The sequence below is a fragment of the Perca flavescens genome, unplaced genomic scaffold (assembly GCF_004354835.1).
Source record: "Perca flavescens isolate YP-PL-M2 unplaced genomic scaffold, PFLA_1.0 EPR50_1.1_unplaced_scaf_4, whole genome shotgun sequence".
Classification (NCBI taxonomy): Eukaryota; Metazoa; Chordata; class Actinopteri; order Perciformes; family Percidae; genus Perca; species Perca flavescens.
In genome coordinates this window covers 427,668-499,756 of record NW_021166691.1, presented here as the reverse complement: position 1 = coordinate 499,756, position 72,089 = coordinate 427,668, and the positions used below count along the sequence as shown (strand labels likewise).

The 72,089-nt window shown below is 41.5% G+C and overlaps 3 protein-coding genes and 1 pseudogene across 3 annotated transcripts in view; all 4 read right to left on the bottom strand.

Annotated features, from left to right (window-relative positions):
- The window catches only part of LOC114551732 (NLR family CARD domain-containing protein 3), a gene marked incomplete at its 3' end in the record, with an annotated part of 21,799 nt that extends 7,012 nt beyond the window's left edge, over nt 1-14,787 (bottom strand). The window contains exons 1-7 of the mRNA XM_028572695.1: nt 14,723-14,787; nt 10,475-10,673; nt 4,385-4,513; nt 2,123-2,227; nt 1,315-1,393; nt 953-1,160; nt 1-857 (exon numbers count right to left, since the gene is read on the bottom strand). The exon at nt 1-857 is cut by the window's left edge and continues 911 nt beyond it. Coding sequence (XP_028428496.1) covers nt 1-857; nt 953-1,160; nt 1,315-1,393; nt 2,123-2,227; nt 4,385-4,513; nt 10,475-10,551 — 1,455 coding nt within the window. The remainder of the gene's footprint in view (nt 858-952; nt 1,161-1,314; nt 1,394-2,122; nt 2,228-4,384; nt 4,514-10,474; nt 10,674-14,722) is intronic.
- Nucleotides 14,788-19,806: 5,019 nt separating this feature from the next.
- Nucleotides 19,807-27,780, bottom strand: LOC114551725 (protein NLRC3-like; annotated as a pseudogene).
- Nucleotides 27,781-30,191: 2,411 nt separating this feature from the next.
- Nucleotides 30,192-63,583, bottom strand: LOC114551724 (NACHT, LRR and PYD domains-containing protein 3-like). Its single transcript, XM_028572689.1, has 9 exons — nt 63,442-63,583; nt 61,667-61,798; nt 59,157-59,235; nt 58,359-58,638; nt 54,471-56,292; nt 54,215-54,388; nt 48,738-48,911; nt 37,205-37,251; nt 30,192-30,857 (listed from the first exon to the last, which is right to left on the bottom strand). Exons 1-9 carry the CDS (start codon nt 63,534-63,536, stop codon nt 30,328-30,330), a joined length of 3,333 nt encoding a protein of 1,110 aa, XP_028428490.1. The 5' UTR covers nt 63,537-63,583; the 3' UTR covers nt 30,192-30,327.
- Nucleotides 63,584-67,521: 3,938 nt separating this feature from the next.
- The window catches only part of LOC114551723 (NLR family CARD domain-containing protein 3-like), a 50,437-nt gene continuing 45,869 nt past the window's right edge, over nt 67,522-72,089 (bottom strand). Inside the window, exons 16-19 of the mRNA XM_028572688.1 lie at nt 70,784-70,957; nt 70,372-70,545; nt 68,273-68,294; nt 67,522-68,082 (exon numbers count right to left, since the gene is read on the bottom strand). Coding sequence (XP_028428489.1) covers nt 67,522-68,082; nt 68,273-68,294; nt 70,372-70,545; nt 70,784-70,957 — 931 coding nt within the window. The remainder of the gene's footprint in view (nt 68,083-68,272; nt 68,295-70,371; nt 70,546-70,783; nt 70,958-72,089) is intronic.

Genomic DNA, 72,089 nt, shown 5'->3' with positions numbered 1-72,089 from the left:
GCAGAAGATGGGAATGTGACACATGATGTGGAGACTTCGTGATGTCTTGATGTGGGAGATGATCCTGTCGGCCTGCTTCACATCTCTGAATCTCTTCCTGAAGTACTCCTCCTTCTGTGGGTCAGTGAACCCTCTGACCTCTGTCACCATGTCAACACACCCAGAAGGGATCTGATTGGCTGCTGCAGGTCGTGTGGTTATCCAGAGGCGAGCAGAGGGAAGCAGATTCCCCCTGATGAGGTTTGTCAGCAGCACATCCACTGAGGTGGACTCTGTAACATCAGTCAGGATCTCAGTGTTGAGGAAGTCCAGAGGAAGTCGACACTCATCCAGACCGTCAAAGATGAACACAACCGGGAACTCTTCAAACCTGCAGATTCCTGCTTCTTTGGTTTCACTAAAGAAGTAATGAACCAGCTCCACCAAGCTGTACTTTTTCTCTTTCAGTACATTCAGCTCTCTGAAGGTGAATGGAAATGTGAACTGGATGTCCTGGTTGGCTTTGTCTTCAGCCCAGTCCAGAGTGAACTTCTGTGTTAAGACTGTTTTCCCGATGCCAGCCACTCCTTTTGTCATCACTGTTCTGATTGGTTCATCTCTTCCAGGAGGGGTTTTAAAGATGTCTTCTCGTCTGATTGTTGTTTCTGGTCTGTCTGGTTTCCTGGATGCTGTTTCAATCTGTCTGACCTCATGTTCATCATTGTCCCCTGCAGTCCTTCCCTTTGTGATGTAGATCTCTGTGAACATCTGATTCAGAAGGGTTTGGTTTGCTGCTTTAGCAATCCCCTCAAACACACACTGGAACTTATCGTGTAGGTTAGATTTCAGTTTACGCTTACAAACTCCCGCTGGACTTCCTAAATGAATACATAACAAAAAAGCTCATTAAGTAATTTTGTAAAGAAAACAGAAACATACTTTGACCCTTATCTGGAGACATTAGTAAACTTACTGTTCTGCAGACGGTCAGCCAGCTCGTCCTGCTTCATTCTCCTCAGGAAGTGCACTGTGATCTTCAGAAATGCCTCTCTGCTCCTCCTCTGCTCTTCATCCTCATCCTCCCTCTGACTCTCTGAGCATTCTGGGTAATCTGGACTCAGAACCTTCTGGAAATTCTTCAGCTCGTATTTCACAAAAGTGATGATGTCCTTCTCCAGCAACTGGAACAGAAGATTATATGAATTACACAATCAAACTGAAATCATTAAAGCAAATATCAGATCCATGTTCGACAGCCCACTGGTCTGAAAAGTGCATCATGGAGATGATTGTGAACAGAATAGATGTAAAAGTAGTTGTTGTACATGTACAGACCATAAAGATGGAGTCCAGGGGTGTTTGATGCTGCTGGGCAGACTGACCACTGGGAACCTCTGAGCTTTCCTGGTCCACTCTGTGGAGGAATCAGGAAGAATTAGCTCTCATCATGTCTGTCCACACAGAGACAAACACAAGGTAAAGGTGACTTAAAGTGTTGATTACAACATTGAATCAGATGGTTTCCCCTGACATTAAAGTGTTGGTGGTACTGCTGATACCACTGCTAATCAACAGAAAGAACTAAGAAGTAAACAAGAGCTACAACATGGTTGGCCTAAAGGACTCCTGAAGCAGCAGACTGGTATCATGATGCTAGGAGGTCTGCAGCTTCTGTGGTCAAGGAAGAAAACATTTGTAGGCAGGAGGAGTTACAGGAGTCTTGTAGAACAGCTTGTAGAGAATTCTGGTCATTAACCCACTCACTGAAACTTGGCCTTAAGTGTCCAGACCCAAATGGCAGAAGTCTTCTCATGGCAAATAGTGTCCTGACCCAGGTGACACAAACACTTACCGAGGGTTGCTGGATCTCCAGGTGGGATGTGCAGATGAAGTTACCCAGGAAGGGGCACTCTGAGGCGCACACATCCCAACTATCCCCCTGGTATTCAAAGTTGGATAAGAATTTTGCCATTCATGATTTTTAGCCTACCGTATGGCTATGGGAGATTTAAAATGCTTTTTAATGAGGCTAAAACACCAGATAATATTGGACCAAATCAGGTCCAATAAATTTCAAAACTTCTCTGGATACATACAAGTTGAAACAAGAATCACCAATATTATAATATTATTAACAGCTTACCTTTTTTCAGCAGAGGGTTGCTCTCCTTTAAAGTCAATGAGGCGATATTTTGACGAGTCACTCTTAAAGGACACACAGCTTGGTTCAGGTTCAGCAGAGTCTGGTCTTTGATGGATCGAGTTACACAGAGAGTAAGACCAACAGGGATGGTATTTCACTTTTTAGTATTCAGACACAAAAACTGCTGGAGATACAGGCAGCAACTAAAACAAGATTCAGTAGCGTTTTTTGGCACTGGTGAAGCGGGCAGCCACCCGTGGCGGCTTTTTTTCATGACATGTGGGGGGCGGCACAGGCACTTAAAAAAAAAATCCTCTGCGCCGTGAAGCGGTTTTTCCATTATCTATTATTTCATTGTGTGGGGAACTGGCAAATTGGTGCCCCCTGTAGCTGTAGGCACCCATGCTTGCTGAGAAGGTGCTGTGCACAGAAGCGGTGTCAGAAGGAGAAAGGGGAGAGGGGTGCGGGGGACAGTTCACCTCCGGGTCTCCAAAATGGAAAGGTCCGGACAAAGAGGGGAACAGGGGGATCCACTGTATAGACTAGAGCAATACTCTAATTGAATTAATGGGCTAAAGTCAGTCACACCTCGACTTTCCAAATAACGCACATTTCATTCATAATGTTATAAACTGGCCTATAGTTAATGCATATTTTTGTTTTTCTGAATTTTGTGAAATGGCTAATAAAAATAGGTAATACAAAACGATTATGTGATCACCAAGGTGAATTCGTTTATTCTTGACTTTTGGTCGTGAGTGACAGTGTTGGGGGGATGGGAAATCTGTTGATTGTCGAGAACACAGAGATGGACAGGAAAAGGTCAAAGCCATCAGGTGCCCAATTTAGAAAAAAAAGAAAAGAAGAAGAGGAGAAATGTGCAAAAGATAAAGGTATGCAACTATGTTCTCTCTGTATGATTACGGTATCCATGTCATAAATGAAGGACTCATGTTAATTGGTGAGTATAACTCTTACGTTTGTTAGCCTTTTTGCTATGACGCTTGCTATGTTTATACAACAATAATTTGGTTTTAACTAAAACATCAATGTCCTCAGCTACACAGATGTCTCCACAAATATCTGATATTGAGGATGAAGACCTCTTTGGGTCAGTAAAACGCTTATCAGTTAAATTTTCTAAGCACAAACAGACATTTGGAAAACCAGAAAAATGGGTTCAAATATCCAATTTTTCATTTTTTTCCACTTTGACAAATTAAAAAATTTGATCTTTAACCTGTCTTTCCAATTTTCTTTGTAGGCTATAACTTGTATCAGAGCGGGCCTCGAAACACTACCGGCCCACCGGGAAAAGTCCCGACTCTCCCGATTGCCATTCCTCCTCCGAGTGGAGGATGACACTTTAAATATAGACACTAGGCGATCTTGATTCAAGTCTGTGCTGGATATTGACAAGCGTATCACCTTTCGGTAAACGCTGAATGTTTTTGTATATTCGACTTCCAACACGTCATCCATTCTCATTCTGTCTTTAGGTCTGGCTGCTGTGCTCGAGTGGGGGGCGGAGCTAGGCAGAAAGGGAGAGAATATCATTGCAGTATTGATTAATGTAATGTAATTTTCGAAATTTCTGATCCTCTGAATAAAAACAGAAAATTGGAAAGACAGGTTAAAGATCCAATTTTTTAATTTGTCAAGGCGGAAAAAAATGAAAAATTAGATATTTGAACCCATTTTTCTGTTTTTCCAAATGTCCGTTTGTGCTTAGAAAATTGAACTGATAAACGTTACATGGACCTCTTTGCCTTTACTTCTCCCCAGCATGAGCCTTCAGGTGGGTTTTTGCATGTCTGTGTGTGTGTGTGTGTGTTTGTGGGAGGAATGAGGGGTAAACACTTGCCACTCTGCCCTGTCTTCACACACATGCGAACGCTCTTGGAGGGGGTATGCCTAGGTTACAAGACAACTGGACAACTGTAATTTAATGTAATCGAAGGGTGTCTCGCCCAGGGTGTAATTCAAAGTAGAACCGCCACTGACAAGATTAACACAAAGAAGTTCAATAAACTATACAAAAAACTGGGGTAAAAAGTTAAAACACCAGAGACTTTATTGGACCAAACCAGAGCCAATATTTACCTAAAGTCAAGAGTTGAGACTGGATTAACTGGTCAACTTTCAGATATGAGAATATAAAGGGATGTGAAGAAGAAAGATGCTGAAAATAAACTACAAAACTTCTCTGGATACATAAATGTTAAAACATGAATCAGTAATATTATATTATTAACAGCTTACCTCTTTTTAATAGAGGGTTGCTCTCCTTTAAAGTCAATGAGGCGATATTTTGACGAGTCACTCTTGAAGGACAAACAGCTGGGTTCAGGATCAGGTTCAGGTTCAGGAGACTCTGGTTTCTGCTGGGTCCTGACAGAAAATCACATTTATTTAGGGTCACATGTTCAGGTAAAGTCTCCCTGCATAAAATATAATATTAATATGAATATGTATGTAGGCCTAAATATCTTTTGAAATCTGGATTTAAATAAATATACAGTAATATTTCAAAATGTTGTCTAAACAGAAAGATATTTTGAGTAAAAAATATTCTCATTTCAGTCATCAATTACAATAATTCCTTTCCACAAAAAACACTTTATTTGAAGGAGTGTGCATGAGACGTTTTCCCCTGACATTAAAGTGTTGATTACGACTTGTGAATGAGTGAATGAGATTGCCACCATTAATAAAATATTTACAGAATTTTAAGCTGAACTGTATACCTCTGACTGCCCTCCCATTGCAGACAGAACGCTTAATGATATAACTTTCCCCCAAACAGACGTTGACTCCGCAAAGGACTTGGGCGGCTTTATAACCCACTGCTGAGGTTCAGGGTGCCATTTCCTCCCTACAGAGCAGTAAATCCCCGGGGCAGGATGGCTACACTGTAGAGTATTCTGTAGCATTCTCCTCACGCCAGTTCTAAGAGATATGTACGAGGCTTTTTGTCTGTGCAGACTTCCGGAGACCCTGTCGAAGGCCACTATCTCCCTAATCCTTAAGAAGGGGAAGGATCCCCTGCTTTGCGGCAGCAATAGACCAATCTCACTCCTCAATGTGGGCCTCAAAATTCTCGCAAAGGTTCTAGCACTCCGTCTTCAACGGGTGATCCCCGCAATTATCTCACTAGATCAGACAGGGTTCATGCCTGCCCGACAGTCTTCCCAAAACACTAGATGCCTACTTAACATCATTCACTAATCAAGTAACGACACCCCGGAAATGGGTGATTGACGCCGAAAAGGCCTTCAACAGGGTCAAGTGGGGGTAACTATACGAGGCAATGGACAGGTTTGGCCTGGGTGTTAATTTTATCCTCTGGGTCAAATTGCTATATTAATTCCAAATGGCCTCAGTTCAAACTAACGACACGTTATCAACCCTTTTCTCACTCCGGATAGGCACCAGACAGGGCTGCCCTCTTTCCCTGCTCCTGTTCGCCATTGCGATCGAACCTCTGTTTTGCTTCGCTCAGAGGAAGGTTTCGAAGGTATCACACGATCTGGCACAACTCACAAAGTCTCACTTAATGCAGACGCCCTGCTCCTGTACATCTCTATCCCTGCCGTCTCACTTCCTGTGATTTTAAACATTCTGGAAAGGTTCAGTGCGTACTCCGGCTACAAGCTCAGCTACCAGAAAAGCGAGCTCCTAGCGATAAACTCTTTGGCTAGACAGCTCCCACGCTCGTTATCGTCATTTAAGTGGGCTGAGGCAATATTACAGTCCCCTAAGACTTGCTGTTTTTGGACACCTTTCTTTTTTTGGATTTTTGTTTAGTAAATATTCAAGTTCATCACATCGCCTGCCATCTCTTGGGTCTAACATTCTCTACTGGTATGACAACAGCATAATCAAAGGAATTCAGGTAGATACTGTACAACACAAAATGAGTTTATATGCAGATAATCTTTTACTTTAATTACAGAACCCACAGGTATCACTTAAAGAAACTTTCAATATCATCAACAGATTCTCCCATGTCTCGCATTACACTATCAACTAGAATAAATAAATTTAACTACCCCTCTCAGATGACGCATGGGATTTTAGAGCTCAGGAAAACGACCCAAATCAGAAAATCATCACTAGAATTAAACAAGTTCACCCCACTCTGGCACAATCCAGTGTTCATGTTACAGAACAAACCTTTTTACTTCTCCACATTGGCACAAAAAGGAATCACACACCTTCACCACCTATTTGAGAACAACCATTTCATGTCATTTAACACACTCAGAGAAATATGGGGTTGGGAGAGAACAATTCCTTCAATATCAACAACTTAGGCTTAAAATTAAAGGGGTGATAGAATGATCATATAGGGTATTTCACACTGTTCCTTATGGTCTCCTAATGGGGTATGTAACACTGGTTGGGCTGAAAATGGCCTGGTTGATATTTTATTGGCCCTTATGCATCCCTGTGTTTTGGCCCTATTTTTAACAAGAGCTTTTCTTCCAAATATGGTATGCTCATGAATATTTAGATGAGCTGCGTGCTGATTGGTTGAGCAAATCCCCATACACACACATTAGAGTCGCGTGCTGATTACCACATCGTCATCTACTCTCTTCTTCCATCTTTTCCTCACTCGCTCCCATGGCCCTGTCATGGTCACTCACCACCTCCTCGGCTTCTTCCCTGTCATGATTCTGTTTCTGCTTCTCTGTATAGCCAACCACCTCTCCTCCCTCCTCGGCTTCAGGTAATGCTGATGTTGAAGCAGCTACTACAGCCCCAAACATATCAGAAATGTTGGAACATTTTGAGGAATCCGCCTGTAGATTCTTAATCTTTTTCTCCCGTAATTTCTCTGCACCTCCCTTGTACTTTGGTAGTCGTTTGTCCATTTTAACGTGGATGCTAAAACTTCCAACATAACTATTACAGCTCGTGTCTCAGGGCCGGGAGGCATGGCCATAGTGGGATTCGTAAATTTGCGGCCCGAAATGCGGAAGCCTATGCCCAGGAACCTGTTCAACCCAGAGGTGAACTGTTCCCCACTCCCCCCTCCCCTTTCCCCTTCTCACACAGCTTATGTGCACGGTACCTTCTCAGCAAGCAGGGGCTTTTTTAAAGTGCTCGTGCCGCCCCCCATGTGTCATGAAAAAGTGCCGCCTTGTGCAGCTGCCCGCTTGGCCCATGCCAAAAAAACGCTACTGGGGAACAAAGAGCTGGGGTGGTCTGAGAGCTCACTCGGATCAGATTTTAATAACAGGTGAAAACAGGGCCATAGATATCCCAGAGTTCACCTGGACGACAGGCTACAGTGGGCTGGAAACACAGAGACCCACACTTTCCACTTCCGGGGGCGCAGCGCTGCAGCGACCTGGGCTCGTGCTACTGTTGCTTTTGTTTGTTTTCTGTAAAGTGTTTTTTGTTCTACTAAGTGTTTATTTATCTCTCACAAATGCGCTTTGTTTGTTTGTTAGCAATACAGACGTGTGCTTGTGACGGCATTGCAAACTGAGATAACTCATCTGCCAGCTATTGCGGGCAAACAATAGCCTCGAACAATGGCATCAAGCCTACATCTAGCTGGTCTGCTGCTGGCTCTGATGATCATTAGTGATCTTTTATTTCCATGCCTCGCAACACAGTGGGAATATGGACTACGACGTATATACTCCAGAGACACATTGTTGTCTCTCCAATCATTCAAGTCTACACCCCCGGATTATCTACTGGCTGTCATGCGAGCCACACGGCCGCGGCGAAAGCGAGGAAGGCGGGGAGGCGCCAGAGAGCATCTCCGCCGGCGAGCAAGTAAACCACCACTACCATCAATAATCCTGAGCAACGTGCGGTCTTTGATGCCCAAGATGGATGAACTCCGACTCAACCACAGAAACTGTTTTGAATTCCGGCAATCAAACCTTCTTGTGTTTACTGAGACCTGGCTCCACCAACGAGTCCCTGATACTCTGCTCAATCTGGACGGTTGCTCACTTGTGCGAGCTGACCGCTCCTCAGAAACGTCCGACAAGAGGAGCGGAGGTGGCTTGTGCATCTACGTGAGTGACAAATGGTGCAAACAGTATACAGTCAGAGACACCACATGCAGTCCGGATATAGAACTGCTCTGTCTATCCCTGAGACCACACTACTTCCCAAGGGAGTTTGGCAGTGTTATTATAGTTGCTGTTTATGTCCCCCCCAGCGCCAATGCAAGTAAAGCTGCTACATGTATAGCAGAGTGCGCACCTGAACAGCTGCAGCGCACACCCTCTTTCTAATTCAGATCAAAATACAATACACCTAATCCACTCTTACAAATCTGTTTTTAAGTCAAATAAACCAGAACGTAAGACTGTTAATGTGTGGACAGACGATGCCGTTGAGACTTTAAAGGGGTGTTTTATGTGCACAGACTGGTCTATATTTCATGCACTAGAGCTTGATGATGCTACTGAAACAATAACTGATTATATAAAATTTTGCTCTGACAATGTGGTAGATAAGAAAAATGTTATTGTTTACCACAACAACAAAACTTACATTACAAAAGAGATTAAAAACTGTATAAATCGGAAAAAGCAAGCCTTTAGAAACAAAGATAAAGCAGCGTTGTTAGTTGTTCAAAAAGAGCTCAAACAGCTTCTCAGAAATACAAAAGAACAACATAGACAAACCATGGAACAACGTATACAAACATCAAATACTAAAAAACTGTGGGCTACTATGAAATCAGTCACTAACATGAACCCGCCAAAAAAAAAAAATTATCGCAGTGGATGAATTACAAAGGGCAAATGAGCTGAATGACTTTTTTCTGAGGTTTGAGTCAGAAAATTTCTCCCAGGAGCTGGACAGTCTGTGGCAATCTATGCCCTAACGATCACACCCGCTGGCTGGAAGTGGATCCACCCAGCGTTCAGCGCCTCTTTAAAAAGGCGTGCACCAACAAGTCAACCGGACCAGATGGACTACCAGCTTTTCTGCTCAAAAACTGTGCAGAGGAACTAACATCAGCATGGTGTCCCATATTCCAACGGTCTCTGGACACGCAGCTGTTCCAGCTTCATGGAAGAAATCCATTGTAACACCAGTCCCTAAAAAGCCCTCCGCCTCAGTGAATGATGACTTCCGTCCCATAGCTTTGACCCCTATCTTAATGAAATGCCTTGAAAAAATTGTAGTGTCCCAGCTTAAGGCAGAGGTTGAGCCAGTGTTGGACATGTGGCAATTTGCCTATAAACATGAACGCAGTACTGAAGATGCCTCCCTCTGCATTTCACATCTTATTTCTAAACACCTTGAGGATACAAAAGCCTATTCTAGAATATTATTTGTTGATTTTAGTTCAGCATTTAATACTGTGCAACCTTATCTGCTTTTAAAGAAATTGAATAATATGCATGTTATACCAATGACTGCAGGACAGTACACCCAAATAATTATATTGTACAATTTGCAGATGATACAGCAATCATGAGCCTTCTTCAGAAGGAGACAAATCCGTCTGTGTACCATGATGAGATAGACACATTTATTAAGTGGTGTGACACCAACCATATGGTCGTCATAAAAAATCTGAAAATCATCCAAGTCGTGTCTTACAAATACTTAGGTGTCCACATAGACAATCTTCTCTGCTGGAAAACACACATTGACCATCTGTGTAATAGACTGCCTTATTTTTTAAGGCGACTGAGACTGTATGGAGTAAGCAGCCAGATCATGCTCATGTTTTACCGGGCGATTCTGGAGAGCATTATTAGATATGGAATCACAGCATTGTTTGGCAACTTAACAGTGCAGCTAAAAAGCAGGCTGGCTAGCACCCATAAGGCAGCTCTGAGGATAATAGGGAGGAAAGAATATAAGCCCATACAGAGCCTGTATGATCAAGCAGTCAGAAAACAAGCCGAAAGAATCCCTGCAGACTCTCTACACCGTCTCTTCCCTGAATATGAACGTGTGCCAAGATGTAAAACAAACAGACTAAAGTTATCATTTATTCCAACTTCCGTTAAGCTGCTGAACTCCAGTAGTAAATCTTAGTAGTAAATATACCAGCCATATTTGCACTTTGCACTTTAATTATTAGCCTACCGTTAATTCTCAGGATGTTGTGCTGTCATGTGTGTCCTTCTTTTGTGTCCTTGTGTCTTAGGACGCTCTGCTGATCTCACTTTATGTTGATTTTATCCTACTGTATTGTATTTTTATTTATTTTTTTATTTGAGAATGTTTTTATGTTACATATTGTTTGTGTTGTGAAGCAACGGATGTGGCACTGTGTCCAAGACAAATTTCCCCTCGGGGACAATAAAGTGTATTCTATTCTATTCTATTCTTGTTGGAGGATTCACAACTCACCTCAGTCTTTGGCTCTTCATTTCAATATGTTCCTCCCCTTCCTTCTGTCTTCGCCTCTTCCTTCTCCTCTCCTCCATTTTAATTGGCCTGTCCCTTACAGGTCGCCTTCTTTTTTAAAGAAGTGGTGTCTCCATGGACCGGTGACTCTTCATAGACACAGCTGGGTTCAGGTTCAGCAGGGTCTGGTCTCTGATGGGTCCTGGTAGAAAGAGAGGAAGACCACTTTTTAATCTCCAGAAACAGAAGCTGCTGGAGAAACTAGAAGCTATCAAGCAGAAAATAAAGTCTGAAGCTCTTCACTGAATGATTTCTGCTCTCTGCTCATCCTGCTCTGTCATTCATTCTCTTTCTGGGAGAACAGGGACACTGGAAAGACTCCAGGACTAATGTCATCTTTCTGTCCTCTAATGGAGACAAGACTCCAGGACTAATGTCATCTTTCTGTCCTCTAATGGAGACAAGACTCTAGGACTAATGTCATCTTTCTGTCCTCTAATGGAGACAAGACTCCAGTACTAATGTCATCTTTCTGTCCTCTAATGGAGACAAGACTCCAGGACTAATGTCATCTTTCTGTCCTCTAATGGAGACAAGACTCCAGGACTAATGTCATCTTTCTGTCCTCTAATGGAGACCAGACTCCAGGACTAATGTCATCTTTCTGTCCTCTAATGGAAACAAGACTCCAGGACTAATGTCATCTTTCTGTCCTCTAATGGAGACAAGACTCCAGGACTAATGTCATCTTTCTGTCCTCTAATGGAGACCAGACTCCAGGACTAATGTCATCTTTCTGTCCTCTAATGGAGACCAGACTCCAGGACTAATGTCATCTTTCTGTCCTCTAATGGAGACCAGACTCCAGGACTAATGTCATCTTTGCACAGAACATTCCTGTCCTGTTAAATAATGGACATGGAGACACTTTTCCATCTTCTCCATATATCACTACAACAGTACCAGAGGCATTTAGGTCACTACATTTTATTCTGAAAGGTTCCAGAGGAAACAGTAGAGTCCTGTTGTCTGACTTTAGTCTGGTGGAGACGACAGTTAGTTTTCTGACAGCAGGAGAAAGGAAATAACTAGAGGCCATCTTATGATGCATCACACCGACCAAATCAAGCCAGGGGCTTAAAGTTGGCCCTTCCTTACTTCCTACCCCCTTGCTCGGGGCCCCACTCATCTTCAAACTCAGCCTTCATATAGATCTACACAGCTGTAAAGTTTTCTGACTGCAGCCTCACGGTTGGGACAGACAGAAACATCTAAAACCTCCTCTGTAGTAGTTCATGTTACAACATGGAGATTTATCTTCAACACAAGAGTTCTTAACACTTTCTCAGGAAATAAGAAGTGAAGTAGAAACATTATATTTAACATTACAGAGCCAGAAACTAACCCTGAAGAGACCAAAGACTAACGTGGTGTTAAAGTACCAAACAGCAACTTACAGTTTCTTCAAACAGTCCAAAGAGTTGATGAAAAAGAGTTGAAATGAAGGATATATATAAGACAGAAATAAAGGATCTATATAAGACAGAAATAAAGGATCTATATAAGACAGAAATGAAGGATATATATAAGACAGAAATAAAGGATCTATATAAGACAGAAATAAAGGATCTATAAGACAGAAATAAAGGATCTAAATAAGACAGAAATGAAGGATCTATATAAGACAGAAATAAAGGATCTATATAAGACAGAAATGAAGGATCTATATAAGACAGAAATAAAGGATCTATATAAGATAGAAATAAAGGATCTATATAAGACAGAAATAAAGGATCTATATAAGACAGAAATAAAGGATCTATATAAGACAGAAATAAAGGATCTATATAAGACAGAAATAAAGGATCTACAAAACAGTATCACTTCCAGATACCCACACCATATGGCGGTGGATCTTTGTTTGAATTAACCACAAGTCCAGTTGAGTTGGTTTTTCTGCAACTTTCTGCTCTAAAACTAAACTAACCACAGCTGGAGTTCACCAGTCTAACGTTACAGACATTATATTATATATATATATATATATATATATATATATATATATATATATATATATATATACATACAGTATATTAAAACGTTACAGACATTATATTATATATATAAATACAGTATATTAAAACGTTACAGACATTAGAGTTAAATTACCTTCAGGTGGATCTTCACACGGAGAGAAAAAACTGCGTCACAAACTCTGGAAAGTGAAAGTAAACTTTAAACAGGAAATAGGAGGAACTACCAGAGAGGCTCAGCATTACCAAATATAGTAATACACAGACTGACTGTTAACATGTAATAGAGTCGTTTTTAAATCTTGAGTATGTTTTGATTATAATAGAGGATAGCTTGTTGAGAGTACACACAGAGAGGAGCAAGTAGTAAATAATTAAGTCATTCACCAGCACAGAGATGCTGTTTCAGAATGTAGTTCAGTGGTTACCTGGCGCCCTCTAGTGACATCAGCAGGAACTACAAGCAGAGCGCCACCAAATATATTCACACATTAAAACATGTTTACAACTTTTATTGGTTTAATTTCTATGTTTTTATCTTAAACATTCACCACACTTTTTAAATTACATTTTAAATGTATTTATTTCGGTAATACTATATCCCTTTATTTTAATCATTTTTATTATATATACATATATTCTTTTAATTCATTATTTTAAAACGTAATCCTTTTATTTTATTGTTTTCGTATAAAGACAGTAAATCTGAAAGATATATTTTGTGAAGGATTATTTTCTGGCCTTTGAGGTGATGTATTGCTCCTCTAATGGATCCATGTGAAGAATGGTGATGTAATGGAGGTGTGAGAGTGTCATGGTGATGTAATGGAGGTGTGAGAGTATCATGGTGATGTAATGGAGGTGTGAGAGTGTCATGGTGATGTAATGGAGGTGTGAGAGTGTCATGGTGATGTAATGGAGGTGTGAGAGTGTAATGGTGATGTAATGGAGGTGTGAGAGTGTAATGGTGATGTAATGGAGGTGTGAGAGTGTCATGGTGACGTAATGGAGGTGTGAGAGTGTCATGTGTTCCTCTGAGATGAAGTGAAGGACTAAATGGTTGAATCCAAGCTGCAGCAGTGCTGCTGTGTGCTGTCATGGTGTCTGATCAACAGAGAGAGCAGACAGACTCCAGGAGGACACATTTAAAAGATGCTTCTCCTGAAAGAAGAACTAAAGAACCAGCAGTCAGCTGGCTGCTTGTTCTGGAACATTCTCTCAGACACACGTTGGACCAGCTGACCTCCATCTTCTCTAAATTATCTCTAAATAACACCAAGGATTCACTCTCATCCAGCACATATTAACTCACTATTTCTTCTATCATATATTATATATGTTCACACATCAGGATCCCAATAACTATGTAAACATAAGCAGGATTTATGGGGGGCATTTTACAAGTTTTTGTTCCTTTTTTAAGGTTTTTGTCACGTTTTCAGACCTTATTGCTGCTTTTTTCTATGTTTTTGTTGATTTTTTCAGAGTTTTAGTTGCCTTTTTGGAATGTCTTTGGACAATTTTTGACGTTTGTGCTGATTTTTTATGTTTTTGAGTATACGTGCAGGTAAGTGTCCCAATTTCCCTGTAACGTAACCCTGTTTGTACAGGTCCCCTGACCAATCAGATATCCTGATCTTAACCACTAAAGGTCAAATGCTAACCCCAACCAATCGAGTTGCTTCGTAGGGCGGGTCTTGGCGTGACCATAGTGGAATTTGGGACACTAAACTTCAAGCAAACCATGTTTTTGTTGCTTTTTTCAGAGTTTTAGTTGCCTTCATGGAATATACTTTGTGACCATTTTTTCCGATATTTTATCCCAAAGTCCACAGAGGCAGCCCGGTTGGTAACTTAACTTCATCAGAGCCAGCTATAGATGACGATTGCATTTCATTGGACAATTCTGTTGTATAATGACAATACAAACTTAACCTGGAACCTTTTAGCAGAACCATGAGAGTTGTGTTGTGTCCCACTTTACTCTGATGGAGACGACCATTTATTTTCTGACAGCTGGAGAAAGGAAATAAAGATCAGCTGTTTGATTCCACTAAATCACCAACATGGAGATTTATCTTCAACACAAGAGTCGTCCACACTTCCTCAGGAAATAAGAAGTGAAGTAGAAACATTATATTTAACATTACAGAGCCAGAAACTAACCCTGAAGAGACCAAAGACTAACGTGTTGTTAAAGTACCAAACAGCAACTTACAGTTTCTTCAAACAGTCCAAAGAGTTGATGAAGAAGAGATGATGAAGAAGAGGGTCACTCTCCACCTGGAGAGAAATGACACAGGTGAGCTGTTCCCTGGAATGTGTCCCAGCTCCACCTGTCAGGAAGCAGACAGGAAGTGATGCAACAGGAGCAGATTTTCACAATAAAATGACATTTGGACTGCTGTTGATGCTCCATTACTGACTGAAAGATTTAATGACTGTAGACACTAACACACAAGCTGAACATGTTTCCTAAAATATGAAATCCATCCCCCCCCCTCTGTCTTCTTTCCTCACTGATACCAACAGTGAAGTCTTCAACACAAACATATTAATGTGGGAGTGAATCAGACCTCCAACAGACCCAATCAAACAGCTTTTCTGTCCCATTGATGACATGTTACTGCAGTAAAAGTACTAATAGCACATTGATGACATGTTACTGCAGTAAAAGTACTAATAGCACATTGATGACATGTTACTGCAGTAAAAGTACTAATAGCACAGTGTGAAGTTCAGTGTGAAAAAAGTGAAAGACTTTAGTACTTGACTGCTCTGATTGGAGTTTTTTTCAAGATGCAGCTCGACCTGGAAGACCTCTGCGACACCGAGACATCTTATCATGTGCAAATGTTAAAAAAGAAAGACCACAAAAACACTGATAATAATGTTATGCTTTTATTGTGAAAAAAACATGACAAGTCAACGGCATTTCTACAATTTGATGATCACAGCTTCCATCTTTGAAGGACTGGAAGTGGAAGAAGTTGACAATGTTCATAAGGAATCTGTTTATCATGAATGTGCCGCAGTCATTTAAGGTAACGTCACTAATTGAACAAAGCACAACAGTAGATTAAACAACAGACAGACTACATTACTAATAGACATATTTTTCTTAATAATCCAACTTCTCTGATCTTAAACAATGAATAGAAATGTAATATATTAATTAATATTCCTAATTTGACATATTTAATACATAAGAAGTTATTGATTTCTTTTAATTATTCCAGATATTCAAGTTTCAGCAAACTACATTTCCCATGGTGCAACTGCACCCTCCCTGTAGTTGTGCTGATCAACCTTTAAACCTTTAAACATATGCAGCATCTCATTACGAAAGTGTCATTTTATTACCATTATATTCATATATACAGTCTATGGTTTGGATGTTATTAAACGTAACACTAACGTAATTAGATAAAGATCCTGAACACCAAACAAGTAGAGAAGTACTCCGTGAATCCCCCCCATCCTGGAGTTCACTGGCTTTAAAAGTTAAACAGAAAGACCACAAACACATCACAGTAACTTGATGCTTTTATTGTGAAAAGAAACATAAGTCAAAACTAAACATGACACAAGTCAACGGCATTTCTACAATTTGATGATCACAGCTTCCATCTTTAGAGGACTGGAAGTGGAAGAAGTTTACAATGTTCACCAGGAATCTGTTCAATCATTCTGGATTATTTTATACAAAGTTCATTCATTAGTTCATAACAATAACCTGAAATTTTTCTTTAAGTGTGATCCTGTACAGACTCAAGTGATCAGCAGTGAGAAACAGGAGGAGACTCTCCGTCCTACAGAGGACACAGAGACACTGAGGAATCAGAACTGAACCTGAACCCAGACCGAGGAGACCAGAACCCAAACCCAGGATAGAGAGTCTGAGTGAATGTGGTGTTGAAGGTGTTGAAGGTGTAGAGGTGGATCAGTGAGTCAGAGGAGACTGTGTAGAAGGACAGAGAGCCAGCAGGACAGTCCACATACACTGCTACTCTATCAGAGACAGAGGGGGGGGGGATGGATGTTCTGATGTTATTGTGACAGACAGAGTAACGACCATCAGAGCAGGTCAGACTCCAGGACTGATCATTATGTCCAAATTCACAGTCATCTCTGTCTCCTCTCCTCCTGATTTCTCTGTAACTCACTGATATATAAACATCTCCTCTCCTCTCAACCTCCCAGTAACAGCGACCAGTCAGACCATCTCTACACAGCAGCTGATGATAGTAGTCAAACCTCTCTGGATGATCAGGATATGGCTGATCCTCCTCCACTAATGTCACCTTCTTGTTGTTGTCAGACAGTTTGAGTTTTCTGTTCACTGTGTTTGTGTCCAGTGTGAGTTCACAGGAATCTGACGGAGAGAAGGAGACACAACACAGCTGCAGTTATTAACCAATCAGCACTCTGATGATGACATCAGAGGGTTGGATGAGTGATGTCACAGTTTGATGAATGAAATTAAAAACAGACTTACACTTCCTCAGACCTGGTGTCAACCATCTGACTCCAGCAGGCTCCACCCTGAAAGGAGGAAGGGGGGGGGCATTACATCACTCACACACACAGCTTCGTTCTGATCAAATGTAGGGTTGGAATTTACTCATTTTATATTCATATTTGGGCTGTCATTAAATTTAAATATTTAATTCAGTTTAATTTCCTTTAAAGTGTCCAATCATGAGAGAAGATATCTCAGGAACCTTTCCAGATAGGTGGTCTATGTCAGGATTTTATCTTTTAGTACGCACAACAATCATCCTCCTCTAAAACTGTTTACTGCTCCAGAAATCAGCTGTTCTTGTAATAGGCTATTTGATGTGTATGAGAGTGTGTTCCTAGCATACTTTACCATATCATAATGAGCAGGTCATGAGAATATTAGAGACTGAAACTAAAGGTTGTTGTATTATAGGATGGAGATGTTTGTCTCTAGTTCCTGATAAACTGATCTATAGGCTATAACACTTAACACTGAGTTATTCAACCAAAGCTGTATGAAAATAAAAGCCCTACAGAGGGTCAAAACAATGGATATTCTAATAAATATAGGATGGCTTGTGGGTGAAATAACGTATAAATAATGAGGAAAATATAACTGAAACATAGAGAGCAGAACAGACTATGGGCACATTTACACATTGTTATCATTAAATGAGTGTCTCATAGAAAAGAATATATGCACAGTGCGTACAGAATTACGGCTGCCGGCGCCACTGCCAATGCCACACTATCATTTACAGAGACCCAACAATCCCCCAAGAGCGAGCATTTGGTGCAACAGAGGGAGTTTTTGAACTTAGAGTCTGTACTCTCCCAGCACAAGAGGAACTTGGTACAATAATTGGTCCTGACGTCAGTGTACGTCTCTGATTGATCACATGAGCCATGCAGCAATGGCAACTGACATTTTAAACTTCTAGCTAACTAGTCTGCCAAAATAGTAGATAAATGCTTCATCCACACACTCTTCTGACAGCGTAGAAAGCACATTACTTTGTGCTAAGCTAGGCTGAACCTTTCTCTGTTGAGTTGATTACTGATTTGATCGGAGGGAAAAAGGATGTTTCTTATAACCATTGAGAGTTTCTTTAAACATACAGAGATGTGTCCAAACTACATAAATTATTAACAAAAGGGAGATATATTTTTAGTTCCTGAAGATGTCCTCCTTTAAAACTTCCTACACAAATATCTCCTTTTTGTTCCTCAGTGTTTGTACCTGAGAGTGTCCAGTCTCCAGAGAGGATTCTCCAGTCCTGCTGACAGTAGCTTCACTCCTGAGTCTCCTGGGTGATTGTAGCTCAGGTCCAGCTCTCTCAGATGGGAGGGGTTGGAGCTCAGAGCTGAGACCAAAGAAGAACAGCCTTCCTCTGAGATCAGACAGCCTGACAGACTGCAAACACACAGAACAACAACCAGGTACTCTCTTTAAACATGTGGAGCCATGTGTTTGTTTTGTTTGTTTGATTTCCCGGTACATTTTGGTCCAGATTTATAATAAATCTTTAAAATCATTTGTGGAATTTAATTATTCAACAACAAAAGTAAATGATTAAAAACCCTCATGGAAAGTAATTCTGAGTCTAATAACTACTGCCTAAGTTTATCATATCAGCAGACACAAAGCTACATGTTAGCTGTTTTATCAACTAAAGTTAATTAGAGTTTAAATGGTCATCAGTTGAATGGGGTAATGAATTCTGACCTAAGCGTAAACATTCACATTTTTTGAGTTTCCAAAGTATTTTTCATGTGTTTTCAAACATTACTGTTCTTGATCTGACCTGAGAGTCTCCAGTGTGCAGTGTGGACATCTCAGTCCAACAGAGATCAGCTTCCCTCCTGAATCGTGTAGGTCATTGTTACTCAGGTCCAGCTCTCTCAGACTAGAGGACTGGGAGCTGAGAACTAAGGACAGAGCTTCACAGCTTCTCTCTGACAGATTACACCCACTCAGTCTGGAGAGACAACAGGAAGGAAACAAGTTATTTGAACTCCTGTTGAAAGATATCAAAGTAATAATTTATGGATTGATGGGCAGTTTAAAATTAAAAAGGTCTAAAGTTTAGAGAAATATCATATTTGAGAAATAACATTTGGGTTTAAATGTTAAGTCTGGACTTTTGGTGATAGAGTATACGAAAACCCTTCTCAGCATGTTTAAATATCTGCTGCTCTACTCTAAGCAAATTGGAAACAAAGGAATAAACAGACGTCAAGAAATCAAAATTAAATGAAATAAATGATTTCTGGATCTCAGCCACAGTTCATATTTCATTATTTATGAAGTGATTCAAAATCAGAATAAATTACTTTGGAAACATTCACATTTTTATATCCAAAGTATTTTTCAATACTGCATTTTCAAAGACTATTGTTCTTGACCTGACCTGAGAGTCTCCAGTGTGCAGTGTGGACTCTTTAGTCCATCAGAGATCAGCTTTCCTCCTGAATCTTTCAGGTTGTTACTCAGGTCCACCTCTCTCAGACTAGAGGACTGGGAGCTGAGAACTGAGGACAGAGCTTCATAGCTTCTCCCTGACAGATTACAGCCACTAAGTCTGGAGAGACAATCCGGAAGGAAACAAGTCATTTATTTTTCTCTCCTGTTGAAAGATATCAGAGTATTTATTGACAAATATATCCCAATTCTACAATTGTATTTTAGGAAGCCTATTGTCAGCTGGCCGGGGACTACAGCTGGAAATTAGCCGTTGAGGATAAAGCTGCTCCTTTTACTGTACAGTTAATTAAGGGGGACTGTGAACTAAACTAAACTTACAGTGCTTTGTTGGAGGCTTTGACCACTGGCAGCAGCCTCAGAAGTGCCTTCTCTGAAGCAGAGTATTTTTTCAGGTCAAACACGTCCAGATCATTCTATGATGACAGTAAAATGAAGACCAGAGCTGACCACTGAGCAGGAGACAGTTTATCTGTGGAGAGACGTCCTGATCTCAGGGACTGTTGGATCTGCTCCACTAGAGAACGATCATTAAGTTCATTCAGACAGTGGAACAGATTGATGCTTCTCTCTGCAGACTGATTCTTACTGATCTTCTTCTTGATGTACTTGACTGTTTTCTTATTGGTCTCGGAGACACTTTCTGTCAGTGTCATCAGACCTCGTAGGAGATTCTGATTGGTCTGCAGTGAAAGACCCAGGAGGAAGCGGAGGAACAAGTCCAGGTGTCCATTTGGACTCTGTAAGGCCTTGTCCACAGCACTCTGGTAGAAACGTGTTGATGTTGCTTGTTCTCCTGACAACAGGTTGACTCCAGAGTTGGTGAATGTCAGATGGACATGAAGAGCAGCCAGAAACTCCTGAACACTCCGATGGATGAAGCTGAACACCTTGTCCTGGTTCAGTCCTCTCTCCTCTTTAAAGATCTGTGTGAACACTCCTGAGTACACTGAGGCTGCTGTGATATCGATGCCACACTCTCTCAGGTCTGATTCATAGAAGATCAGGTTGCCTTTCTGCAGCTGCTCAAAAGCCAGTTTTCCCAGAGACTCCAACATCTTCCTGCTCGCTGGACTCCAGGGTGGATCCGTCTCAGCTCCTCCATCATACTTGATGTTCTTCACTTTGGACTGAACCACCAGGAAGTGGATGTACATCTCAGTCAGGGTCTTGGGCAGCTCTCCTTCATCTCTGGTATTCAACACTTCCTCCAGAACTGTAGCAGTGATCCAGCAGAAGACTGGGATGTGGCACATGATGTGGAGGCTTCGGGATGTCTTGATGTGGGAGATGATTCTGCTGGCCTGATCCTCATCTCTAAATCTCTTCCTGAAGTACTCCTCCTTCTGTGGGTCAGTGAACCCTCTGATCTCTGTCACCATGTCAACACACCCAGGAGGGATCTGATTGGCTGCTGCAGGTCGTGTGGTTATCCAGAGGCGAGCAGAAGGAAGCAGATTCCCCCTGATGAGGTTTGTCAGCAGCACACCCACTGAGGTGGACTTTGTAACATCAGTCAGGATTTTAGTGTTGAGGAAGTCCAGAGGAAGTCGACACTCATCCAGACCGTCAAAGATGAACACAACCGGGAACTCTTCAAACCTGCAGATTCCTGCTTCTTTGGTTTCACTAAAGAAGTAATGAACAAGTTCCACCAAGCTGAACTTTGTCTCTTTCAGCACATTCAGCTCTCTGAAGGTGAATGGAAATGTGAACTGGATGTCCTGGTTGGCTTTGTCTTCAGCCCAGTCCAGAGTGAACTTCTGTGTTAAGACCGTTTTCCCGATGCCAGCCACTCCCGTTGTCATCACTGTTCTGATTGGTTCCTCTCTTCCAGGTGGGGTTTTAAAGAGGTCGTCTTGTCTGATTGTTGGTTCTGGTCTGTCTGGTTTCCTAGAAACTGTTTCAATCTGTCTAACCTCATGTTCATCATTGACTTCTGCAGTCCCTCCCTTTGTGATGTAGATCTCTGTGAACATCTGATTCAGAAGGGTTTGGTTTCCTGCTTTAGCAATCCCCTCAAACACACACTGGAACTTCTTGTTTAACTTAGATTTGAGTTTATGTTTACAAAATCCTGCTGGACTTCCTGAATGAATACAGAAAAAAGAAGCTCATTTAGTAATTTTGCAAAGAAAACAGGAACATATTTTGGTCCATCTCTGGAGACATTAGTAGACGTCCAATTAGTCCAGCCAGTAATGGAGTACTCAAGTCCTGGAGTCGGACTTGAGTCTGACTCGAGTCTCTATTCTCTGGACTCGAGTCCGACTTGAGAATCTATTCTCTGGACTCGTGACTTGACTTGGACTCGCGGACTGAGGACTCGACATCTGACGATATACTGAGCATTTGGACATTGAACTTTTTTTTATATAAAATGTTACACGTTTCCTGTTTCGGGCTCCAAGACTGGCCGGGAAGTAGCTGGGGAGACGTTCTATCCAGTGCTGATGTTCTTTTGGGGTTAACACCCTTTACTTCACCAACAGTGTTAACAAAAGATGAAGCCAACATGTTTTGAGTAGCTTTTTGGTTCATTTTTAACCATTACTCACTTTACATCATCTTTGGGATGTCTTTTTTCTCTCGCTTTTTCCTCAAAGCCACACATGGATTTCTCAGTCGGACACCGCTACTGCTTGCTCTCCTTCCTTGACAACAAACGACGTAACTCACTTAATGCTGCATTCTCGCTTTTACTTTCACTACTCTTGTAACAAAGGAATTGATATTGGTATATGCAGCTGTAGTGCATGATTCACTGGCTCCCTACTACATGTTCACGTTTGGAAAATGCAGGGAGATGCGACCCGGATCGTGATTTGCAATCGTGACAGTGGTGTCGTTTTTGTTTAGTGTAGACCCTCTTTAATTAGTATATCAGCTCTTTAAAAGTGCCAGAGTGGAGAAATGAAGGCAGACTCGGAATTCAACACAGACTCAACCTTGATGACTCGACTTGGACTCAGGACTCAACTTGGACTCAAACTCAGGTAATGGTGACTCGACTCTGACTCTTCTTTGGTGACTCGGACTCAAACACTGGGGACTCGAGACTCGACGGTTGGTGTTTTGACTACAACACTGAGTTCAGCAAGTTAAATCTTTAGAGAAATCCTCTTACTGCTCTGCAGACGGTCAGCCAGCTCGTCCTGCTTCATTCTCCTCAGGAAGTGCAGTGTGATCTTCAGAAATGCCTCTCTGCTCCTCCTCAGCTCTTCACCCTCCCTCTGACTCTCTGAGAATTCTGGGTAATCTGGACTCAGAACCTTCTGGATCTTCTTCAGCTCATTCTTCACAAAAGTGACGATGTTCTCCTCCAGCAGCTGGAACAGAAGATTATATGAATGACAAAATCAAACTGAAATGATGGAAGCAAACATCAGATCCATGTTGGACAATCCACTGGTCTGAAACGTACAGCATGGAGATCTTTGTGAACAGAATAGATGAAAAGTAGTTGTTGTACATGTACAGACCATAAATATGGAGTCGAGGTGTGTTTGATGCTGCTGGGCAGACTGACCACTGGGAACCTCTGAGCTCTCAGGAATCAGGAAGAATTAGCTCACATCATGTCTGTCCACACCAGAGTCTGCGCCAGAGCAGATCTGCTGGAGGGGCATTGGGTCATCGGCGGAGGGACACTGCCGTTTTGAGAAATATTTTAACGCAGTGGCAACATAGTCCAACACAGCAGAAATGTTTTTCGTTTTTCGTTGTTGTTGCTGTTCATTTCCATATCATGCCACCACAGAGCAGATCTAACTTCACTTACTCCACTTAATTGGGAACACACCACGCGCAGGAGAGAGATAAAGAAAGTGGCAGATTCCAGCTGGCTTGTCATCTCCTTTTTAATATAAGAAACTTTTAAAATTAAATCCAGCAGTGCTATTTGCGCTTTTACTGAGTGATAATTTTTCCATAAACAACTTGCCAAATCCAACTCAAATCTTTAATAAAAATTTGTTATTAATGTTTAATTGGCGCTGTCTCCCCGTCACATTATCCGCTACGGAGCGCAGGAGGAAGAGATGGCGCGACTGCATGGAATACAGGATAGCATCAAATACCCTACCATTAGATAATGGCAGAACACAGTGTAAATAACTAAATATCTGTCTTTAATACTGTGCATCATGTGCATATCATCTAATGTCAAAGTCTGGAAATACAGCCATTAAGGTCTTGCACGATCGTTACTCTTAATGTCCTCCTTATCTGTCCAAACTTTAATTCTTGTTCGTGACACATTCTGCATGAAGAAAACTGTTTTTGCCTATTAGACGTTTGTCTTAAGATTGTATCTTGGGGTGGAGGATACCACTAGTTGATGCTGTGATTTTGGCAAGGTGTTAACAATCACAATATGTTGTAAACATATACTGCGGTGACCCCCTTGCGTAATGCACTGCAGTAGGACTGGAATGGAAGAATCAGGAGAAAAAGAGTCTTCAGGGACCATGACGATGACTGGTTAATATACCAATTTAAATTCCCTAAATCTGTGCTCTTGGATCTATGTACTGAATTGGGTCCAGTAGAGAGGGCAACGCACCGGAACCGTGCCATCCCGTTCCAAATACAGGACCTCGCCACTCTGGGAGCAACTAGCTGTTTCCAGAGGGGATTGGCAGACAGCTAAGTGTTTTATATAAATATTATATATAATCTTCAACTTTATCACTAAGGCTTGTTTGGATAGCTTATAATATATAGTTCTGTTAAATTTTATCATATATGTCTTGTATATCGAAGCTGTCCCTGAGTGCCGTAATGCAGTATTACTAATATACTGTAGGAAGTCTATAGCAGGTTTCCCTACACTGTTCAAGAACAGGCCAAATTTATAATTCAATTTGCAGTAATTCACCAGCGTCTGAGAAGTTTTTTCTTTTCCCCTCCAATCATCATGAGGATATTTTTTTGGCATGGCAAGTGGTAGGAGGGGAATCAATGACCGCTAGGGGGGCACGGCCGTCGTATGCATCACCATAACGACAACACTGGTCAACACAGAGACAAACGCAAAGTAAAGGTCCTTTGACTTAATGTGCGGATTACACATAGAATCAGACATTTTCCCCTGACATTAAAGTGTTGGTGGTACTGCTGATCCCAATGTGAATCAACAGAAAGAACTAAGAAGTAAACAAAGGCTACAACATGGTTGGCCTAAAGGACTCCTGAACCATTTCGGGAGTCAACGGTGTAAAACCTTCTGTTGGCCTAAAAACAATGTTTGGCAAACCATCAGCCGACTCAGGAGGGGGAAGCAGAGTTTAGATGGCCTGTTTGTAGTCGGGGAGAACTGCTGACCTGGACTGAGGATACTGTTGGATGGTGGTTCCTTTTTTTCCAGACTCAAATTGCAGAAGTCTTCTCATGGCAAATAGTGTCCTGACCAAGGGTCGCTGGTTCTCGAGGGGGGATGTGCAGATAAAGTTACCCTGGAAGGGGCACTCTGAACCATCCTCCTGGTATTCCCAGTTGGAGAAGAACATTTGGGAAGAATTTTGCCATTCATGATTTTTAGCCTACTGGGAGATTTAAAAAGTGTTTCAATGGGGCTAAAACACCAGATAATATTGGACCAAACCAGGTCTAATATTAAATTAAGATCTACAGTTGAAGACTGGTCTTACTGGACAGCTTTCAGATGTGAGAATATAAATATATGTGAAGAAGAAAGATGCTGAAAATAAATTTAAAAACTTCTCTGGATACATAAAAGTTGACACATGAATCAGCAATATTATAATATTATTAACAGCTTACCTCTTTTCAGCAGAGGGTTGTTGACCTTTAAAGTCAATAATGCGACCAAGTGACTGCACGCTCTTAAAGGACACACAGCTGGGTTCAGGTTTAGGTTCAGTAGACTCTGGTCTCTGCTGGATACTGCTACACAGAGAGTAAGACCAACAGGGATGGAAAATTACTTTTTAGTATTCAGACAATATACAAGCAGCAACTAAAACAAGATTAACACAAAAGAAGTTCAATAAACTACACAAATAACTGGGTTAAAAAGCTAAAACACCAGAAAATATATATTGGACCAAACCAGATCCAATATTTACCTAAAGTCAAGAGTTGAAGACTGGTTTAACTGGACAACTTTCAGATGTGAGAATATAAATGGATGTGAGGAAGAAAGATGCTGAAAGTAAACTCCAAAAACTTCTCTGGATACATAAAAGTTAAAACATGAATCAGTAATATTATAATAACAGCTTACCTCTTTTCAGCAGAGGGTTTCTCTCCTTTAAAGTCAATGAGGTGACCAAGTGACTGGTCGCTCTTAAAGGACACACAGCTGGGTTCAGGTTCTGGTTCTGGTTCAGGATCAGGATCAGGTTCATGTTCAGCTTCAGGAGATTCTGGTCTCTGATTGGTCCTGATAGAAAAACACATTTATTAAGGGTCACATGTTCAGGTGAAGTCTCCCTGCATAAAATATAATATTAATATGAATGTCTGTATGCCTAATTATTAACAATTAAATGCTAATAATGCTTTACTTTCTGTCCAAATCTCTATTCCAAATATCTTTTGAAATCAGCCTAAAAACATTTAAAAAAATGTTGACGAAACAGAAAGTTATCTTGAGTGAGACAGTAAATTATTTTGCACAAATATTTTCATTTCAGTTATCAACTACAATAAATCCTTTCCACAAAAACACTTTATTTGAAGGAGTTTGCATGAGACTAACATGACACAAAACAATCCAGACGGGACGTAGTTCCATCCAATGAGACTCGTTTTAGTTTGCTGGATGTTCATAACTCACCTCAATCTTCTTCTTAACATTTCTATTTCTCTTTCCATCGCTATTCTCTCCTTCTGCCATTCAAGTCTCTCCATCAATCGTCTGTCCTCAATTTCAAGTGGCCTCTCCTTCTATTCACAGGTATTTTTTTTAAAGTAGCAGTGGCTCCATGGATCAGTAACTCTTAATGGACACACAGATGGGTTCAGGTTCAGCAGGGTCTGGTCTCTGATAGGTCATGTTAGAAGGAGAGGAAGACCACCAGAAAGGGAAATCAATTTTTAATCAGCAGAAACAGAATAACATGAAGAAACTACTCCTCCTCCTCCACACATCACTAAAACAGTAAGAGAGGCATTTAGGTCACTACATTTTATTCTGAAAAGGTTCCAGAGGAAACAGTAAAGTCCTGTTGTGTCCGACTTTACTCTGTTGGAGACGAAGGTGTGTTTTCTGACAGCAGGAGAAAGGCTCGGACCACACCCATCTTCAAACTCAGCCTTCATTTAGATCTCAACTACACAGCTGTAAAGTTTTCTGACTGCAGCCTCACGGTTGGGACAGACAGACGTAGAAAAACCTGGCTAAGTATTTAAAACCTCCTCTGTAGTAGTTCATGTTACAACATGGAGATTTATCTTCAACACAAGAGTTCTTAACACTTTCTCAGGAAATAAGAAGTGAAGTAGAAACATTATATTTAACACAACAGAGCCAGAAAGAAACCCTGAAGAGACCAAAGACTAACGTGTTGTTAAAGTATCAAACAGCAACTTACAGTTTCTTTAAACAGTCCAAAGAGTTGATGAAGAAGAACTCGGGTGAGTTGTTTCCTGATGAGTCACAGCTCCACCTGTCGGGAAGCAGATTTTCACAATAAGAGCATTGTTTCATGTCTCTGTGTAACTGTGGTTGTTGTGGTCAGTGTGTGTTTGTTCTTCCTTTGTCCCGTGAATGCCACACGAGGAACTTCCCACACGTCGAGTTCCAACATGTTTAAAATGTGATGAACAAACTTTATCGTTAAACAGATTCAGTGAAGCAGTGGAGGAAGTACTCCAAACTATTAATACTACACAGTGAAAATACTGTGTCCAAAGTCCTGCTCTGTTACTAAATGTACTTGATGTAGAAGTAGCAGTGAGAGAGCTGATTCTATGGAACATTACATCATGTTTTACTGCTGAGTCATACTTTGTGTGTAAACTGTGAATGTGCAGAGTAACATGCTGTCAGATAAATGGAGGACAATACCAAGTACAAGCTTTCCTTCTGAGATTAAAGCAAGTATTCAGACATGTTACTGCAGTAAAAGTACTAATAGCACAGTGTGAAGTTCCAGCAGCTGGCTGAGCAGATAACTAACGTGGAGAGAAGACAGACTCTCTGCTCCCTGAACTCAACACAATATGAAAATGAAAAAGTGAAAGACTTACGTACTGGACTGCTCTGATTGGAGGGTTTCTCACGCTGCAGCTGGACCTGGAAGACCTCTGGGACACAGAGACATCTTATCGTGTGTGTGGACTGAAACCTTTGTCTCTGACAGCAACACAACCAACCTGTTTCAGCTTCATCAGGAGGAAGAGGAGGAGGAGACAGAAAGAATCCTGTAGAACCAGAAACACTGTGACAACAGAGATCAGAGGAGCAGTAACTCTTTATAACAACCAGCAGTGATGAACTGGAAATTAAACATCACTTAAAAGTTATTTTAGCTTATTTTAACAACATGATGATTTATAATGTTACTGATTCTTGGTAATCTTGGCATTTGTTATTTTAGAGAGAAACACCAAAATAAAAAACAATCCAACTAACCCAAAGTCCCCAGTTTGTCCTCATCTCTGAGCTGGTGGTGATGTCATGGAGCCCTCTGGTGACATCATCAGGAACTACAAGCAGAGCTCCACCAAACATATTCACACATTAAAACATGTTTACAGATTTTATTAGTTTCATTTCTATGTTTTTATCTTACACACTCACCCCACATATTAAATTATTTATTAATTATTAATATAACATTTTATTAAAATTCATGTATTATTTGGTAATACTATAATACTATATCCTGTATAATACTGTAATACTATATCCCTTTTTAGTCGTTTTTATTATATATACATATATTATTTTACATAATTATTTAAAAAATGTAAGCCTTTTATTTATTTATTTTTGGCATAATGTTGGAGCCATAATAAGTATATTGGTATTTATTCATTTCATTGTAGAAACAAACAAGATGATTTGTATTATTTTTCTATTTCATTTCTAAATTGTTAAATTTAAATCTTGGACTTCCTATCTGGAGAAATAACTTTAAATAATGACTAGACTACGGCTAGTAGTACTAATCAGGTCACCTTCACAGGTATAATGAGCAGCTGGGTCACAGCTTGGCAAGTTCTTTTGTTTGAGTAAGAGAGGTGGACAGAGAAAGAGTTTAGTGACCGTAGTATGTGTCATCATTCATTTTAGTAAAAGTTTAAGTTTCTGTTGAAAGTCAACCACGGAGAAATTATTTTCTGACGTAATAAAGCTTGCATTATTTGAACGAAACGTAAGGATCTCTGCGAGTGCTAATTTCCCCTACGAGTCACAATCCACCTCAAAAAGGCGACTAAGGATATAAGAAGTGAAGCTGTCGCCACAACACATAAAGACAGTACATCTGAAAGATATGAAATGTTTTTATGAATGATTTTCTGTCCTTTGATGTGATGTGTTGCTCCTCTAATGGATCCATGTGAAGAATGTAGATATAATGGAGGTGTGAGAGTGTAATGTAAATCACCAACATGGAGATTTATCTTCAACACAAGAGTCCTCCACACTTCCTCAGGAAATAAGAAGTGAAGTAGAAACATTATATTTAACATTACAGAGCCAGAAACTAACCCTGAAGAGACCAAAGACTAACGTGGTGTTAAAGTATCAAACAGCTACTTACAGTTTCTTCAAACAGTCCAAAGAGTTGATGAGAAGAGTTGATGAAGAAGAGGGTCACTCTCCACCTGGAGAGAAATGTCTGACACAGGTGAGCTGTTCCCTGGAATGAGTCCCAGCTCCACCTGTCAGGAAGCAGACAGGAAGTAATGCAACAGGAGCACATTTTCACAATAAAATGACATTTGGACTGCTGTTGATGCTCCGTTACTGACTGAAAGATTTAATGACTGTAGACACTGACTACTCATTACACAAGCTGAATATGTTTCCTAAAATATGAAATCCACCCCCCCTCTGTCTTCTTTCCTCACTGATACCAACAGTGAAGTCTTCAACACAAACATATTAATGTTATTAATGTGGGAGTGAATCAAACCTCCAACAGACCCAATCAAACAGCTTTTCTGTCCCATTGATGACATGTTACTGCAGTAAAAGTACTAATAGCACATTGATGACATGTTACTGCAGTAAAAGTACTAATAGCACATGGATGACATGTTACTGCAGTAAAAGTACTAACAGAACATTGATGACATGTTACTGCAGTAAAAGTACTAATAGCACATTGATGACATGTTACTGCAGTAAAAGTACTAATAGCACATTGATGACATGTTACTGCAGTAAAAGTACTAATAGCACATTGATGACATGTGGCTGAGCAGATAACTAACGTGGAGAGAAAACAGACAGACTCTCTGGTCCCTGAACTCAACACAATATGAAAATGAAAAAGTGAAAGACTTACGTACTGACTGCTCTGATTGGAGGGTTTCTCACGCTGCAGCTGGACCTGGAAGACCTCTGGGACACCGAGACATCTTATCATGTGTAAAAGTTAAAAAGAAAGACCACAAACACTTTTACAGTATCTTTATGCTTTTATTGTGAAAAGAGACCAAATTCAAAACAAAACATGACAAGTCAAGGGCAAGTGGAAGTTGAAGAAGGGTTCACCAGGAATCTGTTCAATCATTCTGAAATATTTCATACAAAGTTCATTTATTAGTTCGTAACAATAAGCTGAAATATTTCTGTAAGTGTGATCATGTACAGACTCAACTGATCAGCAGTGAGAAACAGGAGGAGACTCTCTGTCCTACAGAGGACACAGAGACACTGAGGAACCACGAGACCTGAACAAGAACCCAAACCCAGGATAAAGAGGCTGAGTGAATGTGGTGTTGAAGGTGTGGAGGTGGATCAGTGAGTCAGAGGAGACTGAGTAGAAGGACAGAGAGCCAGCAGGACAGTCCACATACACTGCTACTCTACCGGAGACAGAGGAGGAGGAGATGGATGTTCTTCTGTTATTGTGCCAGACAGAGTAACCATTATCATAGCAGGTCAGACTCCAGGACTGATCATTATATCCAAACCAACAGTCACTGTATCCTCTCCTGCTGAGTTCTTTGTAACTCACTGATATAACAACCCATCCTCTCCTCTCAACCTCCCAGTAACAGCGACCAGTCAGACCATCTCTACACAGCAGCTGATAGCAGTGAAACCTCTCTGGATGATCAGGATATGACTGATCCTCCTCCACACATGTCACCTTCCTGTTATTGTCAGACAGTTTGAGGTTTCTGTTCACTGTGTTTGTGTCCAGTGTGAGTTCACAGGAATCTGACGGAGAGAAGGAGACACAACACAGCTGCAGTTATTAACCAATCAGCACTCTGACGATGACATCAGAGGGTTGAATGAGTGATGTCACAGTTTGATGAATGAAATTAAAAACACACTTACACCTCCATGGACCTGGTCTCAAACATCGGACTCCAGCAGGCTCCACCCTGAATGGAGGAGAGGGGTGGGGGGTATTACATCACTCTCACACACACCGCTTCGTTCTGATCAAATGTAGGGTTGGAATTTACTCAATTTATATTCATATTTGGGCTGTCCATCAATTAACATATTTAATTCAGTTTAACAGACAGTATGACACTAATTTGTGCTTGCAATATAAAAACTAGGGCGTTGCGATTAAGAGCCGAGCATAATCCGTACTTTTTTTTAATCACATTAATCGCATGCAGCCATTTATTAATTTATTTTCACTTTATTCTGCTTCATGTCGCGCCGAACAGGCTACTATTTTGACTCTTTGCCAAGCTTTACTTATCATCAAGCTGTCATACTTCCTCCTTACACATCCTCCTGCTGCAGGTTGCAGGCATGATGGAGAAATGCAGCAGCAACACAATTCTGAATGGAGCTTTTTATTTTCCAAAACTCCCGGACGGAGAGGGAGGGGAAGAGGGAGGGAGAGAGGGAGAGTGAGAGAGAGGGGGAGAAAGGGAGGAAGAGGGACAGAGAGAGGGGAGAGGGAGGTAGAGAGGGAGAAAGAGGGGGAGAAAGGGAAGAAGAGGGACAGAGAGAGGGGGAGGGGAGTGGGGGAGATGAAGGGAGAGGGAGTGAGAAAGTGGGAGAGGGAGAGAGAGAGTGAGAGAGGGGAGAGGGAGAGAGAGAGGGGAGAGGGAGAGAGTGAGAGAGGGTCAGAAAGGTAGGGAGATGGACAGAAAGGGAAAGGGAGAGAGAGACAGGGATAAAGAGGGAGGGAGGGAGAGAAAGGGAAAGGGAAAGGGGGGAGAGAGAGGGAGAGATATTTATTTTCCATCCATCCATCTTCGTCCGCTTATCCGGTGTCGGGTCGCGGGGGGAGCAGCTCCAGCAGGGGACCCCAAACTTCCCTTTCCCGAGCAACATTAACCAGCTCCGACTGGGGGATCCCGAGGCGTTCCCAGGCCAGGTTGGAGATATAATCCCTCCACCTTGTCCTGGGTCTTCCCCGAGGCCTCCTCCCAGCTGGACGTGCCTGGAACACCTCCCTAGGGAGGCGCCCAGGGGGCATCCTTACCAGATGCCCGAACCACCTCAACTGGCTCCTTTCGACGCAAAGGAGCAGCGGCTCTACTCCGAGCTCCTCACAGATGACTGAGCTTCTCACCCTATCTCTAAGGGAGATGCCAGCCACCCTCCTGAGGAAACCCATTTCGGCCGCTTGTACCCTGGATCTCGTTCTTTCGGTCATGACCCAGCCTTCATGACCATAGGTGAGGGTAGGAACGAAAACTGACCGGTAGATCGAGAGCTTTGCCTTCTGGCTCAGCTCTCTTTTCGTCACAACGGTGCGATAGATTGAATGCAATACCGCACCCGCTGCGCCGATTCTCCGACCAATCTCCCGCTCCATTGTCCCCTCACTCATGAACAAAACCCCAAGGTACTTGAACTCCTTCACTTGGGGTAAGGACTCATTCCCTACCTGGAGAAGGCATTCCATCGGTTTCCTGCTGAGAACCATGGCCTCCGATTTAGAGGTGCTGATCCTCATCCCAACCGCTTCACACTCGGTTGCGAACCGATCCAGTGAGTGCTGAAGGTCGCAGGCCGATGATGCCATCAGGACCACATCATCTGCAAAGAGCAGCGATGAGATCCCCAGCCCACCAAACTGCAACCCCCCCCACCCCGACTACGCCTCGATATCCTGTCCATAAATATTACAAACAGGATTGGTGACAAAGCGCAGCCCTGGCGGAGGCCAACCCTCACCTGAAATGAGTCCGACTTACTATCGAGAACCCGGACACAGCTCTCACTTTGGTCATACAGAGATTGGATGGCCCTGAGTAGAGACCCCCTCACCCCATACTCCCGCAGCACCTCCCACAGTATCTCCCGGGGACCCGGTCATACGCCTTCTCCAAATCCACAAAACACATGTAGACCGGGTTGGGCATACTCCCAGGCTCCCTCCAGGATCCTTACGAGTGAAGAGCTGGTCCGTTGTTCCACGACCAGGACGGAATCCGCATTGTTCCTCCTCAACCCGAGGTTCGACTATCGGCCGAACCCTCCTTTCCAGCACCTTGGAGTAGACTTTACCAGGGAGGCTGAGAAGTGTGATACCCCTATAATTGGCACACACCCTCTGGTCCCCCTTTTTTAAAAAGGGGAACCACCACCCCAGTCTGCCACTCCTTTGGCACCGTCCCAGACTTCCACGCAATGTTGAAGAGGCGTGTCAACCAGGACAGCCCCTCCACACCCAGAGCCTTGAGCATTTCTGGACGGATCTCATCAATCCCGGGGCTTTGCCACTGTGGAGTTGTTTGACTACATCAGTGACTTCCGCCTGGGAAATCGACGACAATCCCCCGTTATCCTCCAGCTCTGCCTCTAACATAGAGGGCGTATTAGTCGGATTCAGGAGTTCCTCAAAGTGCTCCTTCCACCGCCCTATTACCTCCTCAGTTGAGGTCAACAGTGTCCCATCCTTACTGTACACAGCTTGGATGGTTCCCCGCTTCCCCCTCCTGAGGTGGCGAACAGTTTTCCAGAAGCATTTTGGTGCCAACCGAAAGTCCTTCTCCATGTCTTCTCCAAACTTCTCCCACACCCGCTGCTTTGCCTCTTTCACGGCAGAGGCTGCAGCCCTTCGGGCCCTTCGGTACCCTGCAACTGCCTCCAGAGTCCTCCGGGCTAACATATCCCGGAAAGACTCCTTCTTCAGTCGGACGGCTTCCCTGACCACCGGTGTCCACCACGGTGTTCGTGGGTTACCGCCCCTTGAGGCACCTAAAAGATATTTCTTTTGATATTTTAAAAATCTTTACTTTCAAATAAAACACACATTTCCTATTTCGTTTTTCTGCTATTATATATATCGAAATTTTGGCCTGACCAACAATAAAATTCAACAATTGCCACTTCTTTACATTTTGTTTTCTGTAGCCAGCACCAAAAATAAAAGCAGTCTCTCTAAAAACCTCCCCACAGTCTAAAAACACAATTTCTAAAATATTAAAAATAGGTTTCAGTCTGTGACAGTCCAGGTAGAAGTAAATAATGGTTTCAGTGTATGGACAGAACGGACATGTGGAGGACATGGTGGAGGGAGAGGAAAAGAGAGAGTGGGAGAGGGAGAGAGAAAGAACGAGAGAGGGACAGAGAGACAGAGACAGAGACTTAGAGAGAGAGAGAGAAAGAGAGACAGAGAGGGGGGGGAATCCTGGAGATAATTTCAATACCATTTAATACCATTTTGAATACCATGTCAATATTTTTTAAAACCGACAACACCATTGAGTTACAGGTTTATATGGCAACACGTTTCTAACCATTAAACAGAGTTTGAGATTTATAAAAAACACCCTCTAGGCCTATAGAACAATGCAGATAGGGAAAGTCAACAGAATAGATTAGAATCACTAACTTTGGATACATCTTGCAACCCTAACCCATCTTGCATTTATTACACCTTTAGAATAAAATTAATAGATGAAATAAAATGATAAATTAAAGCAGTTCAAAGAAACAAGCATTCACTGATGCCATTATAACCACTTAAAACTAAGTGAACCTTCTTCTGTATGTACAGACAGCCAAATAAGTACACATAGAATTCCATGAGGCAAGTGAAATTGAACTTGTGATACTGTTCTAACCATTTCACAAGTTATCAGATAAGCCCGTTGACAGCAACGTTATTGTTCATATTTTGGCACAATCAATGTTTCTGACCATAGTAATAGTAGTGTTCAAAGTGACTGAAAGTGTGATGTGAGATGCTAAAAAGAATCTACGTACGCTGTTTTAAGGTAACGTTACTTTTCGACGTTCAACACCCCCACCCCCGCTACTGAAAACTAGTCTAGAGGAAACACTGTCAACCATCACAGCATCTACATCGAGAGCTAGCAGTACATGGTAGATTATTTCAGAACTTGTTCAAATAAATTATTTCAGTAAAAGCAATGACACCATACTGTTCAGATAATGCACAAAACCACCTTGCACACTGAGACTGCTAACACATGTTCTTAATCAATCGGAATAACCTATCCACTTCTACTGTCCCTATACAATATTTTCTTACCAGCTGAGATGCCACCTGCCAACTGCTTGCCCTGGAGGAACGTTTGCACTATACTCTTCAACTGTGTGATGCACCACTCAGGATCTCTGTTCATCTTTGTGGGATACAAACAAAACAAACAAAGAAAACAAAGAAGAGCTGCTGTTGGCTAACAGCGGGTTTTAGAATCGGCTTTGGCCGCGACTCTGGAAGACTTGGAGTTCAGCTTTTCGTTGAGAAAAGAACAAAGAACGGCACTGAAGTCATTCTTATAAAAGGAAGATGTGTTGGGAGTTTTGCTGACCGGATACGGCAAAAGTTTAATCTATTAACTAGCTCCGCTATCTTCTTCGTTGCTCTGCTTTGTTGTAGCGTGCAGAGGGAATTTGAAAGACAACCATTTATCCCGGCCCTCGGATTGAGCCCTGCCAATGGGGTGTTCCCAGACCCCACATCACCCGATGCGGGATAGGATATAATATCACACAAACTTTACAAGATCAACTTAAATAGACATAATAAAACAAATGGACAACTCATTGTTTGAAAAAATAAAATCATTCAAAAAAAGGATTCCTTATAAAATGGCGATTAATACCTTTTAACCTGCGACCACTGTCGGGCTCCTCAGACAATCAGCGCTGCAGACCCGCCGTTGTCCGTCAGGATTGGATTGGTAAACGCTAGATCGCTAGCAAATAAAACTTTTATCATTAAGGATTTCTTCACGTCCCGGGATTGGACTTTCTCTGTGTGACTGAGACATGGCTGAGTGTTGGTGAGTCCAGTGCCTTTTCTGAACTCTTACCGCAGGACTGTTGCTGTTTGAACTCCCCGCGAACGTCGGGTAGAGGAGGAGGAATAGCTACTGTTTATAAAAATGTCCATAAATGTAAGCACTTGTTGCCATCATCAAACTTCACCAGCTTTGAATTGAGTTTATTTGAGCTGGGTCGCTCTCACACAGTGTTGTGTGCAGTAGTCTACCGGCCTCCTAAATACAATAAGGACTTTGTAAACGATTTTTCTGCTTTTCTGGCTGAAATTATGCCTAAATATGATCGTGTCCTTATTATGGGGGATTTTAATGTTCATGTCTGTTGTCCAGAAAACCCGTTGGCAAAAGACTTTTTACACCTCATTGACTCTTTTAATCTTGTGCAGTCTGTGTCTGGCCCCACGCATGAACGCGGACACACACTGGATATTGTCCTATCTTATGGGTTGCCGATCCATAATTTAGAGATATGTGATGCTGTGTTTTCTGACCACATGCCAGTATTATTTGAGATTGTGCTTGCCTGTAATACAGCTAAACCGTGCGCACCTGCACGGCGCTGCCGTATTATTAACCCTTCCACTGCTGCTCAGTTCTCCTCTATTTTCAGTCAACTCTGTGACATACCAAATTCTATATGTAATGATGCAGAGGACCTTAGTTTATGGTTCCACTCCACGTGCCAAACTGCTATAGACTCTGTGGCTCCATTGAAAACTAGGAAATCTAAAACTAAAGTTGAACCCTGGCGAAATGATTCTAGGGTTGTCAGACGTGAGTGCCGCAGGGCTGAGCGCAAATGGAAAAAGGATCATCTACATGTATCTTTGCAAATGTTAGGGGATTGCTGGCGGCATTACCAGACAAGTTTGAAAGAAGCTAAAAGGAAATATTTCGCTGAACTTATTCTGTCAAATTGTAATAATCCTCGTGTTTTATTTAAGACCATTGACTCGGTTCTCAATGTGCCGCAAACTGTCTCTTTTAATGCCTCCTATGGTGTATGTGAAAAATTTCTTCACTTTTTCATTGATAAGGTCACTACCATTAGGGCGCAAATCTCACTTTTGGCTTATGAACCCTCAATCTCTGGCCTCTGCCCTGTTGTTTTTGAAAAGCTTGAACCTGTGACTTTGTCTGTTTTACAGAAGATTGTTGGGCATTTGAAGCCCTCAGGTTCTCCAAATGATTATATCTCTCCTCGACTTTTTAAGGAGGTTGTTCCTACTATAGGGCCATCTATTCTTGCAGTTTTAAATAGTAGCCTTTCCTCAGGGGCGGTCCCTAAACTTTGGAAACATACAGTAGTGAAACCTTTAATTAAAAAACACGGGCTGGATCCTGCTGATGTGGGAAATTTTAGACCTATATCTAAACTATCCTTTATGGCAAAAATCCTTGAAAAGATAGTTTGTAGTCAATTAATGGCCTTCTTAGATGAGCACAATATTCTCGAAGTTTTCCAATCTGGTTTTAAAACCCTACATAGCACAGAATCAGCTCTTCTAAAAGTTTTTAATGATATTTTTTTAGCTACTGACTCTGGGAATTGTGTTATTCTGGTGCTTCTTGATCTGACTGCCGCTTTTGACACAGTGGACCATGAAATCCTCATCTCTCGTTTAGAGCAGTGGGTGGGCATTAGGGGCATTGCACTGAAATGGTTCAGATCCTATTTGGAAGGTAGAACTTTCTGTGTCAGCTGTGGAGATTTTGTGTCCTCCTCTGCTCCTCTGTCTTGTGGGGTCCCACAGGGCTCAATTTTAGGCCCTTTTCTCTCTATATCTACTTCCACTTGGGTCTATACTTAGGAAGCATGGTATGTCATTTCACTGTTATGCAGATGATAGTCAGATCTATGTCCCTCTAAAAAAGAATAAAACTGTTGGTCCTTTACTTAAGTGTCTTGATGGCATAAAGGCCTGGATGGCTTTTAACTTTTTAAGTTTTAATGAAAGTAAGACAGAAGTGATGTTTTTTGCAGGCGCTGCTGGGGCACCTGGTGCTCATTTGGGTTCCTTGAGTCAATATATTAAGCCGACTGTCACTAATCTAGGGGTTAAAATTGACCCCGATCTCAAGCTTGACAGACAGATTAGGTCAGTAGTTAAAACAAGTTTTTTTCATTTGAGGCAATTGGCCAAAATAAAGTCATTCCGTTCTAAGCAGCATTTTGAGACAGTAATCCACGCCTTTGTCACCACTCGGCTGGATTACTGTAATGCACTGTACGTGGGGGTCAGCGGGTCCTCTATTGCTCGTCTCCAGCTGGTGCAAAACGCTGCTGCACGTCTTTTAACTGGAACACGTACAGTAAATATGAGCATATTTCCCCCATTTTATCGTCACTGCATTGGCTGCCTATATATCACAGGATACATTTTAAGATCCTTTTATTTGCTTTTAAAGGCCAAAATGCCCTTGCCCCTCCTTACATCTCTGAGCTGCTACACCCCTATAGACCCACCCGTTCTCTCAGGTCAGCCGATCAACTGCTCCTAAGTGTGCCGAAAACAAAGTGCAAGCTAAAAGGGGACCGTGCCTTTTCTGTAGCAGCTCCTAAATTGTGGAACGATTTACCACTGCACATTAGACAGGCATCTTCACTGTCTATTTTTAAGTCTCTTCTTAAAACCTATCTTTATTCTTTGGCCTTTGAAAACTGAAATTGACAATTCATGTTTGGTCATACTGATCGTATTGGTTTCATTGTATGGATTTTTATTGTTTGTACTTGTATTATATGGGTCATGTGAGTTTTTGTATTTTAGGGCTTGTATGTATTAGTTTATTGTCTTACTGTAAAGCACTTTGTGTCCTTTTTGGATTTTAAAGTGCTCTATAAATAAATTTTTGATTGATTGATTGATTGATAATCCTTTTTAACCCTTTAGGCGCCGAGTTTTATTTTTAAAAATACTTGGTTTTGACACCTAAATTTCAGAAGGCTCTGGCTTGAAAATGGTTTGAGATAGAGACAAAGTGTAAATGAAACCAATATTCAGAATGACCTAACGTTTATGTAGGGAGTACATTTTTCCATCTAATTTGCAAATTATGACATCATATGGCGGCAGCCATATTGGATTATGTAAATTCCATGAAATACCTGATATTTTGAAAGAGAGTTCAATTTATTTCATGAGATTTACCCCCCTCCATCCATTTGTTATGTTGTCCACATATCACATGAACAGGGAAAAAGTAAATTGTAAGCCAACAGTTGTAAACTAGAACTATTACTACACCACAAACTCCTGTAAACAGTAGGCGTTTTTGTAGTTAGTTTTTTTTTTTTTTGTATGGGGGAGGGGCTCACGGCAGCACTCGCTGCTCATTGAGCACAGGAATTGTAGAGTGAAACGTGCTTTCACGAGTCTCCAAACACCACAAAAGTTTCCAATAACCGAAAAAGAAAAAGTTGCTAGTCGCTTTTGACAAAAAAAAGTAAAGTTTGGATGGGATTTCGTCGGACATTTTGCATTGAAGCATGACGTATTTCTGAGCTAAGGTCTAAGCAGTGGAGTGGTGTGTGTCTCTGCTCTGACTGCAGGCTGGGACTGCAGCGCGAGGCTACTGAGAGACTGACCGCTTGTGAGGGCATTTGGACGGGGGAGGGGCTCACGGCAGCACCCGCTGCTTGTTGAGCACCGTCATTGCAGAGTGATAACACTATATTCGGAGAAAACAGCTGTTTGATTCAGTACCGCGTCGTGTCCCTAATTATTTTGTGTAAGAGTGAAGAATCATTTACATTTACACCCGCTCTGTAAGCCAGGGCAAGAACGGCGGCAACTACGTAATTCAATGCAGCCTGGACGCAGAGTGCTGTGTGTCTCCTCTCTGCGGCAGGCTGGGGTGCTGCGCGAGGCTACTGAGAGACTGACGGCCTACGGGCTCTGGACAGGGGAGGGGCTCACGGCAATTTGAGAACTACAAACTAGACTTAATGAGGCAAGACAAGTTAAGACAAAGACGAGTTAAGTCTGCTAACACAACAGCTAACTCTGCTAACACAACAGCTAACCGAGTTTATCAGACATAAACCATGACAACCCAAGTTTGATATTAGTAATCAGGGGTGCAGTACTACGCGCCCCTCTGTGCTTCCGTTGGAGCAGTCACCCACTCATAGTCTAATAAGCACGGTGTCTGTTCCCCGACTCAGATCGGTTAAATCAAAGGTAAACAAAAGATGCGCTATACTTAACAACCTAATTGGAATTAAAACGACTGCAACGATAGAACAAAATAAGAAAATTAGATGTGGACTATTAAATATTAGATCTCTGTCTTCTAAAGCATTATTGGTTAACGAGTTGATATCAGATAACAACATTGATTTATTTTGTCTTACTGAAACCTGGCTGGGCCATGAAGACTATGTCAGTCTAAATGAAGCCACTCCTCCCAGTCATATTAATACTCAAATTCCTAGAGGCTCAGGCCGAGGAGGGGGAGTTGCAGCCATCTTTGATGCAAGCCTGTTAATTACTCCTAAACCTAAATTAAATTATAACTCCTTTGAAAGTCTTGTTCTTAATCTTCAACATCCAAAATGGAAAACATTACAGCCAATTATATTTGTGGTTATTTACAGGGCTCCAGGTCCGTATTCAGAATTTTTATCTGAATTCTCAGAGTTTTTATCATGTTTAGTCCTTAAATCAGACCAAGTACTTATTGTAGGGGATTTTAATATCCATGTAGACGTTGACAATGATAGCCTTAGTACTGCTTTCAACTCATTACTGGATTCAATCGGTTTCAGTCAGAGTGTGCACAAGGCAACGCACTGTTTCAACCACACCCTCGACCTTGTGCTGGCATATGGTATTGAAATTGAGGATTTAATAATATTTCCATGAGAATTCGGTATTGTCAGATCATTCTTTAATCACTTTCGAATTCTTACTACCTGACTATATTAAATTAGATAAAAGCTTCTACACCAGATGCCTATCTGACAGTGCTATAGCTAAATTTAAAGAAGATATTCCAACAGCATTCGACTCTATGTCATGCCTTAACATAACAGAGGACCTCTATGTTAACCTCAGTCCCTCTCAAATTGATACATTTGTAGATTTGTTGCTACGACTTGCCTACGGACGACCTTAGACTCTGTTGCTCCCCTGAAAAAGAAGATGATGAAGCAAAGGAAATTAGCACCTTGGTATAACTCCCAAACCCGCAAATTAAAACAAATCTCGCGAAACCTCGAATGTAAGTGGCGTTCCACAAAAGTGGAAGAATCCCGTTTCGATTGGCAAGAAAGTCTGAAAACCTATAGGAAGGCCCTAAGAAAGGCCAGATCAGACTATTACTCATCACTAATAGAAGAAAACAAGAACAACCCAAGGTTTCTTTTCAGCACTGTAGCCAGGCTGACAGATAGTCACAGCTCCACTGAGCCATCTATTCCTTTAGCTCTGAGTAGTGATGACTTCATGAGCTTCTTTAATGATAAAATTACAACAATTAGAGATAAAATTCATCACCTTTTGCCTTCAACCTCTAACGGTTCACCTTTAAATGCAGAGTCGCTAGAAATAACGACTAGTCTCGACATATACTTAGACTGCTTTTATCCTATAGACCTTCAACAATTAATATTAAAGATATCCTCAGCAAAGCCATCTACCTGTCTCTTAGACCCCATCCCAACGAGGCTACTTAAAGAAGCGTTACCCGTGGTATACACTTCATTACTAGATATGATCAATATGTCCTTATTAAAAGGTTATGTACCGCAGTCATTTAAAGTAGCTGTGATAAAACCTCTTCTGAAAAAACCCACCCTCGATCCTGAGGTCTTAGCAAACTATAGACCTATATCTAACCTTCCCTTTCTCTCCAAGATCCTTGAGAAGGTGGTTGCTAATCAGTTATGTGATTTTCTACATAGCAATAGTTTATTTGATGACTTTCAATCAGGATTTAGAAAGCATCATAGCACAGAGACGGCACTGGTGAAAATTACTAACGACCTTCTAACTGCTGCAGACAAAGGACTTGTCTCCATTCTTGTTTTACTAGATCTTAGTGCTGCATTTGACACTATTGACCATTCAATCCTGTTACAGAGATTGGAACACTTAGTTGGCATTAAAGGAATTGCTCTAAGCTGGTTTAAGTCCTATTTCTCTGATCGATCTCAATTTGTTAATGTTAATGATAAATCCTCCAAGTACGCTAAAGTTAGCCATGGGGTTCCTCAAGGCTCAGTGCTTGGACCAATTCTATTCTCCTTATATATGCTTCCTCTAGGCAATATTATTAGGAAAAACTCAATTAACTTTCACTGTTATGCGGATGACACCCAATTATACTTGTCAATCAAACCGGACGAAACCAGTCAGCTAGCTAAATTTCAAACGTGCATTAAAGATATAAAATCCTGGATGACCTATAATTTTCTGATGTTAAACCCTAACAAAACTGAAGTTATTGTACTGGGACCTAAACACCTCAGAACCTCATTATCTAAAGATATAGCTACTCTGGATGGTATTGCCCTGGCCTCCAGCACTACTGTCAGAAATGTAGGAGTTATTTTTGATCAGGATATATCCTTTAATGCCAATCTAAAACAAACCTCAAGAACAGCCTTTTTCATCTTCGTAACATTGCCAAAATTAGGAATATCCTGTCTCAAAACGACGCTGAAAAACTAGTGCATGCATTTGTTACTTCCAGGCTGGACTATTGTAACTCCCTACTGTCTGGTTGCTCAAATAAGTCCCTTAAGACTCTCCAGCTGATCCAGAATGCTGCAGCGCGTGTTCTCACAAGAACTAAGAGAAGAGATCATATTTCTCCTGTATTAGCTTCTCTGCACTGGCTTCCTGTTGAATCCAGGATTGAGTTTAAAATCCTTCTATTGACCTACAAAGCTCTAAATGGTCTAGCACCATCATATCTAGAAGAGCTCCTAATACCTTATTGTCCCACTAGAGCACTGCGCCCCAGAATGCAGAGTTACTGGTGGTACCTAGAGTCTCTAAAAGTAGAATGGGAGCAAGAGCGTTCAGTTATCAGGCTCCTCTCCTATGGAACCAGCTCCCGATCTGGGTTCGGGGGGCAGAAACTGTAATCGCTTTCAAGAATGAACTTAAAACTCTTCTATTTGATAAAGCTTATAGTTAGGGGAGTGAGGAGTTGCAGTGTTCACCTAACTGGCCCACCTGCTTCTCTTCATAATTGTTAGACTAATAATACATAACAAAGTAGAGGGAGACAGGCCAGCCAAGCCCGATCCGGCAGGGGGAGAGTTCTAAGCCCGAAAAAGCTACCTCTCCTTATGACCTGTCTCTCTTAGTTACGCTGTTATAGTTACACTGTTATAGTTCTAGACTGCCGGGGGACTTCCTTCCTTCCTTTGACACACTGAGCTGCTCTCTCCTCTCCCTTTCTATTACTTTTACTATTACTATTTGTGTGTATCCAGTCCCAGAAATGCTTGTTACTAATCCTAGCTTCTGGGGAGTTTACTCCCCGGAGTCCTTATGTTTTTTCCCCCAGCGTATTTCCTTGGAGAACGTTGGCACCAAGATCCTGGTTCCAGCTGTCGCCGTGGTCCTGCTGCACTCCCTGCCGAGCTCAGCGGTGCCCTGCAATGTCATGCTTCTTCCTGCTGAACCCTGCTGCCTCCTGCTGAACCCTGCATGAACCCTGCTGCTTCCTGCTGAACCCTGCAGCTTCCCGCTACATCCAGTCACTGTTCCATTATTAATGTGACTATTATTGCCACTGTTCATCACACCCCCAACCGGCCCGTCAGACACCGCCTACCAAGAGCCTGGGTCTGTCCGAGGTTTCTTCCCAAGAGGGAGTTTTTCCTCGCCACTGTCGCACTGCTTGCTCTTGAGGGAATTACTGTAATTGTTGGAATTGTTGGGGCTTTGTAAATTATAGAGTGTGGTCTGGACCTACTCTATCTGTAAAGTGTCTCGAGATAACTCTTGTTATGATTTGATACTATAAATAAAATTGAATTGAATTGAATTGCTAACAACCGCTAACTCTGCACACAACAGCTAACTCTGCACACAACAGCTAATTCTGCTAACAACAGCTAAGGACAGAAAAGAGGAGCAAGAAGGCTATGCTATGCTAAGCTAAGGACCAAAAAGCTCCAAACCAAAGGAAAAAAACACCAAAGGCTAGCACATCTCCTTCTCACTCAAGAGAAGCTGTAGTAGAGTAGTAAGGTAAGCTTCCTTTATACCCACAACAGTTTAATTTGTAATTTCTACCTCAAGAAACCTATGACCATTAAAAGAACAGACACAAGTATAAACTCTGTTATGTTTAAACAACTGCCATGCTGATTCCAAACAGACAGCTTTATCAAGGCAGTTTGGGCTTCAGATAGCTTTTACACATTGATATGTATATAATGGACCAATAGACCCTATTGAGAATGAGGACATACGTCACTATTTGGAAGGTGTCTGAGCCATTGACATATATGTCTGAGCCCGTCCACCATTTTGGGATCCTACGCTAACGGTTGCCAGGGGCAACAGTGTCAGAGCGACACAGACACGGAGCTGGAAAAGACGGCTCAAGGAATTATCATTGGCGTTTTGTTCTCTTAATACAACCATGGTTTAAACAGATAAATTACGAGAAAATTAAGAAGAAGGCAGCAAAGGAAAAGGGCCCTTACAGGGACAAACTGATAGGAAACAATAATCTCTGAAACTGGTCCAGTGTATTAATCAGTTAGTGTCCACTAAAAGTTCAGTTTTTGCCGCTGACAGACTTATTCTAAGTGTCTGACAACATTATGAAAGGATCCCTACAGAGATAGACATTTTAGTTAAAGAGTAAAATCCTTTTAGTTTAACATGAAACAGCCTCAAAATCACCGTCACCAAACTCCACCAGACTCCCTGTAAAAAATTAGTACTTTTATCATCGTAAAAAACAGTTCATTCAAAGTGGACAGAAACTAAAAAAAAAACTATCAAAAGCCGCTTTGGTTCATCTTTCCACTGTTCAAACAATCACCACTCTGGTTTGGTTGAAATAAACCCTTAATTCACCCATTTACATGTGAAAATATGCTGTCTCTATACACGCTAAAAGTCCTGATTATTTACATGGAGTCTGGTGGAGATTTGCTGGCTCTATACATGGTGATGGTGATTTCGGGGCTGTTTGATGTTAAATTAAAAGGATCTTACTCTTTAACTAAAAGGTCTATCTCTGTAGGGATCCTTTCCAGTCAGTGTGGTGTCTCTGTCCTGGACCAGAGAAAGGTCCTTTCTTCTAATTGCAGCCACCCAAGAAATCCGACGTCTCCTTGTCACATCGGAGACATGCTCTCCTTCATGCTTTTTCCATGTAGGGAAACGAAAAAACTTTAACACATGGTTCCTATGGTTTCCACGACAATCGTGTGAGACACTGGAGCATTTTTTTTTTTTTTTTTTTTACAAAGCAGTGTTTTCCAGGCATTTAAAAATAGTGAGGAATTGCAACAACCTCCTCTGCTACCAACACAAACAATGAACGGTTCGGGCGGGTATCCTCCCAAAATGGCGGAAAGGGGCGGGGCGCTGTTTAGTGACGTCATCTCCACATTCTTAATAGAAGAAGCTTACCCCCTTGCTTTTACACAGTGGCCATTGTTAATGACAAATCATGTTCCGCTATGAACGTCCACACACGTATTGTGCAATATGTGCACGTATAGTCGGTCAGTAAAGGAACAGTTGCAGTCGCAACGGTAGCAGCCGTTGCCGGTAACGTACTCGTATGACTGAGTTTTGTGACTAGCATCTAATGACTAGCTAGCAAGCCCTGGCTTACCGCTAATGTCGTACGGTGTCTTCCTTCAACATGTGCTGCAGAAGCAAACACCCGGCTCCCTCAGTTTGAGGCACCAAGTGCTAAACGGCTTCCCGTCTCCACCCTTTTCCTCTTGTCCTCTATTCATGCCCAGCGCCATTTCTTTTAACTACTTTCTCAACTAAAGCTTCCTCTATCTACATGCTCCAAGTTTGATAAACTTTGCCTCCATTTTTTTAGCCGCCTTACCACAGAGACCACACCGGCACTTGTTCTATGGGCACCGCACTCTCACATTTCGGCAAAGACCCGCCCTACTTTGCATCTGATTGGCTAGAACTTGTTTCATTGGTAGGTGGAAGTTTGATTACTGGTTGAATCCAGCGCATCGAAACAAACCAGACCCCCCCCCCCTTAAACATTTTCTCATTGAATCTACACAATTCACGTAGGTCACCTATTTTGGTTTCAAAACGGCGAATTTCGCCAAAAGGTGAGTGATTTTCATGTCTGCTTTGTGGAACTTTCTCCCATATCCCTACTGCATCTCTGGAGCTCAGCCACAGTGATCTTTGGGTTCTTCTTTACCTCTCTCACCAATGCTCTTCTCCCACGATTGCTCAGTTTGGCTGGACAGCCAGGTCTCGGAATAGTTCTGGTCATCCCAAACTGCTTCCATTTAAGGATTATGGAGGCCACTGTGCTCTTAGGAGCCTTGAGTGCTGCAGAAATTCTTTTGTAACCTTGGCCAGATCTGTGCCTTGCCACAATTCTGTCTCTGAGCTCCTTGAGCAGTTTCTTCGACCTCATGATTCTCCTTTGCTCTGACATGCACTGTGAGCTGTAAGGTCTTATATAGACAGGTGTGTACCTTTCCTAATCAAGTCCAATCAGTTTAATTAAACACATCCGGACTCCAATGAAGGAGTAGAACCATCTCAAGGAGGATCAGAAGAAATGGAAAGCATGGGAGTTAAATATGAGTGTCACAGCAAAGGGTCTGAATACTTGTAACCATGTGATATTTCAGTGTTTCTTTTTTAATAAATTTGCAAAAATGTCTACATTTCTGTTTTTTTCTGTTAAGATGGGGTGCTGACTGAACATTAATGAGAAATAAAATGAAATTTTTTGATTTTAGCAAATGGCTGCAATGAAACAAAGAGTGAAAAATTTAAAAAGGGGTCTGAATACTTTCCGTACCCACTGTATGTTGTATATTGTATCTGCCAACAATGAAGCCATTTACTGTCTCCATATGGAATATTCAGGGCCATAACTCTTCATTGTTTGGATGTAAAAGTGAAACTACAGAGAAATTATGCTGTCATCAGTCAAACCGTATAGTTAAAAGAGGGAGGGACTCAGGAGGGATTATTATCTGGTACAAAGAAGAAATACAGTAAATAGTGTTTGGAGAGCGTTTTGAGGGACTTTTTGAACTTAGAGTCGGTACTCTCTGAGCACAAGAGGAACTTTGTACAATAATTGGTCCAGACGTCAGTGTACGTCTCTGATTGATCACATGAGCCATGCAGCAACTGACATTTTAAACAGCTAGCTAACAAGTCTGCCGAAAGAGTAGATTAATGCTTCATCCAAACACTCTTCTTATTGGGTAGAAAGTACATTGCTTTGTGCTAAGCTAGGCAAAACCTGCCCTAGACCTTTCTCTGTCGAGATGAAACTGATTTGATCCCGGGAAAGAGGAAAAATGGTCCTTTACCATACAGATATCTGTCCAAACTACATCAATTATTAACCCTCTGCTTTTTAAAGATTAAGGCTTTTCCGCCTTTAATGGACAGGACAGGTGAGAGAGAGGGGAAAGACATGCAGAATATCGTCACAGGCCAGAGTCTAACCCTGGACCTCTGCGTCGATTCATAAACCTCTAAATATATTTGTGTACAATATAATTGTGCTCTACCCACTGAGGCAACCCGGCCACAGCCTGAGGCATTTTTGACAACTCATGGTCCGTCTGGTTGTATTTTCTAAAAAAGCTTGTAAAACATCATGTTGTGCACAGTCAATCTATAAACATGATTTTTTTCAGGACAAACTGGGCTATTAGAATATTTGTACTGCAGTGAGATCACTTAAATATAAAAACGTTGTGGGACCATGAAGACAAAAAAAAAAAAAAAAAAAAAAAATTGAATCTCACAGACATGTATTGATATCACACACACAGCAATAAAAGCTAAGCAAAAACACTTCTCATATCTTGGGAGCCAAGCAGTGAAATCACTTATATAGTTGACAAAATATCTAAAATAAAATTGTAAATTTACAGACGCTTTTGCCCTCATGATATTCACATATGCCAATACTCAAAATAATAATGTCAATATCACACACACAGCAGTGCTATACAAGCATTTGGGTTGATTAAAACAGTTTTCCTATATATTTGGTGTCATCCAGTGCAAAATGATGATGTAATTCTTCTCTGCAGAATGGTAATAGATGATCTTGGTCACATGTTACTATTCTGACTTTGAGTGATCTCTCCTCACAATAAACAATCTTTGTTGTCCTTTGGATGACATATTGACGGCCTTATATGGGCCTAAAGTGTGACGGACCTGCCTTCCATTGGTATACAAGACAAAAACAAGCCTCTCGCAAACCATCACGGGACACAAAATGGATGTTTAGCATCAGAACTAGCGGCGATCTGCGGCCGAAAATTTATAAATTATGGACACAAAGTGGATCAATCTTGGAAGTAAAAGTTTGGATTTATTGCTCAAAGACCCCAAAAAAAGGACCAAGTTCCAGGTGGGATAGAAAACATCCTGTAGGGGCTACAAAGACCCCAAATACACCACTGTGACTGCCAAAGTGTTAGCTTTAAGCTGGATAAGACTGTAAGTATCTAGCTCTTATTGCAGTAAACTTATTAAAAATAAGAATCAGAGATGCCATTTTTCGCATATTTTTGTCATATACAACAAGCTCGGGCAGAGAGGGAGTTATCATTTTAGTTCCTGGATATGTTCTCCTTAAAAACTTCCTACATAAATATCTGCTTTTTGTTCATTAGTGTTTGTACCTGAGAGTGTCCAGTCTCCAGATAGGATCCTTCAGTCCTGCTGACAGTAGCTTTACTCCTGAGTCTCCTGGATGATTGTAGCTCAGGTCCAGCTCTCTCAGATGGGAAGGGTTGGAACTCAGAGCTGAGACAAGAGAAGAACAGCCTTTCTCTGAGATCAGACAGCCCGACAGACTGCGAACACACAGAACAACACACAGGAACCCTCTGTCAACACGTTGAGCCATGTGTTTGTTTTATTTTGGTTTGTTGTCCAGGTACATTTTGAACCAGATTTATAATAAATCTTTCTAATCATTTGCTGTATTGAATTATTCAACAACAAAAAGTAAATTATGAAAAACCCTCATGTAAAGTAATTCTCTGAGTCTAATATCAACAGACACAAAGCTACAAGTTAGCCGTTTATCTACATCTTACTTCCTGCTTCTTACAGTGCAGACGCTCTACTGCTTGCTCCTGCTTCTGCTTGCATATTTCTGCTGATAATCTTGCTTTTCCTCTGAGAGAAACTATGAGCAGCGGCTCTTGGATACTTATAAATCTCTGGACTATACATTTTTTGTAGACATAGTAGGCTATTGTCATATTTGAACATTTTTCTGCGTGAGCGTGGCCTACCAATAGCTCAAGCCTGTCCTAAAGTGACTGTAGCTAAAGCTAATTAGCAGCAAGATGCCACCCTTCTCCATAGAGGACTACTACAAACTCCTTCAGAAGATTGCAGTTCTGGAAACCAAAATGTACCGGTTAGAAGTAAATATGGAAGTGAACAGATCATGTGGAAATGACACCACTTTACCAGTGACCCAAAACAATGGACAAAAGCATGCTAACACACGGATAACTAGCGCCAGCAAGACTACAACCAAACAGGAGGGCTGTGGAATGGATAATAAATCAACAAGTGGCAGTCCTCCCTGGAACTCTTTTGGTGCAAAGCCTAAGAGTAAATCATTTTCCTGGGAAATGGGAGGACGACTAACGGGCAGGACACAGCGCCCTGAGATTTGTGATACGACCGGCTGGCCTGCATTATTACCCAGGCAGAGCGCCTCTTCAACCCCTATACTTAGTAGGACACAGCCTTGGACAGCTGCAAAAGGGAAAATCAGCAACAAAATGCCTCCCCAACAACTGAGTGTGCAGGTGAAGAACAGATTTGCTCCTCTGCTGCAGGACACTGGACACGACCTGGATTACGTCTCATCGTCACACAGCAGGGTAAGGACTGAGAGCAATTCTAAAAGAGAAAAGCTACAGGGAAAGCTAATGACTGGGCCCCTAACTCTGATTGTGGGTGACTCTGCTGTGAAAGATATAAAAAGCAGTAAAAACACCAAAATACTCCGTTTTCCCAAAGACATGGTGTCTGACTTGGCCCAAAGAATCCCAGATATCGTAGCAGCACACCCAACTGTGAAGAACATTATACTGCATATAGGGTCAAATGATGTTGTAAATCAAAAGTCTGAAGTGCTGAAAAGTGACTTTATGAATCTGCTGAACACAGTCAGCTCCCTAAACGTAAAGGTGTTTATCACTGGCCCTGTACCGCCAGTCAGAGGAGGAGATGAGAGTTTCGGCAGACTGTTGGCACTGAACAGATTGCTTTCAACTGCATGTATCAACAACCATTCAATGCAGTTCATTGACAATTTTAACATTTTCTGTGGCTGCAGACATCTTTTTAAAGCAGATGGACTATTCCTTAACAAACCAGGAGTAAAGCTGTTCACCTCTAGCCTACTTTACTTTCTGCACCACACATCTGCTCCCTTGGCCAAGGACACGAGACAAGATGAACCAAAACAAGAGGAAGACACAACAAAGTGCGGCAGTGAGCCACCACAGCCCCCACCTGAGCAAAGATTTGACCATGGGAGACCGAGGAGCGGAGATGAGAAATCTCAACCCCCCTTCTCACCCGTCCAACACTCCTCAAACCCCTTTGACAACCACGAAAGCTTTGAGGACCTCTTTAAGGATACGTCGCTCTCCCCTCTTTCCCCCATCCCCATGTTGGAGTTCACTGACCAGATGAAGCAGCTGGTAAATGCTGGAACCAAGTATGCCCCCCTTCCCTCTCCCATCGTAAAACGCCAGGCACCTCTGCCCCCTCAAGGACGGCAGTTAATTCCTTCTCCCCAAACGGATAAGGATGCTTGTGTGCAAAATGCAGTAAGCATTAACTGATATGGGCCGGGTCCAGGCTGCATGCCTAGTAGCACTCATGACTTTTTCCAAGACAAGCCTGGGCCCTACGTATTAGATTCTTCCACAATTTATGTTGTGATAGGTAATAGAAAAAGAATGGTGAATAAGCACGGAACTGCAAACTTTGCAAATTTAGCATCCATTCCTCGTCAGCCACAGTCTGTCCCAAAAAATTAAAATGCACCTACACTAGCACTACTAAACGTTAGGTCTTTGGCGGGAAAATCATTTTTAATCAATGATTTTATTATCAACCACAATCTTGATTTTATGTTTTTAACTGAAACCTGGTTGGACCATAATAACAGTGCTGCTGTTCTCATTGAGTCAGCCCCCCCTAACTTCAGTTTTATGAGTGAGAATAGAGTGAATAAGAAAGGAGGTGGAGTTGCCATTCTGTTTAATCTCTAATTCCAATGTACGCAAATATCTTACGGAAATTTTGCTTCTTTTGAATATGTGGCTCTTCAGCTAAGATCCTCCCCTCAAGCTCTACTTCTAAATATCTACAGGCCACCTAAATACTGTGCAAACTTCTTTGACAACTTTACTGAACTGTTGTCTATAATCTGTATTAACTTTGACCGTGTAATTATTGCTGGTGATTTCAACATTCATGTTGACAACCCCCAGGACCGAGGGACCAAAGAACTGTGTTGTGTTTTTGAGAGCTATGGACTGACTCAGCATGTGACACAGCCCACGCACAATAAGGGGCACACTCTGGACTTGATTATCTCCAAGGGTCTGAACATTTCCAAGGTTGTGGTGACTGATGTTGCTCTCTCTGATCATTCCTGTGTTTTCTTTAACGGCACTATCTCTCTGCCCAAAAGTGTTCAAACAAAGTTAATCAGAAAACGGTATATCACGGAAAACACCAGTGAATCATTCATTCAGCTTTTCTCCTCTACACCCACCCTCACTGGGGCCTCAGTCACTGAGCTTGTAGATAATTTCAACTGTAAAATTACGAATGTTATTGATGCTATTTCTCCCACTAAGGTCAAAGCTGTCTCTGGTAAGGAAAGATCTCCATGGAGAAATTTTATAGTTGTGAGAACAGAAAAAAGAGAGTGTCGAAAAGCTGAACGCAGTTGGCGAAAATCTAATCTCCAGGTCCACTATAACATCTATAAAGAGAGACTTTGCATTTATAATCTGGAACTAAGGAATGCAAGGCGGTCCTTTTTCTCTGACATTATCGCCAGAAACAATAATAATTCACGTGCTTTGTTTGCTACTGTTGATAGATTAACAAACCCTCCAGTACCAATAGCATCTGAACTGTTGTCTACCAAGGCTTGCAATGACTTTGCCTCCTTCTTCACAGACAAAATTCAGAAAATTAGACAAACAGTCAGTGCTTCCATATCAAGTACAGGATATGTGCTGTCACAGTGTTCACGCAAAACAAATTCCAACATGAGACAATTTCATACGATCAACCTTAAAAACCTGGAGGACATTATACAACATCTGAAAACCTCCTCCTGTTGCCTTAATATTCTACCAACGGGTGTTTTCAAAAATGTTTCGAATTGTTTGGCTTCTGATCTTCTACAGATTGTAAACACATCTCTGCTCTCAGGTATCTTCCCACAGGCCCTGAAAACTGCAGTCATCAAGCCACTCCTAAAAAAGAACAATCTAGACACGACACTAATGAGCAACTATAGGCCAATATCAAACCTTCCATTTTTAAGTAAAATCATAGAAAAAGTGGTTTTTCAACAACTCAACCTTTTCTTACCGCTAAACAACAGTTTTGATGCCTTCCAGTCAGGTTTTCGACCACACCACAGCACCGAGACAGCTCTTGTTAAAGTCTTTAATGACATCCACTTAAACACAGATAGTGGCAAAATTTCAGTCTTAGTATTACTTGATCTCAGTGCTGCATTTGATACGGTAGACCATGACATATTGCTTGACCGATTGGAAAACTGGGTTGGTCTTTCTGGCTCAGTACTAAAGTGGTTTGAATCCTATTTAAAGAATAGGGACTACTTTGTGTCTATAGGTAATTATACATCTGAGCATAGAAATATGACGTGCGGAGTTCCCCAAGGCTCAGTTCTGGGGCCTCTTCTGTTCAACATCTACATGCTTCCACTGGCTCAGATTATGGAAAACAACAAAATAAGTTAACATAGTTATGCGGATGACACACAAATTTACATAACCTTATCGCCAGGGAACTATAGCCCAATACAACAATTAATTATGTGCATTGAACAGATTAATGATTGGATGTGCCAGAACTTTCTTAAATTAAATGAAGAAAAAACGGAGGTGGTCGTTTTTGGAGCAAAAGAGGAACGATTGAAAGTCAGCGCTCAGCTTCAAACGACAATGTTAAAAACAACAGACAAAGCAAGAAATCTTGGTGTAGTCATGGACTCAGACCTAAATTTTAAAAGCCACATTAACATAATTAAAAAATCAGCCTATTATCACCTTAAAAATATATCAAAGGTTAAAGGGCTTATGTCTCAGCAGGATCTGGAAAAACTTGTCCATGCTGTCATGACTTGACTACTGTAACGGTGTCTTTACAGGTCTCCCTAAAAAATCAATCAGACAGCTGCAGCTGATTCAGAACGCTGCTGCTCGAGTCCTCACTAAAACCAAGAAAGTGGATCAAATCACTCCAGTACTGAAGTCTCTACACTGGCTTCCAGTGCCTCAAAGAATTGATTTCAAAATACTTTTACTGGTTTATAAATCACTAAACGGTTTAGGGCCAAAATACATTTCTGATCTGTTACTACATTATGACCCACCCAGACCTCTCAGGTGGTCTGGGACAGGTCTACTTGTTGTTCCCAGAGTCAGAACTAAACAGGGGGAAGCAGCATTCAGTTTTTATGCTCCACATATCTGGAACAAACTCCCAGAAAACTGCAGGTCCGCTGCAACTCTCAGTTCTTTTAAATCCAGGCTGAAGACCTATCTTTTTGATGTTGCTTTTCTTTAAATAATTTATTTTATTAAGTTTAATTTCTTATACAGCACTGTAACTTTTATTCTTATACTGCACTATCAATTTTATTCTTGTCTTTTAATGTTTTTAATTTGTTTATTATTGTTTTTAATTGTTTTCTAACTGCTCTTTAATGTTTTATGTAAAGCACTTTGAATTGCCCAGTTGTTGAAATGTGCTACATAAATAAAGCTGCCTTGCCTTGCCTGCCTTGCCTACTGAAGTTAATCAGAATTTAAATGGTCATCAGTTGAATGGGTTAATGAATCCTGACCTGAGAGTCTCCAGTATGCAGTGTGGACTCTTCAGTCCAACAGATATCAGCTTCACTCCTGAATCCTGCAGGTTGTTGTTACTCAGGTCCAGCTCTCTCAGACTAGAGGACGGGGAGCTGAGAACTGAGGACAGAGCTTCACAGCTTCTCCCTGACAGATTACAGCCACTCAGTCTGGAGAAACAAAAGGAAGGAAACAAGTAAATTATTTTTAAGTCATATTGAAAGTATTTCATTATTAATAAATCCCACTTACAGAGCTTTCTTGGAGGATTTGACCACTGGCAGCAGCCTCATAAGAGCCTTCTCTGAACCAGAGTATTTCTTCAGGTCAAACACGTCCAGATCTTCTTCTGATGACAGTAAGATGAAGACCAGAGCTGACCACTGAGCAGGAGACAGTTTATCTGTGGAGAGACTTCCTGAACTCAGGGCCTGTTGGATCTCCTTCACTAGAGAACGATCATTCAATTCATTCAGACAGTGGAACAGATTGATGCTTCTCTCTGCAGACAGATTCTTACTGATCTTCTTCTTGATGTAATGGATTGTTTCCTGATTGGTCTGTGAGCTACATCCTGTCTGTGTCATCAGGCCTTGTAGGAGATTCTGATTGGTCACCAGTGAAAGACCCAGGAGGAAGCGGAGAAACAAGTCCAGGTGTCCATTTGGACTCTGTAAGGCCTCGTCCACAGCACTCTGGTACAATTGTGTCGTTTGTTTTCTCTGGTGGAAAGGTTTTACATTTTCTCTGAAGACTTTAGGCAACCATGATGAGGTTTCTTTTCCTGACAGCAGGTTGACTCCAGAGTTGATGAATGTCAGATGGACATGAAGAGCAGCCAGAAACTCCTGAACGCTCAGATGGACGAAGTAGAACACCTGGTTCTGGTACAGTCCTCTCTCCTTTTTAAAGATCTGCATGAACACTCCTGAGTACACTGAGGCTGCTGTGATATCGATGCCACACTCTGTCAGGTCTGATTCATAGAATATCAGGTTGCCTTTCTGCAGCTGCTCGAAAGCCAGTTTTCCCAAAGACTCCATCATCTTCCTGCTCTCTGGACTCCAGGGTGAATCCGTCTCAGCTCCTCCATCATACTTAATGTTCTTCACTTTAAACTGAACCACCACAAAGTGGATGTACATCTCAGTAAGGGTCCCAGGCAGCTCTCCTTCCTCTCCGGTCTTCAACATGTCCTCCAGAACTGTAGCAGTGATCCAGCAGAAGACTGGGATGTGACACATGTTGTGGAGGCTTCGTGATGTCTTGATGTGGGAGATGATTCTGTTGGCCTGCTCCTCATCTCTGAATCTCTTCTTCAAGTACTCCTCCTTCTGAGGGTCAGTGAACCCTCTGACCTCTGTCACCATGTCAACACACTCAGGGGGGATCTGATTGGCTGCTGCAGGTCGTGTGGTTATCCAGATGTGAGCAGAGGGAAGCAGATTCCCCCTGATGAGGTTTGTCAGCAGTACACCCACTGAGGTGGACTTTGTAACATCAGTCAGGATTTTAGTGTTGAGGAAGTCCAGAGGAAGTCGACACTCATCCAGACCGTCAAAGATCAACACAACCGGGAACTCTTCAAATCTGCAGATTCCTGCTTCTTTGGTTTCACTAAAGAACAAATGAACAAGTTCCACCAAGCTGTACTCTTCCTCTTTCAGCATATTCAGCTCTCTGAAGGTGAATGGAAATATGAACTGGATGTCCTGGTTGGCTTTGTCTTCAGCCCAGTCCAGAGTGAACTTCTGTGTTAAGACTGTTTTCCCGATGCCAGCCACTCCCTTAGTTATCAATTTTCTGATTGGTTCTTCTCTTCCAGATAAGGCTCTAAAGATGTCTTCTCGTCTGATTGTTGTTTCTGGTCTATCTCGTTTCCTGGAGGCTTTTTCAATCTGTCTGACCTCATGTTCAACATTGACCTCTGCAGTCCCTCCCTTTGTGATGTAGATCTCTGCGAACATCTGATTCAGAGGAGTTTTGTTTCCTTCTTTATGAATCCCCTCAGACACACGCTGGAACATCTTACGTAATTTGGATTTGACGTTTTGCTGGCACGCAGCAAGAATCTCTGAAAAAATAAAACAATGAAATTAACGAGGGGTTGTTTTGGTGAATGTAAGTGTGTACATTTCGGTATACAGTACATGAAGCGCATTTGATGACAAGGTCCTGAATATGTTAACTATTAATACTAAAATGACTTAATATTCCTCAAAAGAAACGGATATGTTGGGTGTGTCAGTCATACATCTATGAACTTGTCATTGTCCAAATAAACCAGAAGGTATATAACTTAATTAGGGCCCGAGCGCCGACAGTGGCGAAGGCCCTATTGAAACTGAAGGAATTATTATTATTTCTTTATTATTTTCCTGTCAAATGAATTGGCTTTTTGAGGCCCTAACCCAAGGCACACAAAAATGGCATTGCGTTTAACGTAGACTCACGAAACTAGGTACACATATGTAACATGTCAAGATGTACAAAAAACTTCATTAGAGCCATACCCTAAACCCAACAGGAAGTCCGCCATTTTGATTTCAAAGTTCGAAATTAGTGCGATTTTGGCCATTTCCACACGTCGTACTTTAACGAACTCCTCCTAGAGATTTCATCCGATCAACTTCAAACTCGGTCTATGCCATCTTAAGATGTTAAAGATGAAAAGTTGTTAAAAGAAAAACTTTTAGTCATAGGGCGTGGCCGTGGCAGGGCAGCCATTTTGTGCGTTTTGCCGCCGAAACAGGAAGTGGGTGTAACTCAAGTGGACGTTGTCCGATTACCTCTAAACTTTTCAGGATTCATAAGAGTCCAACCCTGAGGACAAATGGCCGATATTTACTTAAAGTCATAGCGCCCCCTAGTGGCAACAGGAAGTTGGCCTAAAAGTCAAGGTGCTATACTTTAACAAACTCCTCCTAGAGATTTCATCCGATGGACTTCAAACTTGGTCTGTACCATCCCAACACCTTAACGATGAAAAGTTATTAAAAGAAAAACTTTTCGTCAGACGGTGTGGGCGTGGCGGCCATTTTGAGTGTTAGCGATGAACAAAGAAGTTGTTGTAACTTGAGTGTACGTTGTCGTATCTGCCCGAAATTTCTCACGATTGACAAGGGTCCAGGCCTGAGGACACCTACAGGCTAAAATTGACTTTTGGTCTGAGCGCCCCCCGCTGGTAACAGGAAATATGCCTTATATGACAAACATCATCCGATTTGCATGAAACTCAGAATGTGTTGTCTATGTGTGATACTGAGCCGCCCTCTATAATATGGCCACGCCCACTTACTCAGGCCACGCCCCCTTTCATAACATTTGAACCGTTTAAGGTATACCCTTGTGTGAGGTATCATTGAACTCAGCAGACTTCCTTCTTCATTGGTGATGGTTTGGCCCGCCCCCTATGTTCAAGCCACGCCCCCTTTTATTAATAATGTCCCAATTGATGTAAACACTTGTGTGAGGTATCATTGAACTCAGCAGAGACTTCCTTCTTTATAGGTGATGGTTTGGCCCGCCCCCTATGTTCAAGCCACGCCCCCTTTTATTAATAATGGTCCAATTGATGTAAACACTTGTGTGAGGTATCATTCATCTCAGCAGAGGCTTCATTTTTAATTGGTTTGGCTTTAGCCACGCCCCGTTTCACAGCTAATGAACCATATGACGTAAAGTCTTGTGTGAGCTATCGTTGAACTCGGCGGGGAGTTCCCTTTTCATTGTTGGCGGTTTGCGGCGTCTGAGTGCCGCGCAAATGGACGCTCGCAAGGAGCGGCGTCCGCCGGTAACCCCGACGCGCGCAGAGGCGCGAGGGCCCGTCCATCGCTTCTCGCAGCTTTAATTACAGATGGAATTAATATTGCCCAAGCAGTATCTTACAGTGACATCAGTGTGTGCCAATTTTTGTCTTTGTTTCATCATTTTTTGTTCTCAGAGACACTTTAAATTTTGTTTCTCTTGTGGATGTTTGGTAGCTTGTTCTGTTGTTGTCGTCAACACAACATACTGTAAGTATATTTGTAGATAAGATGGATACATTGGTAACAAAGCTAATGTTTGTTGAAAACTGTGATATATAAGTTTGATCTTTGTTAGATCCATTTTCTTTAATTCATGATGATTATGACTTACCTGCAGGTTCATAAATGAGGTTTGATAAATTCTCCACTAGATCATTTTGATTGATCTTCACTAAAACTATTCTGGTCACATTAATAGTGTTTATACTGTAGGTCTGGAACATTGTATCCACTGTGTTCACCCTGTTTACATCCTCCAGTTTACTCTTTCGGATTGCTGGGAAGTTTTTTAAGGTCCCTTTCTGCTGCAGGAACCACTTAAATTTTTCAAAGTCGTCGGTTCCCAAATCTTCTAAAATTCCCAAAATGACTTCTTGAGGCGTCTCCATCTTCTGCAAAGATCCAAAAGATACCAAAAAGTACACCGTCACTTAAAATAATTTTTTTGGTTGTTTAAAAATACTGATTAGCAAACAGACCAGTTTTGTATATTGTTATGATAACATTTGTGTACAAAAATAATAATTCAAGATTCATTCATGGATGATTAAAGATTCTGCATTAATTCTATTAGACTCCAGTGTTTCATCTGATAGAGTGGATCACTGTATCGTACCAGAGAGGCTCAGGCAGTAGATTTAAATGTTTGGATCAGCTCTGGAGTGGTTTTCTTCTTACCTTTCAGACAGGAGTTTTTCAGTTATTGTTTATTACTATGCTCCGTCATCTAAATCTATGTCTCAAAGTTCTTTCCTGAGTCCGATGCGGTTTGCTTTATACATTCAGCTCTGCTTTCTCACTCTATGGTGCAACATAAAAAACATAACAATGACAATCTTCTGGTCTATAAAGTACACCAGATGATTGTGAACAAGATAAATGTAAAAGTAATTGTTGTACATGTACGTACCATACATATGGAGTCCAGGTGTGTTTGATGCTGCTGGGAAGACTGATCACTGGGAACTTCTGAGCTCTCCTGTTCCACTCTGTGGAGGAATCAAGAACAATTAGCTCACATCTTGCAATGGTAAAGTCCCTTCAGTTGGCCTCAAAAAGATTCACTGTCCCAGATGAAGGAGTTCTCTCTGAGAGAGATCCACCATCATGGCCTCTGTATCCAATGCTAGGTACATCCCACGCAACTCTAGCTCTTCTCCAAAACAACAGCCACCCAATCCACTATCATTACCTGCCCGGCAGACATTTAAACATGGATGCAACAGAACTTCCTCAAAAACAACTGCAATGAATCTGAAATCGTCATCCTACACCCAGGTCCATGACTTCGGAATCACCCTCAACCCCACCCTGTTGTTCCTACCCCAAGTAAACCAGGTTACAAAATCTGTGTTTTTACACCTCAACAACATTGACCGGCCCCAGCTGTCCCTGCTTAGCCTGGTTGACAGCAGACCCTTCTTAGTTGTAACTGAGAGTGGGTCTGCGGATGGTTAATTTGCAGCTTATTTCCAAAGGGGCATCGTTAACGGTGGGTGAGCCTCTGGGCGCAACTGGATAGTCCTTCAACTAATCAATGATCCGGGTGACATAGCAGCGACAGTAGCATCAACGGGTTGCTGCGCTTGTTCGGTAGCAGTCATGTTGAATGTAAACAAAAAGCTGCTCGTCATCGTCAAATGGGCTTGAATGGGCTCTTGGCCAGACTGACTTGCAGAGCAAATCTCAAATTTGCCGGAAGTCATAAGGGCTTTCCCAGGCTTTCCCCCCTTCCCTCTGCCGCTACGTAACACTTATCCATGCCCTTATGACCTCCAGACGCACCTACTGCAATAGCATCCTCTATGGTAAACCCTACTAGATCCTCAATAAACTCCAAATATGTCAAAAACTCTGCCGCTTGGATGTTCACTAGCACCTGTCACAAAGACCACATCACCACTGACCAAGCACAAAACTTGGAGAGGCAGGTCTTTGCAGCCGCTTCCCGCATGGCGCAGTGGATATGACACATGCCTTTGGTGTGGGAGACCTGGGTTCGATTCCCACTGCGATACATCAACCAATGTGTCCCTGAGCAAGACACTTAACCCCTAGTTGCTCCAGAGGCATGCAAACTATGATATGTATAGCAATTGCAAGTTGCTTTGGATAAAAGTGACAACTAAATGACATGTAATGAATGTCTATCTCTGTGTAGTAACCATTCTTCTATATATGGAATATGTAACCAAGTGAAGGCATAGTCTCTAAACAGAGAGAACCAATGTAACTAGATGTCTTCTCTTGGTTGGTTTGAACAAACTTAGTGTGCACACAAAACAAGTGAATATTGGGCCAAACCAAATCTAAAACAACAGAAAATATTGTCTAATGAGAACAACAATAATATTAAAACTGCAAGCAGCGATGACGGGCCCTCACTCCTTGCCCAGGGGGTACTGGTAGATGCAACATCACATGTAGACAACACATTCTAAGTTTCATGTAAATCGGAATAACTTTTGCCAAGATACGACCTTTCCTGTTTCGATACCCACCTACAGGAAGTTGGTCCTCCATAACTTGTGCGTTGTTTTAGCTATCAAAATTCTTTTGATAACTTTTTGTCATGAGGGTCCTCCAAGTCTAAGTTTTTGTGCCGATCTGACACACACCCCAGGAGCAGTTAGACTAAGTAAGTTTCCCATGTATAGATATTTTGCCGATTATTGAAATAAAATTAAAACAGCGGCATCTAATGGCCAATTGCCGCCAAGTTTGGAACAGATGCTAAACTGGCCATGAGGAAAAAAAAAGTCAAGTTTTGGGGCAATCAGAATAATTGTTGCCAAGATAATGCAACTTGCCGTTTAGACAGGAAGTTGCTAAAACTTGCGCATTCATTCATCACGGCCTAGGGCTAGTTCGAAAGAATGTAAAACACATGAAAAATGAATAATTAAAAATATCCACCTACTGGTTGGGCAGAGCTAAAGAAGGAGTATGTGACATATGTTCGCAATGATCAGAGCAATATGTGTATTAAATTTGGTGAAGATGGGAACAACTATGTCCAAGTTAAGCCCTTCCACGCCTTAGGGGGCACTATAGAGCCCCCTGGCAACGCTCAAGCCCAATCACTACAGAACTTTGTAGTTTTTGCCAGTTCTGACATGTGGGCAAATTTGTGTGAGTTTTCCAGCATGCTAAGTCCCTCATAAATGTGAGCAACACTCAAAATAATAATCCTTACAAACAATCCTTACAACAATAGGTGCCACGCACTTTCAGTGCTCGTGCCCTAATTAGAACAAAACATGAGTACATTGCAGAGTTTTGCTTTAAAACTGAGCTACAACACCAGAGAACGATGCCCCCAAAGCTGAGCAGGCTGGAAGATAATCAGTGATAAAGAGTGTTTGATGGATCAGACCAACTGGAAGGCAGTTTCTTTTGTTCTCAGTTTTAAATCCTCACCTTTGATCAACAGAGTGACGTCCATCTTTGAAGGCCACTGGTAAACCCTTAGACAAGTCTCTCTTGATGGACACATAGCTGTGTTCAGGATCAGGTTCAGGTTCAGGAGATTCTGGTCTCTTCTGCTGGATCCTGAAACAAACAGATAAATGGGCATATTGAAAAAATCTTTTAACATAGACAACAGTTTTTATTGAATACTACTGATAACAACTGATACTTATACCAAATATAGTAATACAACAGGCTATATACATAATAATTAACAACTGAATACTAATAACTTACTTTTTGTCAAAAACATGTTTAAAATCCAAAAAACTATCAGGTTCAGGTTTCTGCTGGGTCCTTATAGAAAAACATATTTTTTGAAGATCACATGTTTAGTTAAAGACTCCCTGCATAACAATTTAAAATTAGGTTAAATATGTAATGTTTATAAGTTTAATTAATTTAAAATAAATGCCAATAATGACTTTCTGACAGAAACATGATTAAAGCCCGACCAATATATTGGCGGGTCGATATTATCGAACGATTTTAGGCATTTTCCGAAATATCGGTATCGGTAATGGCCGATAACTTCATATTTAAAACATAAAATAAAAACGGACGAAACCCCCTTCAAACATGTTGGCATTGCATAGATGTCCACCAGAAGGCGTTCTACAACGTCCTTGTTGGCAACACTCATATTTAACCCTTTAAGTTTCATATTTTAAGTTTGTATTTTTATACATTTTATTTGTCAGAACTTTAATATATTTTGATGTTCTGTTGTGACAATTAAACAAACAAGTTTATTTTAAAACTGTATTATTATATTATTGTAGTGAGAACTCATAAATAATGTTAGGGAAATCTGTTTCTTTTGTTATGCGTTTCTGGATTTTTTCTGGATCGGCAGATATATTGGAATATCAGATTTAAATAAATCCCCAAATATTTGTGTTGATATCTGCCTTAAAAATCCTTTATCGGTCGGGCTCTAATTAAAATCAATAAAACTATCCTTTATAAGATTCTACTTTTATAATATGCCAATGTTGTTCAGGAGGAGTTGGTTCTTTCAAATGTTTTGTAATGTTGCTGACTTCATAAAGTAAATTAAACCATTTTACAGCCGCTGCTTTGACCAGTCAGCTCCCTAGTTCACTCAGAGCTGATGAGATCTGCCAATTAGAGACTTATACATAACAAAAGAAGGAATGTCTGTAGTAATAGTACAGTGTAGGCCAGGGCCGTAGTATTTTGATTCGAGACAGTTTTTCCATGGTCTCGGACTTGCTGGTATTTGGACTTGGACTTGTCTCTGGTCTCTGCCACTGGTCTTGTCAAATATGACTTTTGGTCTTGACCAAGTCCAGGTGTCTTTATTATGTTAATAATAATATTGGAGGAAAAGTGAAACACTGGCCACCTGATAACCAATCACACACTAGATTATCTTCGCACACCCCCTGAATCTGCGTGCCCTGCTAACATTATCGCCATTCATTTTCATTGATTCAAACACACTGTAAAAAACAAAGATGTCTGCCAATTCTACCGGTTATTGCATACCAATGGCCACCTTTTCCAGGTATCAGCAGGGAACAGAGAGATCACTCAGATCAGATTTTAATACCAGCTGAAAACAGGGCCATAGATATCCCAGAGTGCACCTGGATGAAAGGCTACAGTGGGCTGGAAACACAGAGACCCTCTACAAGAAGACCACACACCCAATCAGACAACACTACTTCTAGTTTGTTGGAGGTTTCAAAACAACTCACCTCCAAGTTCTCCTTCTGTCCATTTCCAATCTCCCCCTCACCATTTCAATTGTCCTCTCCATTTCACGAATTTGCTCCTTCACACTTTTCTCCATTCTAATCTCCCTTACAGGTCACCTTGTTTTTTAAAGTAGTGGTTTCTCCATGGACCGGTGACTCTTCATGGACACACAGCTGGGTTCAGGTTTGGGTTCAGCAGGATTTGGTCTCTGATGGGTCAGATAAATAAGGATGTTTTCAGTCATTTTTGTTTTGCTAATTGGCATAAAACAATTTCCTTTACCATTCTCCCTTTCTCTCTCTGGCTCTCTGCATAATGTTTTGGAAGTGTATATTGCACTGTTGTATTTTTTCTTGTGTAAAAGTAAATTAACTATTACTGTGTGGTCCTGTGGATTTTTAATGTGGATTAAGACGAGGAAAGAGCGTCGAGCGACGTCTTAATCTGTGAAAAACTACTGTACAACATTTTGTAACTTAAATTTGTGCATATTAATATATCTAAATGCAGTAATTTAGACGTTTTTCTTGCGACTGTCGCACCAAGTGATTGCTGAGAGTGTGGTCTACACTACACACTCAACTACACAGCTGTAACGGTTGGGACAGACAGACGTAGAAACACCTGGCAAAGTATTTAACAGTAGTAGTTCTTCTACAATGTGTAGATTTATCTTTAAAAAAAGAGTCATCAACACTTTCTCAGGAAATAAGAAGGGAAGTAGAAACATTATGTTTAACATTACAGAGCCAGAAACTAACCCTGAAGAGACCAAAGACTAACATGTTGTTAAAGTATTAAACAGCAACTTACAGTTTCTTCAAACAGTCCAAAGAGTTGATGAAGAATAGTTGATGAAGACGAACTGAACAGGAAGCGTTGTTTCCTGATGAGTCACAGCTCCACCTGTCAGGAAGCAGATTGTCACAATAAGATCTTTGTTTCTTCTCTTTGGGTCACTGTGGTTGTTGTTGTCATTGTGTGTTTGTTCTTCCTTTGTCTCATGAATGCAACACGAGGAACGTTCCACTTTTCAACTTCATTTCTATTTCATTTTAACAGGAGAGCCAGAACTAACAGGTTTCTAGCTGAACTCAGGCAGCTTCGTCAGGAGGAGGAAGAGGACAGAAAGAATCCTGGAGAACCAGAAACACTCTGACTAAAGAGATCAGTGGAGCGAAGAGGAGCTACACTGAAAAGATGCAGAACAAGTTTTCAGCCAACAAGGCTGCGTCAGCGCAGACAGGCCTGCAGGACATCAGCTGCCTGATAATAACTGGATGGATTATCATAGAGTGGGCGTGTCTGTGAAGAGAAGGCTCGGCCCAGAGAAATATTTTCATTCAGATACCTGGAGGTCAGAGGTCAAGAGACCCCTTTGAAAATGGACATGCCAGTTTCCTCCTCACCATAATTTAGCCTAACTTTACACCCCCCCCCAAGGATTCAGACATGTTACTGCAGTAAAAGTACCAATAGCACAGTGTGAAGTTCCAGCAGCTGGCTGAGCAGATAACTAACGTGGAGAGAAAACAGACAGACTCTCTGCTCCCTGAACTCAACACAATATGAAAATGAAAAAGTGAAAGACTTACGTACTGACTGCTCTGATTGGAGGGTTTTTCACGCTGCAGCTGGACCTGGAAGACCTCTGGGACACCGAGACATCTTATCGTGTGTGTCGACTGAAAACTTTGTCTCTGACAGAAAAATAACCAACCTGTTTCAGCTTCATCAAGAGGAGGAGGAGGAGGAGACAGAAAGAATCCTGTAGAACCAGAAACACTGTGACAACAGAGATCAGAGGAGCAGTAACACTTAATAACAACCAGCAGTGATGAACTGGAAATCAAACTTCAGTTAAAAGTAATTTTAACGATTAACAAACAACGACATGATGAATTATAATGTTACTGATTATTAGTAATGTTGGCATTTGATAGTTTAGATAGAAATACCTAAATTAAAGCTGCCAGCAGTGATGAAAAGGCCCTCACACTGTCTACACGTCGGGGGTGCTGGAGGCTCCCAGTTGATGCGCCCGTGTATTTCCGTGATCTTCAGACGCTGCACGCAAGATTTAAAATTAATTACCTCCATATAGTGGATAGGGTTGGAAACGACTTATTTCAAATTGTGCACCAATTACTTTGTCCACTATAATGTTGGACCATTATTATCCCCATATGTGTCTCCTAAACATTGGAAAAGCTACATCAGATAATAAACAAATAACACTCTGAAAGATTAAAGACAATACTTGCTTTGAAGTCCGACTACAATCATGAGATCTGAGTAAAGACTTACAGTTAAGTCCAGGATCAGTTTCCTATTCCGTAACAGGGCCTCCTTCATTCATGCTGTCAAACTCACTTTGATGAAAATGACAATTCTACCAATTCTTGATTTCAGTGATATCATTTTACAGAACTGCCTCAAACTCTCAAAAACTGGATGTTGTCTACCATAGTGCCACACGTTTAGTGACCAGAGACCCTTATAACACCCACCACTGCAACCTCTATGCATTAGTTAGCTGGCCCTCATTACACACACACACACACACACACACCCTTAACACACTGGTACCAACTCATTTACAAGTCCTTGCTAGGCAAAGTCCCACTGTTCCTAAGCTCACTGGTCACTATAGCTTTACCCTTCGCTCAAGCAGTTAAATCTCCTTGGTCACCCCAAAAGCCCACACCTCCTTTGGCCGCCACTCCTTCCACTTCTCAACTGCAAATGACTGGAATGAACTACAAAAACATCTTGACCTGCATCGCTATCATATCTGTTTACGTTCTTTCGCACTATTCATCTGCCCTGGTATGCTCAACTGTTAGTCTTCCCACCTTTGTTGTCACACAATTCTTGTACATCTACTGATCTACATCACTATCAGGAGGAGGAGGAGACATAAAGAATCCTGTAGAACCAGAAACACTGCCCACAGAGATCAGAGGAGCAGTAACTCTTCATAACAACCAGCAGTGATAAACAGGAAATTAAACTTCAGTTAAAAGTTATTTTAACTGTTAACAAACAACGACATGATGATTTATAATGTTACTGATTATTGGTAATGTTGTCATTTGTTATTTTAGAGAGAAATACCAAAATAAAGAACAATCCAACTAACCCAAAGTCCCCAGTTTGTCTTCATCTCTGAGCTGGTGGTGACATCATGGCGCCCTCTGGTGACATCATCAGGAACTACAAGCAGAGCTCCGCCAAACACATTCACACATTAAAACATGTTTACAGATTTGTGTGCATTTATAGTAATTTCCATATTAATTTACGGGAGAAGGCAAGGCGGGGTCGGTGGCTCGTTCATGCGCGCTCAATTTCACGTTGATTGTGATGTACGCCCGGTTTTATACATGAGAATATTTCTGTGCATAGGTACTTTTCAAGTTTTGGCCGTACGCCATCTTCTGGTATGAAAGCTGTGCAGTCTTTTATACATGAGGCCCCTGGAGTTCACTGGCTTTACAGGTTAACAAGAAATACCACAAACACATCACAGTATCTTCATGCTTTTATTGTGAAAAGAGACAGAACTCAAAACGAAACATGACACAAGTCAACAGCATTTCTACAATTTCATGACCACAGCTTCCATCCTTAAAGGACTGGAAGTGGAAGATGATTACAATGTTCACCAGGAATCTGTTCAATCATTTTGAATTATTTAATACAAAGTTCGTTCATTAGGGACCCTTCGGTATTCATGGAATGGACCAACGGGGGAAAAGAGGGAGGGTCATGTCTTTTTATTCTTTGTCTGTTTTTTAGTCATTTTTTAACTATTATGAATTTGCAAATGAAGCAGTAATAAAAGAAATTGTACATCTTTGCCAAGTGCAAACCAGTTTAGAAGGCATCAATACATTGTTGGGGAGGGTCATAGAAAAATGTATTGACGGTGAAGGGAGGGTCAAGTCTATTTTGACTAAAGATCGCAAAACTCCTCCGGTAGCCACTCAAATAAAAAACTAACAGTCACTTAGTTTATAACAATAACCTGAAATATTTGTATTTCTGTAAGTGTGATCCTGTAAAGACTCAACTGATCAGCAGTGAGAAGCAGGAGGAGACTCTCCGTCCAACACAGAACACAGAGATACTGAGGCACCAGAAGAAGTGAACGAAAACCCAAACCCAGGATAGAGAGGCTGAGTGAATGTGGTGTTGAAGGTGTAGATGTGGATCAGTGAGTCAGAGGAGACTGAGTAGAAGGACAGAGAGCCAGCCGGACAGTCCACATACACTGCTACTCTACCAGAGACAGAGGAGGAGATGGTTGTTCCTCTCTTATTATGCCAGACAAAGTAACCATCATCAAAGCAGAACAGACGCCAGGACTGATCATTCCTTCCAAACGAACAGTCATCACTGTCTCCTCTCCTGCTGATTCCTCTGTAACTCACTGCTATAGAAACATCTCTTCTCCTCTCAACCTCCCAGTAACAGCGACCAGTCAGATAATCTCTACACAGCAGCTGAGGCCAGGGGTCAAACCTCTCTGGATGATCAGGATATGGTTGATCCTCCTCCACTAATGTCACCGTCCTGTTGTTGTCAGACAGTTTGAGTTTTTTGCTCACTGTGTTTGTGTCCAGTGTGAGTTCACAGGAATCTGACGGAGAGAAGGAGACACAGCACACCTGAGCTTATTAACCAATCAGCACTTTGATGATGACATCAGAGGGTTGAATGAGTGATGTCACAGTTTGATGAATGAAATTAAAAACACACTTACACTTCCTCAGACCTGGTGTCAGCCATCTGACTCCAGCAGGCTCCACCCTGAAAGGACGTTACATCACTCTCACACAGCTTCATTCTGATCAAATGTAGGGTTGGAATGTACTCATTTATATTCATATTTGGGCTGCTTCAGTTTAATTTCCTTTAAAGTGTCCTCAGGACACTTTCCAGATAGAGGAGGTCTAAGTCAATATTTTATTTCATAGTACGCACAACAAAGGTCCTCCTCAGTTGTTCTTATCAGCTTTTCTTATTATAGGTTATTTGATGTGTATGAGAATGTGTTCCGAGCGTACTTTATCATATCATAATGACCAGGTCATGAGAATATTACTGAAACTACAGGTTTTTGTTTTATTCGATGGAGATGTCCATCTCTAGTTCCTGATAAACTGATCTATAGGCTATATGAACACTGTGTTATTCAACCAAAGCTGCATGAAAATAAAAGCCCTACAGAGGGAAATGAATGAGATATGTTATAGAGTACAAATAACAGCGTGTGCCTATTACGTTTGGACAATTATGAATTTGACTTAGACAAAAGTTTTACAAAGTTTATGATGCCCTAACTTAACAACTAGAGAGAGAGAGAGAGAGAGAGAGAGAGAGAGAGAGAGAGAGACACAGACAGCAACATGATCTAAAACTGTCTAATTTGATCCCACTAGGGGATTTTAAACTCATTTTAAGGCTACTTAAAAAAACAATCTTGGGAATCCTTTTCTTGTGTTTAGTACTTTAGTGTTTTCAGTCTACTTGGCACTTTAGTTTAAATATTGTAGAGTACATATTGTGTATACCATTGTAATCTGGTTGTCTGTAACTGATGTTGTGTATTGTCTCTTGAGGTCTCTCTGAATGGGACCCTGTGTCTCATTGAGATTACCTGTATAAATAAAGGTTAAATAACAAAATAAAGAGAGAAATAGAGAGAGCTGATGGTGAGCATGTACGGGGATGTGAATAACCTGATTTCTCTGTGTGCCATGTAGCCTAAACATCATATCCTGAACATGATCAAAAACAGGATAATCCTTATAACTGGAATTTTCATCTCCATTTTAACACATATGATACAAATAACATGCTAGATCTGCGGGTTCAGCTATAGCAGCGTCCATAGCAACCAGCAGTTTAAAGGAGTGGAATACCTATTCAACAGCTGTTGACTCCAGCAAAACCAGAGGTGGGGGTTTGTGCATTTATTTTAACAAAACATGCACGGACATCACTATCACCAAGAGTCACTGCTCAGCTAACCTTTAGTATCTCATGGTTCAGTGTAGACCTTTCTATCTTCCCAGAGAGTTTACATCAACTGTAATAACAGCAGTTTACATACCTCATGATGCTAATGCTAAAATTGCCATGAAAGAACTGGATTCAGCTATTAGTAAACAACAAACTATACACCCCAGAGGCAGCCTTAATTGTTATGGGTGACTTTAACCACTCAAATCTAAAGACTGTACTGCCTAAATTCCATAAAAATGTATCATGCCCCCCAAGAGGAGAAAGGATTTTAGACCAAGTTTACACTAATGTAGCTGATGCATACAAAGTAGTTCCCCTTCCCCATCTCGGACACTCAGAACACCTCACATTGTTATAGTACTTAGCACTAATCAAACATGTGAATCCAACAGTAATGAACTTAGAATTGGGTCTGCACTAAATGCTTGCTCTTGGGGGATTTACTAGAATTGTTGGGTCTTTGTAAATTATAGAGTGTGGTCTAGACCTACTTTATCTGTAAAGTGTCTTGAGATAACTCTTGTTATGAATTTATACTATAAATAAAATTGACTTGAATTCAACTGACATTTAAAACCTCTAGCTAACTAGTCTGCTGAAAGAGTTAATTAATGCTTCATCCACACACTCTTACTGCATAGAAAGCACAATGATTTGTGCTCAGCTAGGCTAAACCTGTCATGGACTTGAGTTGAGACTGATTTGAACCCGGGAAAGAGGGAAAAACAGGATATTTCTTAAAACCACGGACAGTTCCTTGAACATACAAATATCTGTCCAAACTACAGTATATCAATTATTAACAAAAGGGAGTTATCATTTTAGTTCCTGGAGATTTTCTCCTTTAAAATTTCCTACACAAATATCTCCTTTTAATGTCTATCCAGTGTTTGTACCTGAGAGTGTCCAGTCTCCAGAGAGGATCCTCCAGTCCCACTGACAGTAGCTTCACACCCGAGGCTCCCGGATGATTGTAGCTTATGTCCAGCTTTCTCAGATGGGAGGGGTGTGAGCTCAGAGCTGTGACCAGAGAAGAACAGCCTTCCTCTGAGATCAGACAGCCTGAAAGACTGCAAATACACATTTTGGTCCAGATTTAGAATACACCTTTGAAATCATTTGTGTTATTCAATTAGTCAACTACAAAAGCAAATGATAAAAAACCCTCTGGCAAAGTAATTCTCTGAGTCTAATAACTATTGCTGAAGTTTATCGTATCAGCAGACACAAAGCTGCGTCAGCTGTTTATCAACTAAAGTTAATCACATTTTAAATGGTCATCAGTTGAATGGGTTAATGAATCCTAACCTGAGAGTCTCCAGTGAGCAGTGTGGACTCTCCAGTCCAACAGAGATCAGCTTCCCTCCTAAATCCTGCAGGTTGTTGTTACTCAGGTCCAGCTCTCTTAGACTAGAGGACTGGGAGCTGAGAACTGAGGACAGAGCTTCACAGCTTCTCTTCGACAGGTTACAGCCATTTAGTCTGGAGAGACAACAGGACAAAAACAAGTTATTTATATCTAACTCCTGTAGAAAGATATCAGAGTATTTAATGATCAATAAATCTCACTTACAGAGCTTTCTTGGAGGCTTTGACCACTGGCAGCAGCCTCAGAAGAGCCTCTTCGGAAGCACCGTATTCCTTCAGGTCAAACACGTCCAGATCTTCTTCTGATGACAGTAAGATGAAGCCCAGAGCTGACCACTCAGCAGGAGACAGTTTATCTGTGGAGAGACTTCCTGAACTCAGGTACCGTTGGATCTGCTCCACTAGAGAACGATCATTCAGTTCATTCAGACAGTGGAACAGATTGATGCTTCTCTCTGCAGATTGATTCATACTGATCTCTTTAATGTACTCCTCCAGTTTCCTGATTGGTCTTTGAGCTATTTCGTGTCTGTGTCAGCAGACCTTGCAGGATATTCTGATTGGTCTGCAGTGAAAGACCCAGTAGAAAGCGAAGGAACAAGTCCAAGTGTCCATTTGGACTCTGTAAGGCCTTGTCCACAGCACTCTGGTAGAAACGTGTTGATGATGTTTGTTCTTCTGACAGCAGGTTGACTCCAGAGTTGGTGAATGTCAGATGGACATGAAGAGCAGCCAGAAACTCCTGAACACTCAGATGGATGAAGCAGAACACCTTGTCCTGGTACAATCCTCTCTCCTCTTTTAAGATCTGTGTGAACACTCCTGAGTACACTGAGGCTACTGGGATATCGATGCCACACTCTGTCAGGTCTGATTCATAGAAGATCAGGTTGCCTTTCTGCAGCTGCTCAAAAGCCAGTTTTCCCAGAGACTCCATCATCTTCCTGGTTTCTGGACTCCAGGGTGAATCTGTCTCAGCTCCTCCATCATACTTGATGTTCTTCACTTTGGACTGAACCACCAGGAAGTGGATGTACATCTCAGTCAGGGTCTTGGGCAGCTCTTCTCCCTCTCGGGTCTTCAGCACATCCTCCAGAACTGTAGCAGTGATCCAACAGAAGATTGGGATGTGACACATGATGTGGAGGATTCGTGATGTCTTGATGTGGGAGATGATTCTGTTGGCCTGCTCCTCATCTCTGAATCTCTTCCTGAAGTACTCCTCCTTCTGTGGGTCGGTGAACCC

Coding starts and splice junctions, on each gene's coding strand:
- LOC114551724 (XM_028572689.1), bottom strand. CDS start 63,536: ATGGAGAAAAGTGTGAAGGAGCAAATTCGTGAAATGGAGAGGACAATT. Junction 58,639..59,156: donor ACCTGGACTCCATATGTATG/GTACGTACATGT, acceptor GGATCTTTGCAG/AAGATGGAGACGCCTCAAGA. Junction 30,858..37,204: donor ATCAGCAGGATCCAGCCCGT/GTTTTTTAATTA, acceptor TCTCTCCGTCAG/ATTCCTGTGAACTCACACTG.